At 39.0% G+C, this 72089-nt stretch overlaps 3 non-coding genes across 3 annotated transcripts; 2 read left to right on the top strand and 1 right to left on the bottom strand.

Annotated features, from left to right (window-relative positions):
* Positions 1–22369: 22369 nt before the first annotated feature.
* Positions 22370–22477, bottom strand: LOC148574431 (small nucleolar RNA R71). Its single transcript, XR_015906793.1, has one exon. It is a non-coding gene; the product is annotated as a small nucleolar RNA R71 (small nucleolar RNA).
* A 7779-nt stretch (positions 22478–30256) lies between these two features.
* LOC148574430 (small nucleolar RNA R71) lies at positions 30257–30360 on the top strand. The gene has a single exon (XR_015905784.1). It is a non-coding gene; the product is annotated as a small nucleolar RNA R71 (small nucleolar RNA).
* Positions 30361–58389: 28029 nt separating this feature from the next.
* On the top strand, positions 58390–58493 carry LOC148574429 (small nucleolar RNA R71). The gene has a single exon (XR_015906849.1). It is a non-coding gene; the product is annotated as a small nucleolar RNA R71 (small nucleolar RNA).
* The last annotated feature ends 13596 nt before the right edge of the window (positions 58494–72089 follow it).

Below are 72089 nucleotides of genomic sequence, written 5' to 3'. Positions count from 1 at the left end.
TGAAGATTTGCACCTCAGCTCTCAGCCTGTTAATTCTTTGTGGAGGGTAAAATCTTGCAAGGAATCTGTTCATGACCTCCTCCCATCTAGTTAGGCTATCCTTGGGAAATGAGTCCAACCACTTTGTTGCTTTATCTCTGAGTGAAAAAGGGAACAAGAGTAGTTTGTAGATGTCAGGGTGTACCCCATTGGACTTTACAGTATCACATATCCTCAAGAATGTGTTGAGATGTTGATTAGGGTATTCTTGGGCACTTCCTCCATATGAGCAATTATTCTGAACAAGTGTGATGAGCTGAGGCTTCAGCTCAAAATTATTAGCATGAATTGTTGGCTTTAGGATGCTGCTGCCACAATTTCCTGGGTTTGGGTTGATGTAGGAGCCTAAGACTCTCCTTTCTTGCCCAACATGATTGCCAGCTTCCTCTTCAACATGGTTATGTGCTTCTTCTTCCATGGTGGTTTCTAGATTTTCCTCCACTAGTTCCTCTCCAACTATAACTTTGCCTCTTGCTTCCCTCCTTCGCCTAAGGAAGGTCCTCTCAATTTCACTATCAAAGGGAGATGAAGTCTCTCCTCTTCTACCTGTCATACACTTGGCAAATAACCAGCAGAGAACAAGTGAAGTAAGAAAATTCTTGTTAAGATTAGTGGTTAGCTTTGTTGATGTAATTAATCGAACAGTTAGAAGAGTAGAAATATGGATGATGAATAACTAAAATAATCAAAGAAGAAAGAAATAGAACTCAGAGTAGAAATAGAAAAATAAAAAGTGCTAAATAAAAGAAAATAAGATAACAAGAAATTTAAATTGCTTAATCTAGCTCTCCAATCAATTTAATCACTGTCAAATTTAAGCCAATCCCCGGCAAGGGCACCATAAAACTTGATGAGTCCAATTCACACCCCATTCAAAAATTGGTGAATTAGTTCTTTTGGCAAGCGCACCAAAATTATCGTCAAGTAATAACCCATAGTGAAGTGGGATCGTATCCACAGAGATTGGCAAATTCGAGCAGTTTTAATTGATTGATGAATTAGTCAAGCGGAACAAGTAGATTGTGAATTACAGAATTATAAATGACAGAAATGTAAATGGCTAGAATATAAAGAAAAGCAATAAAGTGCAGAAATGGAAATGACAGAATGTAAAGTGCAGAATCATAAATGACTTGAATGTAAATGGGAATGGAGAATTGCTGAATGTAAAATTAAGCTATAAAGAAAGGGATAGATAAGAATGGGGAAATTCATTGAGATCAGGAGATGTTGTCTCTTTGGATCAATTCTAGCTTATATCCTCTTCAATCATGCAACTCATTGACCTCTTGGCAATCATGATTGATTGAGCCCCAATCCCTTGGTGACTCAATCTCTCAGATCTTGATCAATAGCCAATTTCTTGGTCTAATTGCTCATGAAGAGAGATATGCTTGGTCCCTGATTATACCACACACCATCATAGGTCCAAGTAGAGGGAGGATTATATGTCACATATCCAAACACCAAAACCCAGATTCTACTCAAGTGTGAGAAGGGATTTCAAGCATGGTTTCATGTTTCCTTTCCCAAGGTTCCCATGAAACCCAATTTGCATTCAATCTCTTTCCCAAGATAATTGAACAGTAAGCATCAAGAACAAAATTCCTTCTAGCAAATCAAAGAGAAGATGAAGAGAAGAAGAATTTCACTATCATCAATCCATCAAGTACAACAGAGCTCCCTCTCTCAATGAGAGGGAATTTAGCTACTCATAGCTCAAGGAAAAGTGCTCAAAAGTGAAGTGTAAAAGTGGATCTAAAACTAATCTCTCTAACTGCTTAACCCCCTCTTCAGTACTCCTTGGGGGTATTTATACTACTCCTAGTAAAAATAAAAGAATTACAAAAGTAAAAAAGGAAAATTACATTTTGGAGGGAAAAGAAGCTCAATAAGTGTGACTTCCCAGCTGGCGTGTGGTTGGCGCTCCAGTGGCATGTCACGTGCTCTTCAATTCTAGCTTGGCGTGCCATGCCCAGTCCTTCAAGTGGCACGCTCGTCTTCACTAACAACATTGGCGTGCCACGCCTTCGAGCTCAAGTGGCATGCCCTGGCCTTTTTCCACTTCTCTTTGCCTCGGGAAACTTGAACTAGCGTGGCACGTCCAGGGTATGGCACGCCCAGGGTCTGGCGTGCCACGCCCTTTTATGAATAAGTGGTTCCTCTATTTGGTGTACCATGCCATGAACTCAAGTGGCATGCCCCAATGCTTCTTTGCTCTCTGAATGACACTGGCGTGCCATGCCTGGGATTCAAGTGGCACGCCTAAGTGAGGAATAGTGAATGGCGTGCCACGCCTTCGATACCAAGTGGCACGCCCCATGTAATTGGCTTCCTTCACCCTCTCTAGAGCGTGCCACACCTAGAGGCTGGCATGCCACGCCCATGATCTTGCCTTGGTTCTAGTAGCTAGCGTGCCACGCTTCAGTCTTCAAGTGGCACGCCATAGTGAGATTCTTAGGTTGGCGTGCCACGCCTTCGACCTCAAGTGGCACGCCTAGTCTTCAATTGCCTTCAACCCCTTCTCTGGATTATTGTACCAGCGTGCCACGCCATGCTGCTCAAGTGGCACGCCCATACATTTGTGAACTCTTCAAGCTTGGCGTGCCACGCCTGGATTCTTAAGTGGCACGCCCAAGTGACTTCTTGGAGCTGGCGTGCCATGCCTTCGATACCAAGTGGCACGCCATAGTGAAAGTTCTTCCTGGAGTGGTGAGTTGTCGTGCCACGCCCCTTTGCTCAAGTGGCACGCCCACAGTAGCTGATGGTTTAGGTGTGCCACGCCCAACCTGGCGTGCCATGCCCTTTTTGTGTCCTCCATTGTTGCTCTCTGGAACTTTGTACTAGCGTGCCACGCCCAATCCCTGGCGTGCCACGCCCACATGCATGCTTGGACTTCTCCTCTGGAATTTAGTGCTGGCGTGCCACGCCTAGCTCTTGGCGTGCCACGCCAGTGCATTTTTGTGGCGTTTGATCCCAAGTGGCACACCAGTTTCACACGCCCAGCTTCTTGTTGTTTTCTACCCATTTTTTGATGCCTTTTTCCCCTGAAATTCAGCACAGTTCATCTCAAAGTAGTGTACCATAATATTCATCAAATAATGTATGAATTGTACTGATCAAATGAGATTTATGCTCTTTTATGGTCCTTTTTATGCAAGAAAGAAGGGTAGATGATGCAAGTCATCATAAGTACTCTTAACTTCATCTTTAATTAAAGCACTTTCACTTTCAATTTCTCTATGCTTCAAGCACTTTGTCAATATTTTCAATTTTGAGTTCTTGAAGTTTCGATTGATGAATTTACTGTTTATGCTTTCTTTATGCTTGTTTGGATGTTTATTGTTGATATTGTGAATAGTTTGAGTACAGCTTTTACTTTTCTTTGCAACATTCCATGTTTTACTTTCATACACACAAGATGTTTGTGAAAATGCCAATTATGAGTTTTGAGTAGATTTTCCCCCCTTGGCTTGTGGTTTGAGTTCCTAGGATACTAGAATCATAATGTCCGACATTTAGTGGTAATTCTTGGGTAGTTAGTTGACTCTTGTTTCCAATGGCACTACCCTTTTATCAACTAGTTGGTAAGTTGGTTAAGACTTATGGATTAAGGTAAATTATACTTGTTTGACTTACTCCTCGATGGTTGGGGTTAACTAAGCGAGATTGACTCATGGTCATTATCATAGTTGTGGTTATGGCAATGATAGGATTCTTAGATTCTCATTCCCAAGTCAAGGCTCTTTTTTGCATTTATAGTATTTTCACTGGTTTTGATCTCATTTCCTTCTCACTTGCATGAATTTTAATTTTGATCATCTCTTGGTTCTTTTATTCCTTAAGTTCTTCTAATCTTTCATTCTTTGATTACAAAACCCCCCTTTGTCCTCTACAACCAAAAGCGCAACACTTCCAATTGCATCCTTGGGAGAACGGACCGAGGTTGAATTACTCTCGGTTTATTTTGTATTGAATTTAATATTTGATCTTGAGAATTTATTGTTGGTTTGGACTATTGGTGCACGAAATTGTGATCTCTGGTAATGGCTCCAACAACTTGGTGCTCTAATCTCAATTCATAATTTGTCACAACCTCGATACAACTAACCAGCAAGTGCACTGGGTCGTCCAAGTAATAAACCTTACGTGAGTAAGGGTCGATCCCACGAAGATTGTTGGTATGAAGCAAGCTATGGTCACCTTGTAAATCTCAGTCAGGCGGATATAAATTGGTTATGGAGTTTTTGAACATAAATAAGAAATAGATAGAAAATAAGGATAGAAACACTTATGTAATTCATTGGTGAGAATTTCAGATAAGCGTATAGAGATGCTTTCGTCCCTCTGAATCTCTGCTTTCCTGCTGTCTTCACCCAATCAGTCTTACTCCTTTCCATGGCTGGCTTTATGCAAGGGCATCACCGTTGTCAGTGGTTACATCCCCTCCTCTTGTGAAAATGGTCCAAATGCTCTGTCACAGCACGGCTAATCATCTGAGGTTCTCGATCATGCTGGAATAGGATTCACCCTCCTTTTGCGTCTGTCACTACGCCCAGCACTCGCGAGTTTGAAGCTCGTCACAGTCATTCAATCCCTGAATCCTACTCGGAATACCATAGACAAGGTTTAGACTTTCCGGATTCTCATGAATGCCGCCATCAATCTAGCTTACACCACGAAGATTCTGATTAAGAGATCTAAGAGATACTCATTCAATCTAAGGTAGAACGGAAGTGGTTGTCAGGCACGTGTTCATAAGGAATGATGATGATTGTCACGTTCATCACATTCAGGTTGAAGTGCAAATGAATATCTTAGAAGCGGAACAAGTTGAATTGAATAGAAAAACAGTAGTACTTTGCATTAATCTTTGAGGAACAGCAGAGCTCCACACCTTAATCTATGGAGTGTAGAAACTCTACCGTTGAAAGTACATACGTGAATAGAGGGTAAGCATGGCCGAGTGGCCAGCCTCCCATGGAGGTCTAGAGATCTAAAAATGATCAAAAGATGTCTAATACTATAGTAAAAAGTCCTATTTATAATAAACTAGCTACTAGGGTTTACAGAAGTAAGTAATTGATGCATAAATCAACTTCCGGGGCCCACATGGTATATGCTTGGGCTGAGCTTGAATGTTACACGTGCAGAGGCTCTTTCTGGAGTTGAACGCCAGGTTGTAACGTATTTCTGGCGTTCAACTCTGGTTTGTGACTTGTTTCTGGCGTTTAACTCCAGACAGCAGCGTAGAACTGGCGTTCAATGCCCTTTTACATCGTCTAAACTCGTTCAAAGTATGGACTATTATATATTGCTAGAAAGCTCTGAATGTCTACTTTTCAACGCAATTGGAAGCGCGCCATTTTGAGTTCTGTAGCCACAGAGAAAGTAAGAACAAGGAATGAGTCCACCTTAGTGATGGTGGCGTTTTCTTCTGAGGAACCAATGATGTCCTTGAGCTCTTCTATGTTTCTTCCTTGTCTTTGTTGCTCCTCCCTCATTGCTTTTTGATCTTCTCTTATTTCATGAAGGATGATGGGGTGCTCTTGATGTTCCACCCTTAGTTGTCCCATGTTGGAACTTAATTCTCCTAGGAAAGTGTTGATTTGCTCCCAATAGTTCTGTGGAGGGAAGTACATCCCTTGAGGAATCTCAGGGATTTCTTGATGATGAGCTTCTCTATGCTCTCTTGATTGCTCCATCTTTTTCTTAGTGATGGGCTTTTCCTCTTCAATGAGGATATCTCCCTCTATGTCAATCCCAGCCGAATTGCATAGATGGCAAATGAGGTGGGGAAAGGCTAACCTTGCCATAGTGGAGGACTTGTCAGTCACCTTGTAGAGTTCTTGAGGTATAATCTCATGAACTTCCACCTCTTCTCCAATCATGATGCTATGGATCATGATGGCCCGGTCTATAGTAACTTCAGACCGGTTGCTAGTGGGAATGATTGAGCATTGAATGAACTCCAACCATCCTCTAGCTACAGGCTTAAGGTCCAGTCTTCTTAGTTGAACCGGTTTGCCTTTTGAGTCGATCTTCCATTGAGCTCCTTCTACACATATGTCCATGAGGACTTGGTCCAACCTTTGATCAAAGTTGACTCTCCTTGTGTAGGGGCGTGCGTTCTCTTCCATGTTTGGCAAGTTGAACGCCAACCTCACATTTTCCAGACTAAAATCTAAGTATTTCCCCCGAACCATGGTGAGATAATTCTTTGGGTTCGGGTTCTTACTTTGATCATGGTTCCTAGTGATCCATGCATTAGCATAGAACTCTTGAACCATTAGGATGCCGACTTGTTGGATGGGGTTTGTTAGAACTTCCCAACCTCTTCTTTGAATTTCATGTCGGATCTCCGGATACTCATTTCTCTTGAGTTTAAAAGGGACCTCGGGGATCACCTTCTTCTTGGCCACAACATCATAGAAGTGGTCTTGATGAGCTTTGGAGATGAACCTTTCCATCTCCCATGACTCGGAGGTGGAAGCTTTTGTCTTCCCTTTCCCTTTTCTAGAGGATTCTCCGGTCTTAGGTGCCATCAATGGTAATGGAAAAACAAAAAGCTTATGCTTTTACCACACCAAACTTAGAATTTTGCTCGCCCTCGAGCAAGAGAAGAAAGAATAGATGAAGAAGAAGAAGAAAATATGGAGAGGAGGGGGGAGGTGTGTTTCGGCCAAGAAGAGAAAGGAGGGTTGTGTTGTGAGAAAATGAGGAAGAATGGAGGGTTATATATAGGGAAGGGAAGGGGGTAAGGTTTCGGCCATATAGGGTGGGTTTGGGTGGGAAATTGATTTTGAATTTTGAAGGTAGGTGGTGTTTATGAGGTAGGTTTATGGGGAAGAGTGGATGGATGTGAGTGGTGAAGAGGTGATGGGAAGAGAGATTGAGGTTATTGGTGAAGGGTTTTGGGGAAGAGTGTTTATTGGATTGTGTGAAAGAAGGGTGAGAAGAAGTGAGTGGAGGTAGGTGGGGATCCTGTGGGGTCCACAGATCCTGAGGTGATCCTGTGGGGTCCACAGATCCTGAGGTGTTCATGGATTTACAACCTTGCACCAAATTAGGCATGCAAAATGCCCTTGCACACAACTCTGGGTGTTCAGCGCCAGATTGGTGCTTGTTCTGGGCGTTTAGCGCCAGCTCTTCTCCAGGGTGCATTTCTGGCGTTCAAACGCCCAGATGCTGCCCATTTCTGGCGTTCAGCGCCAGAACCATGCTCTGTTCTGGCGTTGAACGCCCAAAACATGCTTTTTACTGGCGTTTAAACGCCAGTAAAGTCTTCCTCCAGGGTGTGATTTTTCTTCTTATATTTATTTTTGTGACTCCACATGATCATGAACCTAATAAAACATGAAAAACAATGAAAATTAGATAAATAAACATTGGGTTGCCTCCCAACAAGCGCTTCTTTAATGTCAATAGCTTGACAGTGGGCTCTCATGGAGCCTCACAGATGTGCAGAGCTTTGTTGAGACCTCCCAACACCAAACTTAGAGTTTGGATATGGGGGTTTGACACCAAACTTAGAGTTTGGTTGTGGCCTCCCAACACCAAACTTAGAGTTTGACTGTGGTGGCTTTATTTGACTCTGCTTTGAGAGAAGCTCTTTATGCTTCCTCTCCATGGATGCAGAGAGAGATCCTTGAGTTGTAAACACAAGGTTGTCCTCATTTATTTGAAGGATCAATTCTCCTCTGTCCACATCAATCACAGCTCTTGCTGTGGCTAGGAAAGGTCTTCCAAGGATGATGAATTCATCCTCATCCTTCCTAGTATCTAGGACTATGAAATCAGCAGGATGTAAAGGCCTTCAACCTTTACTAACACGTCCTCTAATTGTCCATAAGCCTGTTTTCTTGAATTGTCTGCCATCTCTAATGAGATTTTAGTGGCTTGCACCCCAAAGATTCCGAGTTTCTCTATTACAGAGAGGGGCATGAGGTTTATTCCTGAACCAAGGTCACACAGAGCCTTAAAGATCATGGTGCCTATGGTACAAGGTATTAAGAACTTTCCAGGATCCTGTTTCTTCTGAGGCAATGTCAGTTGATCCAGATTACTTAGTTCATTGGTGAACAAGGGAGGTTCATCTTCCCAAGTCTCAATGCCAAATAATTTGGCATTCAGCTTCATGATTGCACCAAGGTACTTGGTGACTTGCTCCATAGTGACATCCTCATTCTCTTTAGAAGAGGAATACTCATCAGAGCTCATGAATGGCATAAGGAGGTTTAATGGAATCTCTATGGTCTCTAGTTGAGCCTCAGATTCTTTTGGTTCCTCAGAGGGAAACTCCTTATTGATCACTGGACGTCGCAGGAGGTCTTCCTCACTGGGATTCACGTCCTCTCCTTCCTTCACAGGTTCGGCCATGGTGATTAATTCAATGACCTTGCACTCTCTTTTTGGATTTTCTTCTGTATTGCTTGGGAGAGTACTAGGAGGGATTTCAGTGATCCTTTTACTCAGCTGGCCCACTTGTGCTTCCAAATTTCTAATGGAAGACCTTGTTTCATTCATGAAACTTACAGTGGCCTTGGACAGATCAGAGACTAAGTTTGCTGAATTAGAGGCATTTTGTCCAGAGTTCTCTGTCTGTTGCTGAGTGGATGATGGAAAAGGTTTACTACTGTTAAACCTGTATCTTCCACCATTATTAAAGCCTTGTTGAGGCTTTTGTTGATCCTTCCATGAGAGATTTGGATGATTTCTCTATGATGGATTATAGGTGTTTCCATAAGGTTCACCTAAGTAATTCACCTCTGCTATTGCAGGGTTCTCAGGATCATAAGCTTCTTCTTCAGAAGATGCCTCTTGAGTACTGTTGGATGCAGCTTGCATTACATTCAGACTCTGAGAAATCATATTGACTTGCTGAGTCAATATTTTGTTCTGAGCCAATATGGCATTCAGAGTATCAATTTCAAGAACTCCCTTCTTTATAGGCGTCCCATTATTCACAGGATTCCTCTCAGAAGTGTACATGAACTGGTTATTAGCAACCATGTCAATGAGTTCTTGAGCTTCTGTAGGAGTTTTCTTTAGGTGAATGGATCCACCTGCAGAAGTATCCAATGATATCTTTGATAGCTCAGATAAACCATCATAGAATATATCCAGGATGGTCCATTCTGAAAGCATGTCAGAAGAACACTTTTTGGTCAACTGCTTGTATCTTTCCCAAGCTTCATAGAGGGATTCACCTTCTTTCTGTCTGAAGGTTTGAACATCCACTCTAAGCTTGCTCAGCTTTTGAGGAGGAAAGAACTTGGCTAAGAAAGCCGTGACCAGCTTGTCCCAAGAGTTCAGGCTATCTCTCGGTTGAGAATCCAACCACACTCTAGCTCTGTCTCTTACAACAAAAGGGAAAAGCATGAGCCTGTAGACTTCAGGATCTACTCCATTAGTCTTAACAGTATCACATATCTGCAAGAATTCAGTTAAGAACTGAAAAGGATCTTCAGATGGAAGTCCATAAAACTTGCAGTTCTGCTGCATCAGAGAAACTAGCTGAGGTTTCAGCTCAAAATTGTTTGCTCCAATGGCAGGAATGGAGATGCTTCTTCCATGTAAATTGGAATTAGGTGCAGTAAAGTCACAAAGCATTCTCCTTGCATTATTGTTGTTGGGTTCGGCTGCCATCTCCTTTACTTGTTCGAAATTTTCAATAAGGTTGTCTCTGGATTGTTGTAATTTGGCTTCTCTTAGTTTCCTCTTCAGAGTCCTTTCAGGTTCTGGATCTGCTTCAACAAGAATATTCTTGTCCTTGCTCCTGCTCATATGACAAAGAATAGGGCACAGAAAAAATAATAATAATAATAATAATAATAATAATAGGGATCCTTTATACCACAGTATAGAAGTCCCTATGTGAGTGGAAGAAAGGAAGGGGACAAAGAGTGTAATGTAAGGAAAGAAACACAAGGGTGAGGAGAGTAGAGATGTGAGGTGAGGAGATGTTAGTAGATGAATAAATAAATAGAATAAGATGAGAGAGGGAAATTTTCGAAAATAATTTTTGAAAAAGAGTTAGTGATTTTCGAAAATAGTTTTTGAAAAAGGTTAGTAATTTTCGAAAATAAAAAATCAAAAATTAAAATAATTAGTTAATTTAAAAAGAATTTTTGAAAAAGAGGGAAGATATTTTCGAAAACTAGAGAGAGAGAGAGTTAGTTAGGTAGTTTTGAAAAAGATAAGAAACAAACAAAAAGTTAGTTAGTTAGTTGAAACAAATTTTGAAAAGATAAGAAGTTAGGAAGTTAGAAAAGATATTTTGAAATCAAATTTTTGAAAAAGATAAGATAAGAAGATATTTTTGAAAAGATATGATTTAAATTAGTTTTTTGAAAAAGATTTGATTTTTAAAATCACAATTAATGACTTGATTCACAAGAAATCACAAGATATGATTCTAGAACTCAAAGTTTGAATCTTTCTTAACAAGCAAGTAACAAACTTGAAAATTTTTAATCAAAACATTAATTGTTATTGTTATTTTCGAAAATTTTGATATAAAAATAAGAAAAAGATTTTTTTGAAAAATATTTTTAAAATTTTCGAAAATAACTAAGAAAAATGAAAAAGATTTGATTTTTGAAAAAGATTTTGAAAAAGATAAGATTTTTAAATTGAAAATTTGATTTGACTCATGAGAAACAACTAGATTTTTAAAATTTTTGAAAGAGTCAACTCAAATTTTCGAATTTATGAGAGAAAAAAAAGGGAAAGATATTTTTTTTTAATTTTTGAATTTTTAATGATGAGAGAGGGAAACATGAAAAATGATGCAATGCATGAGAATTTTGGATCAAAGTATGTGATGAATGCAAGAACACTATGAATGTCAAGATGAACACCAAGAACACTTTGAATGTCAAGATGAACATCAAGAACATATTTTTTGAAAATTTTTAATGCAAAGAAAACATGCAAGATACCAAACTTAGAAATCTTTCATGTTTAGACTCTATGGATGCAAAAATGCACATGTAAAACAAGAAAAGATGCAAAACAAGAAAACATCAAGATCAAACAAGAAGACTTACCAAGAACAACTTGAAGATCATGAAGAACACCATGAATGCATGAATTTTCGAAAAATGCAAAATGAATATGTAATTGACACCAAACTTATAACTTGACTCAAGACTCAAACAAGAAACATGAAATATTTTTTATTTTTATGATTTTATGATTTTTTTTTTGTTTTTTCGAAAATTATATGAAAAAGAAAAAGTAAGGATTCCAAAATTTTTAATATGAATTCCAGGAATCTTATGCTCTTTAGTCCAAAGCTCCAATCAAAGGGTTAGGCATGGCTTAATAGCCAGCCAAGCTTTAGTATGTAACTCAGACATGACACGCCTGACATTCCCTACAGCCAACCAGGCTTCAACATGCTTCATGAAACACTAGAATTCATTCTTAAAAATTCTGAAGAAAAATATATTTTTGAAAACATTTTTATTTTAAAATTTTTTCGAAAACAAAGGAGAAATTTTTGAAAGATATTTTTTTTTGAAAAGAAAACGAAAAGAATGTTACCCAATCTGAGCAACAAGATGAACCGTCAGTTGTCCAAACTCGAACAATCCCCGGCAACGGCACCAAAAACTTGGTGCACGAAATTGTGATCTCTGGTAATGGCTCCAACAACTTGGTGCTCTAATCTCAATTCATAATTTGTCACAACCTCGATACAACTAACCAGCAAGTGCACTGGGTCGTCCAAGTAATAAACCTTACGTGAGTAAGGGTCGATCCCACGGAGATTGTTGGTATGAAGCAAGCTATGGTCACCTTGTAAATCTCAGTCAGGCGGATATAAATTGGTTATGGAGTTCTTGAACATAAATAATAAATAGATAGAAAATAAGGACAGAAACACTTATGTAATTCATTGGTGAGAATTTCAGATAAGCGTATAGAGATGCTTTCGTCCCTCTGAATCTCTGCTTTCCTGCTGTCTTCACCCAATCAGTCTTACTCCTTTCCATGGCTGGCTTTATGCAAGGGCATCACCGTTGTCAGTGGTTACATCCCCTCCTCTTGTGAAAATGGTCCAAATGCTCTGTCACAGCACGGCTAATCATCTGAGGTTCTCGATCATGCTGGAATAGGATTCACCCTCCTTTTGCGTCTGTCACTACGCCCAGCACTCGTGAGTTTGAAGCTCGTCACAATCATTCAATCCCTGAATCCTACTCGGAATATCACAGACAAGGTTTAGACTTTCCGGATTCTCATGAATGCCGCCATCAATCTAGCTTACACCACGAAGATTCTGATTAAGAGATCTAAGAGATACTCATTCAATCTAAGGTAGAACGGAAGTGGTTGTCAGGCACGCGTTCATAAGGAATGATGATGATTGTCACGTTCATCACATTCAGGTTGAAGTGCAAATGAATATCTTAGAAGCGGAACAAGTTGAATTGAATAGAAAAATAGTAGTACTTTGCATTAATCTTTGAGGAACAGCAGAGCTCCACACCTTAATCTATGGAGTGTAGAAACTCTACCGTTGAAAATACATACGTGAATAGAGGGTAAGCATGGCCGAGTGGTCAGCCTCCCATGGAGGTCTAGAGATCTAAAAATGATCAAAAGATGTCTAATACAATAGTAAAAAGTCCTATTTATAATAAACTAGCTACTAGGGTTTACAAAAGTAAGTAATTGATGCATAAATCCACTTCCAGGGCCCACTTGTTGTGTGCTTGGGCTGAGCTTGAATGTTACACATGAAGAGGCTCTTTCTGGAGTTGAACGCCAGGTTGTAACGTATTTCTGGCGTTCAACTCTGGTTTGTGACTTGTTTCTGGCGTTTAACCCCAGATAGCAGCGTAGAACTGGCATTCAACGCCCTTTTACGTCATCTAAACTCGTTCAAAGTATGGACTATTATACATTGCTGGAAAGCTCTAGATGTCTAATTTCCAACGCAATTAAAAGCGCGCCATTTTGAGTTCTGTAGCTCCAGAAAATCCACTTTGAGTGCAGGGAGGTCAGAATCCAACAGCATCAGCAGTCCTTCTTCAACCTCTAAATCTGGTTTTTGCTCAAGTCCCTCAATTTCAGCCAGAAAATACCTGAAATCACAGAAAAATACACAAACTTATAGTAAAGTCCAGAAATGTAAATTTAGCATAAAAACTAATGAAAATATCCCTAAAAGTAACCAGATTCTACTTAAAAACATACTAAAAACAATGCCAAAAAGCGTATAAATTATCCGCTCATCAACTATGCTACCAACGAATCGATGCTTGTCTTTGATCAATTCCGAACCATATGATGAATCCTCAACCCATTACACGCCACCATCCTCCTTGAGATAAGAGAAGATCAAAGAACTATGAAGGAGGAGCAACTGAGGCAAAGGCATGAGATAGAGAAGCTCAAACGTTCCATTGGACTCTCAAGAGGGAGCAGCAGCCGCCGTCACTAAGGTTGTTGAGTCCCATTACCTTCTCTGTCGTATTCTGTTTTCACTATACTTTTATTTGTTTTCTGTTTTCTTTTCAGAGCCATGATCACAAGTAGTCTTTTATCCTTTTCTAGCTTATTTCTAGTTTTAATTTTTTTTTTAAGATATCCACTATATCACCACCATGCATAAAAGAAAGAATCAATTGAAAAAGAAACAGTGAGATGCAAGAATTTTAAGTTTATCATGAGTCATTCTAATTGTTTTGATATGGTGGCATTGCATTTATTTCTGAATGTATGACTGAACACTGCATAATTGATATTGGGATTGAGAATATTGATTCTTAAAAGAACAAAGGATTTAGAAAAATATTCTTGACTCTAAAAAATCAAAATCATTTATTCTTGAGGCAAGAAAAAGTAGCAGAAAAAGAAAAAGAAAAAGAATGCTCATAAAGGAAAAATCAAAAGAGCAAGGATCCAGGACTTTGAGCATTAATGGTTAGGAGGGTTAAAAATCAACCTCAAAAGCTCAAATGAGTTGCTATCCCTAACTAAATGCTTGTGGTGTGAATGTCTCAAGTGAAAAGCTTGAGACTGAGCAGTTAAAGTCGTGATCCAAAGCAAAAGAATACGCTTAAGAAATCTGGACACCACTGTCTGGGACTTTAAGCAAAGCTAAAGTCGAATCAAAAGGGTTCCCCCATTTAAGTGTCTGTGGCATTTATGTATCCGGTGGTAATACGGGAAAACAAAACGCTTAGAGTCACGGCTCGACTGAAAAAGGTGCAAAGCACCAAAAGAAGCTGTGTTCAAGAATAAAAAAGAGCTGAACTAAGAGAATCAATAATATCATCCAGATTCTAGTTCCAAGAGATGTCAATATTTCTGAATTTTAAAGGAAAGTGAGATGCCAAAACTGTTCAGAAGTAAAGAGCTGTTAGCCCCGCTCATCAATTGGAACTGAGCTTCATTGAAAAACTTTAAAACTTATTGTATCTCTCTCTCTTCTTTTTAGTCCTACTTATTTTTGGTTGTTTGAGGACAAGCAATAATTTAAGTTTAGTGTTCTGATGAGCAGATATTTTATATGCTTTTTGATGCTATTTTCTTAGTGTTTTTAGTATGTTTTGTTAAGTTTTAATATGTTTTAGTAGGTTTTATTGCAAAATTCACTTTTTGGATACTACTTTGAACTTTTATGTTTTCCTTATGATTTTAGGTGAATTTTGGGTGAATCTGGCAAATTTTGGCAAAGTCTGATTTAGAGGCAAAGAAACGACAACAGATGCTGTCAGATCCTGACCTCCGTGCATTCAAATTAGAATTTCTGGAGCTACAGAGGTCGAAATGACATCTTCTCAATGGAGTTAGAAATCTAACTTCTAGAGCTTTCCAGCAATATATAATAATTTATACTTTGTTTTGGAAATGAAGATCCAAAATGGGCGTTGAACGCCCAAACTACCCCTGTGGGGCATTCAACACCCCAAGAGAACTAAGCCAGCATTGAACGCCCAAATCCAGCGTTAAACGCCATAAGGGGAGAAAGGAAGTAGCATATTCACTCCCTAGTGGGTGCTCAATGCCCACTCCTTCAACTTAGAAGCCTAGCTCAGCCCAAACACTCACCAAGTTGGCCCAGAAGTGGATTTTTGCACCATTTTACTTAGTTTACTTCATTTTTGTAATTCTTAATTATTAGATTAGTATATATAGGTGAAGATCACCCATGTTTAAGATCTTCGGCCCCTCAGAACATATCAGACATTATTTTATGTACAGTGTGAGCAATTAAACCTCCTAGGTTAAGGTTAGGAGCTCTGCTAATTCCTATGAATTAATATAATTAGTTTTTTTGCTTCAATATATGTTCGATTCTATTCTATCATGCATTATCATTCTTCATCCTTATAAATCTCAGTTCTACTTGAGTTCGTTACGACTCCTGACCCGGATAGTATTGAGCTACAGCTTGAGGATGCATCACGGGTTCCAACAGAATTATCTGGATTAATGGGGCATGTGACATATAACCTCGTTAGCCAAGGGCAATTGAGGTTCCTATGGCTCTAAGGGCTAGAACCATAGGAGCAGCAGTCTCTGATCCGAAAGATCCGACCATGTCTATGGCGTTTTGAGTAGGATCAACAAAGGGATTGACTTGCATGCGTTTCACCCTCTCCCAGATTGATTTAGTGATAAACCACTATTTTATGGTTTATCTTGTGCTCAATTGAGTGGTTTTTATCTACTCTTTACCCACTTATTCATACTATTTGCATGGTTTTACATTTGCCTTCCTAATTATGTGTTTTAATTGAAAACATGTTTCTTTGGACTTATCTTTGCTAATATTAATCCTCTCTTATCACCATTAGATGCCTTGATATGTGTGTTAAATGATTTCAGAGATTACAGGGCAAGAATGGCTCAGAGGATGGAAAGGAAGCATGCAAAAGTGAAAGGAATACAAAAAGTTGGAGAAATTACTAAGCTGTCCAGCCTGACCTCTTCACACTCAAACAGCTATAACTTTAGCTACAAAGGTCCAAACGATGCGGTTCTAGTTGCGTTGGAAAGCTAACGCCTGGGGCTTCGATTTGATATATAATATGCCATAGTTGCCCTGATGCTAGGCGACGCGACCGCGTGATCTATGCGGCCGCGTTGTAGTGACGAAAATTCAGCAAGTTTGAATTCGCAACTAGCGAATTCTGGGTTGTCTCCAACCCAGTTCTCGGCCCAGAAAACACAGATTGAAGGCTATAAAGTGGAAGAATGCATCCATCATAATGAGGCTCTCATATTCACAATTTTAGGAGTAGATGTAGTTTTTAGAGAGAGAGGTTCTCTCCTCTCTCTTAGGATTAGGATTTAAGACTTCTCTTAGTTTTAGGAGTGACTCTCAATCCCAGGTTCAATGTTCTTTTTATTTATTTTCCTAATTTAATTTATGAATGTCCATGTCAGATTTAAGTTCTTTTGTGAATTCAATTCGAGGTATTTTCAGATTTAATTTTGCTTTGCTTCATTTATAAATGTTTTTAATTTAATTTAGATTTTTCTTCCTTTTGGCTTTGGTTAAAGTAATTGGTGACGCTTGAGCTGTCAAATAAAACAGTGCTTGAAATTGGCAGATTCTGATTGAACTAGGATTGCTCTAAATCTAGTCTCTCCACAGGAGTTGATTAGGACTTGAGAATCAAGCCAATCAGCCCACTTAACCTTCCTTTGTTTAGTAAAGGCTGACCAAGTGGGATTAAAATCCAATTCTCATCACAATTGATAAGGATAGGACTTCCAGTTCTTATACTTTGCCAAGAGTTTATTTTATAGTTATTTATTTATCTTATTCTTCTTATGCAACATACTACTTCCTTACTTTCTAAAACCCCTAATTTACAAGACTCATAACCAATAATAAGAACATACCTCCCTGCAATTCCTTGAGAAGATGACCCGAGGTTTAAATACTCGGTTATCAATTTTAAGGGGTTTGTTACTTGTGACAACCAAAACGTTTGTATGAAAGGACTTTTGAAGGTTTAGAAACTATATTTGCAACGAGGATTTATTCACAAATTTCTAGACCACGCAAAAGTTCTCTCATCATCTAGTCCGTTCGGATGTTTGGTCTGGCCCTTAGGAGATTAATGACCACGACCCATGGGTTAATCACTTACAACCTTGCCATTGAAGGAATCATTCATCGTTGAAGTAGAGAGTATGACATGTTAATTCAAAAGAGGAAGCACCTTTGATGAGTCCATATTTGATGGTATATTTTGACTCAATTTGGATGGATTCTAGCACATTAACTCACACTTAAGCACCAAAATAGCATACTTTTGTGTTTGATCCCTAATCTAATTCAAAATGTGAAAACATGCTTTTTAATGCTTAGATTAGTGATTTTTAATTCCACTTTTATGTCATTCGATGTCGTGATATGGTTTGTGAGTGATTTCAGGCCTTAGAGGCAAGAATGGATGGCTAAAAATGGAAGAAAGCATGTACAAGGGAGAAAACATGAAGAAAACAAGGAAAAGTACACACAGCAAAGTGTGCGTGCGCACAACCCCGCGTGCGTGCGCACAAGCACCTGTGCGTACGCACGGGTCAATTTTTAGCCTCGTGTGCGGACGCACACGTCTGTGCGTCCACACAGGTCCCTACACGTGATTGCATTAATGAAATACATGCTGCACGAATTTCGAGGCCCTTAGCTCATTTTTGGAAGGCTGAAATGCTGTTTTGGGGTGCTATATAAAGGGGAGATCAACACTTAACAAAGGTATCTCACTTGGAATTAGATAAGTAGTAGTATAGGAAGCTTCCATAGGAGTAGAAGTAGTGTAGAGTAGATTGCTCTTTTAGGGTTTCATTTCCATTCCAATTGTAGCATTTTATAGTAAGCTTTGATCTTTTATTTTGCTTCCTTAATTGTAAGTACTCTCAATTTTCTTTTAATTAAAGCACTTTCTTTTCCTTGGTTCAAGTTACTTTGTTCATATTGCAATTTTGAGTTCTTGAAGTTTTTGATTGATGAGTTTTATGTTTTATGCCTCCTTTATGTTTGATTTCTTGTCTATGTTTGGTTTTGTTGATAGTTGGTTATAGTTTCAATTCACTTTGCAATTTTCTATGCTTTATTTTTAGCACACAAGGTGTTTGTGAAAATGCCAACTATGAGTTTTGAGTAGATTTTCCCACCTTGGCTTGTGGTTAGAGTTCCTAGGATAGTAGAATCATAATGTTCGACATTTAGTGGTAATCCTTGGGTAGTTAGTTGACTCTTGTTTCCAATGACGCTAGGCTTTTATCAACTAGTTTGGTAAGTGATGAGCGGATAATTTATACACTTTTTGGCACTATTTTTATGTAGTTTTTAGTAGGATCTAGCTACTTTTTAGTATATTTTTATTAGTTTTCAAGCAAAATTCATATTTCTGGGCTTTACTATGAGTTTGTGTATTTTTCTATAATTTCAGGTATTTTCTGGCTGAAATTGAGGGACCTGAGCAAAAATCTGATTCAGAGGCTAAAAAAGGACTGCAGATGCTGTTGGATTGTGACCTCCCTGCACTCGAAGTGGATTTTCTGGAGCTGCAAATCCCAATTGGTGCTCTCTCAATTGCGTTGGGAAGTAGACATCCAGGGCTTTCCAACAATATATAATAGTCCATACTTCATCCGAGTTTTGATGACGCAAACTGGCGTTCAAACGCCAACTTCCTGCCCTATTTTGAAGTTAAACACCAGAAACGGGTTACAAACCAGAGTTAAACGGCACAAACAGGCTGCAACCTGGCGTTTAACTCCAAGAGAAGTCTCTACATGTGTAAAGCTCAATGCTCAGCCCAAGCACACACCAAGTGGGCCCCAGAAGTGGATTTCTGCATCATTTACTTATCTCTGTAAACCCTAGTAACTAGTTTAGTATAAATAGGACCTTTTACTATTGTATTAGAGGTCTTGGTCATTCTGGTTCCCCTCTGGGGCCGAAGCCAATGAACACTATTATCACTTATGTATTTTCAACGGTGGAGTTTCTACACCCCATAGATTAAGGTGTGGAGCTCTGCGGTTCCTCATGAATTAATGCAAAGTACTATTGTTTTTCTATTCAATTCAAGCTTATTCTTATTCTAAGGTATTCATTCGCACACAAGAACATGATGAATGTGATGATTATGTGACACTCATCACCATTCTCACCTATGAACGCGTGCCTGACAACCACTTCCGTTCTACATGAAAACGAGCTTGAATACATATCTCTTAGCCTCCATTCCAAAAGATCGGAGTCTTCGTGGTATAAGCTAGAATCAATTGGCAGCATTCTTGAGATCCGGAAAGTCTAAACCTTGTATGTGGTATTCCGAGTAGGATCTGGGATGGGATGACTGTGACGAGCTTCAAACTCACGAGTGTTGGGCGTAGTGACAGATACAAAAGGATCAATGGATCCTATTCCAACATGAGTGAGAACCGACAGATGATTAGCCGTGCGGTGACAGCGCATTTGGACCATTTTCACTGAGAGGACGGATGGTAGCCATTGACAACGGTGATCCCCCAAGATACAGCTTGCCATGGAAAAGAGTATGAATGATTGAATGAAAGCAGTAGGAAAGCAGAGATTCAGAAGGAACAAAGCATCTCTATGCGCTTATATGAAATTCTCACCAATGAATTACATAAGTATCTCTATCCTATTTTATGCTTTATTTATATTTTAATTATTAAAACCTTATAACCATTTAAATCTGCCTGACTGAGATTTACAAGATGACCATAGCTTGCTTCAAGCCGACAATCTCCATGGGTTCGACCCTTACTTACGTAAGGTTTATTACTTAGACGACCCAGTGCACTTGCTGGTTAGTTGTGCGGAGTTGTGAAGAAGAATTGAGATTATGAACGTGCATACCAAGTTGTTGGCACCGTTGAGATCACAATTTCGTGCACCAAGTTTTTGGCGCCGTTGCCGGGGATTGTTCGAGTTTGGACAACTGACGGTTCATCTTGTTGCTCAGATTAGGTAATTTTATTTTATTTTTTAGCCTTTTATTTTCAAAAAATAATTCAAAAAAATATTTTTAATTAAAAATAATAATTTGCGAAAAATTTATATGTTGTTCTTCAGAATTTTCAATAATGAATTCTAGAGTTTCATGATATATGTTGAATCCTGGCTGGCTGTTAAGCCATGTCTAATCTTTTGGACCAAGGCTTCACTTATCCTTAGAAGAGCTTCTTTGTCTTTCTCAGCAATTTAGCTGTTGTATGTAATGTTCTGCTGAAGCTTGGCTAGCCATGTCTAATCTTTTTAGACTGAAGCTTTAGACTAACATTGCATGATTCCTGGAATTCTTATTAAAAATTTTGGATCTCTTTTATTTTATTTTCCTAATTGATTTTCAAAAAATCCAAAAAAATTAATAAAATAATAAAACCAAAAAATTTTGTGTTTTTGTTTGAGTCTTTTGTCAAATTTTAAGTTTGGTGTCAATTGCATGTTTTAATTTTTCTTAAAAATTTTTTTCGAAAATTCATGCATGTGTCCTTCATAATCTTCAAGTTGTTCTTGATGATTTCCCTTATTTGATCTTTGCATTTTCTTGTTTTGTGTCTTTTCTTGTTTTTCATATGTATTTTCAATTTGTTAGTGTCTAAACATTGAAAATTTCTAAGTTTGGTGTCTTGCATGTGTGTCTTTTCTTAAAAATTTTCAAAAATAAGTTCTTGATGTTCATCTTGATCTTCAAAGTGTTCTTGGTATTCATCTTGACATTCAAAGTGTTCTTACATGCATTGTGTGTTTTGATTCATGATTCTCACGTTTTGAGTCTTTTTATTATTTTTCTCTTTCTTCATTAAAAATTCAAAAATAAAAAAATATCTTTCTCTTATTCTTCTCATAAATTTCGAATATTTGAGTTGACTTATTAAAAAAATTTTAAAATTTAGTTGTTTCTTATGAGTCAAGTCAAATTTTCAATTTAAAAATCCTATCTTTTCAAAACTATTTCAAAAATCAAATCTTTTTCATTTTTCTTTTATGATTTTCGAAAATTTTAAAAATGATTTTCAAAATCTTTTTCTTAATTTCATTTCATAATTTCAAAATCTTTACTAACAATTAATGTGATTGATTCAAAAATTTTAAAGTTTGTTACTTGCCTATTAAGAAAGGTTCAATCTTTAAATTTTAGAATCATATCTTTTAGTTTCTTGTTAGTCAAGTAATCAACTTTAATTTTCAAAATCAAATCTTTTTAAGTTTCCTTTTCAAATCTTTTTCAAAATGAATTTCAATCATATCTTCTTCAAAATTAATTTCAAAATCTTTTCTAACTTCTTCTCTTTTCAAAATTTGATTTTCAAATATTTTTCAATTAACTACTTAACTTTTTGTTTGATTTTTAAAATTCTTATCTTTTTTTTCAAAACCATCTAACTACTTTTCTCTTTCTAATTTTCGAAAATCATTAACTTCTTTTTTTAAAATAACTTTTTAATTAACTAATTATTTCAATTTTTAATTTTAATTTTATTTCTCTTTTTAATTTTTGAATACTAACAAATAATTAAAATAAAAATAAAAATATTTTCCTTTTATTTTAATTTAAATTCGAATTCTCTCTCTCTCTCATCTCTCTATTTATCTATTTATTTACTAACACTTCTCTTCTTCTTATAATTCGAACCCTCTCTCTATCTCTGTGTTCGAATTCTTCATCTTCTCTTTTCTTCATTCTACTCTTCTATTCTTCTACTCACATAAAGGAATCTCTATACTGTGACATAGAGGATTCCTATTCTTTTCTGTTCTCTTCTTTTTCATATGAGCAGGAACAAGGATAAGAACATTCTTATTGAAGCTGATCCTGAACCTGAAAGGACTCTTAAGAGGAAACTAAGAGAAGCTAAAGCACAACACTCTGGAGAGGACCTGACAGAATTTTTCGAAAAAGAAGAAGAGATGGCCGAACCCAATAACAATGGTGGAGATGCAAGGAAGATGCTTGGTGACTTTATTGCACCCTCTTCCAACTTTTATCGAAGAAGCATCTCAATTCCTGCAATTGGAGCAAACAACTTTGAGCTTAAGCCTCAATTAGTTTCTCTAATGCAGCAGAATTGTAAGTTTCATGGACTTCTAATGGAAGATCCTCATCAATTTTTAGTTGAATTCCTGCAAATCTGTGACACTGTCAAGACCAATGGAGTTGATCCCGAGGTCTACAGGCTTATGCTTTTCCCTTTTGTTGTAAGAGACAGAGCTAGAACATGGTTGGATTCACAACCTAAGAAAAGCCTGAACTCTTGGGAAAAGTTGGTCAGTACTTTCCTGGCCAATTTCTTTCCACCTCAAAAGATGAGCAAGCTTAGAGTGGAAATTCAAACCTTCAGACAGAAGGAAGGTGAGTCCCTCTATGAAGCTTGGGAAAGATATAAGCAATTGATCAAAAAGTGTCCTTCTGACATGCTTCCAGAATGGAGCATCATATGTATATTCTATGATGGTCTGTCTGAGTTGTCAAAAATGTCATTGGACCATTCTGCAGGAGGATCTCTTCATCTGAAAACCCCTGCAGAAGCTCAAGAACTCATTGAAATGGTTGCAAATAACCAGTTCATGTACACCTCTGAGAGGAGTCCTGTGAACAATGGGACGCCTCGGAAGAAGGGAGTTCTTAAAATTGATACTCTGAATGCCATATTGGCTCAGAACAAAATATTGACTCAGCAAGTCAATATGATTTCTCGGAGTCTGAATGGATTGCAAGCTGCATCCAATAGTACTAAAGAAGCATCTTCTGAAGAAGAAGCTTATGATTCTGAGAACCCTGCAATGGCAGAGGTGAATTACATGGGAGAACCCTATGGAAACACCTATAATCCTTCATGGAGAAATCATCCAAATTTATCATGGAAGGACCAACAGAAGCCTCAACAAAGCTTCAACAAAAATGGTGGAAGAAATAGGTTTAGCAATAGCAAGCCTTTTCCATCATCGTCTCAAGAACAGACAGAGAATTCTGAACAGAGCCATTCTGGCCTAGCAACCATAGTCTCTGATCTATCCAAGGCCACACTAAGTTTCATGAATGAAACAAGGTCCTCCATTAGAAATTTGGAGGCACAGGTGGGTCAGCTGAGTAAGAAGATTACTGAAACTCCTCCCAGTACTCTCCCAAGCAATACAGAAGAAAATTCCAAGAGAGAGTGCAAGGCCATAACCATGACCAACATGGCCGAACCTGGAGAGAGTGAGGAGGATGTGAGTCCCAGTGAGAAAAGCCTCATGGGACGTCCTCTGGACAAAAAGGAGTTTCCCTTTGAGGAACCAAAGGAATCTGAGACTCATACAGAGACCATAGAGATTCCATTGAACTTCCTTCTGCCATTTCTGAGCTCTGATGAATATTCTTCCTCTGAAGAGGATGAAGACATCACTGAAGAGCAAGTTGCTAAGTATCTAGGAGCAATCGTGAAGTTGAATGCTAAGCTATTTGGTAATGAGACTTAGGAGGATGAACCTCCATTGCTCATCAATGAACTAAATGATCTGTTTCAACTGAAATTACCTCAGAAGAAATAGGATGCTGGAAAGTTCTTAATACCTTGTACCATAGGCACCATGACCTTTGAGAAGGCTCTGTGTGACCTGGGGTCAGGGATAAACCTCATGCCACTCTCTGTAATGGAGAAACGGGAAATATTTGAGGTACAAGCTGCAAGAATCTCACTAGAGATGGCAGACAAATCAATGAAATAGGCTTATGGACTAGTAGAGGACGTGCTAGTGAAGGTTGAAGGCCTTTACATCCCTACTGATTTCTTAATCCTAGACACTGGGAAGGATGAGGATGAATCCATCATCCTTGGCAGACCCTTCCTAGCCACAGCAAAAGCTGTGATTGATGTTGACAAAGGAGAGTTGGTCCTTCAGTTGAATGAGGACTACCTGATGCGCATAAACTAGTTATGCTACGATTTAGGAAATTGCACGATCGGCAAAATTCCTTCCGGCAAGTGCACCGGTTATCGTCAAGTAAAAACTCACAATAGAGTGAGGTCGAATCCCACAAGGATTGGTTGAGTGAGCAATTCGGATTAGAAGTGTGTTCTAGTTGAGCGGAATCAAGATTTAGATGAGAATTGCGAAATGTAAAATTGCATGAATTAAAGAGCGAGAAGCTAAATTGCTGAAATTAAAAGGGATGGGGGTGATTGCATGAATTTAATTGCAGAATGTAAGAGAAAGTGGAAATCAGAAATGGGGAATTCATTGGGTTATAGGAGATATTGAGATCTCCGAATCAAAACATGTTTATCTCTTCCTCAACCAATGCGTTCATTGAATTTTGCTTGGCAATCTTATATGATTGGATCCCAATCCCTTGGCTCACCAATTCTCTCTAAAAATGAACAAATTCCCAATCCCTTGGTTTAAATGTTCATAAGAAGAGATGATGCTCGATCACTGATTATACCACACAGTTTCATGAACCACAATTTGGTAGGATTACATGTCACAATATCCATCCAAACCCCAATCCAATTCACTGTGAGAAAGCTTCTCTAGCATGAATCCTCCATTCCTTTCCCAAGGTTCCGAAGGATTCCAATTATGGGTAGTTTCTTTCCCAAGACAACTACCCAATGGAATTAGATCGAGAAGCTTTCTAACAAAATTCAAGAGAAAAGATTGAAGAAGAAGATAAACTATTATTGATTCATTGAATTACAATAGAGCTCCCTAACCCAATGAAAGGGGTTTAGTGAGTCATAGCTCTGAATTCAATTACAAAGATATGAAAACTAGCTAAATGAAAAGGTAAAAAAAATGTCCCCTCCTAACTTGAATTCTATCCTATTTATACACTTTCTATATTGAGCTTCTGTTGTGTTTCTTGGGCTTTGAGGCCTCTCCCTGCTTTCCTTTTGCCTTGGGTTTATGATCCATAATCTTGATGAGGCTGTTGATCCAAATTCTGTAACATTCATTGAGCCAACTTAGTGATAATCAAATAATGACACATGACTCAATAAATTGAAATTTCAGACTCATCAATCCTTCAGGCCCAATCCCATAAACCATGATATTCAATTGGGTTTCATACCAGAGTAAGTTTAAGTTAATGTTTGTGCTCAAATACTAACTTAAACCGCAATATTTTTGGCCCAGAAACCTTTTCCAAGAGTGGCGTTTAAGTTGCAGTTTAAGCTTAAACTGCAGCTTAAACGCCAGACACTTCCAGTGATGCCTTTTGTGGTAGCACGTTTAAGCTTCAGTTTAAGGTTAAACTGAAGCTTAAACATGAAAATGGAAGAAGGCAGCCCTGGAGGGTAACTTAGTCGAACACGTTTAAGCTTCAGTTTAAGGTTAAACTGAAGCTTAAACGTGGAGGTAGAAAAGGCAACCCTGGAGGTCGAACACGTTTAAGCTCCAGTTTAAGGTTAAACTGGAGCTTAAACGTGGAAGCTGAGAAAGGTAGCCCTGGAGGTCAAACACGTTTAAGCTCCAGTTTAAGGTTAAACTGGAGCTTAAACGTGGAAGCTTAGAAAGGTAGCCCTGGAGGTGTCGAACACGTTTAAGCTCCAGTTTAAGGTTAAACTGGAGCTTAAACGTGGAAATGGAAAAAGCAACCCTGGAGGAGAAACTTGGTCGAACACGTTTAAGCTCCAGTTTAAGGTCAAACTGGAGCTTAAACGTGGAAATGGCTCCCTGGTGCTTTTCCCCTTTCTGGCGTTTAACCTCCAGTTTAAGGTTGAACTGGAGGTTAAACGTGGAACTGCCCCCCTTGGTGCCCTTCTCACTTCTGGCGTTTAACCTCCAGTTTAAGGTTAAACTGGAGGTTAAACGTGGAAATGCTTCTTTGGTGAGACTTTCATTCTGGCGTTTAACCTCCAGTTTAAGGTTAAACTGGAGGTTAAACTTCAATTCCAGCATTTCTTAGCCTTCATGATTCTGGCGTTTAAGCTCCAGTTTAGGCTTAAACTGGAACTTAAACTCCACATGTGATATTCAAGCTTCCTTTATTGATTTTGTTGCTTCCTTGCTTAGCCTCTTCTTCCCTGAAATCATCCAAACAATTGCATCAAAGTCTTGCAAAATTTCATGAGAAATCTTCCATTCATAGCATTCAAGTAATATAACTAAAAACTCATGGAATTTGCATCAAAATCATACTGTTTGGATGATTCATTGCTTTGTTATTCATTTAACCATTCTTGGTTACTTTAAGCTCAAGAAAATGCATAAAACAACTAAAACTAACAGAAAAATGCTAGTGAAACTAGCCTAAGATGCCTTGGCATCACTACCTTGTATTCAAGACTCAAGGTTCTCCTTCTATAACCATGGAGAGGAAGCATGAAAAGCTTCTCTCAATACAGGGTTTATGAACTTTGATCTCCCCCCCCCACCATAATGCAATGTAGCAAGATGGCTCTTTTAGGGACTATTTCTGAAGAGTTTGCAGTGGGTAGGATGGATCTCCTAACTATTGCATACCACCCTTTAGCTTCAGGTGTTAGGTCTCCCCTTCTCAAGACTCTTGGAGCCCCTCTTGTTTTTCTCACCCATTCAGCTCTGATGGCACAAAGATCTTCAGCAATAGTCGTGTAGTCAGGTTCTCCTATCATCCTTTCCTCATAACTTGCTTGGCTGAAATGTATGTTTTTCAGGCCAAGAGTTTTCATGATTGCCTTAGGGCTGAAGTCAACTTCCACCCCTCTCACATAGCTTTTGTATGTGGGTTTCTTGGTTGAGTCTTCCCTCACTGCATTTGCATAGAACTCCTTCACCAAGTTGATGTTGATTTTAGTGATTGGCTTAGTCAGGAGCTCCCACTTCCTCTTTTTGATCTTCTCCCAAACACCTGGGAACTCATCCTTTTCAAGGTCAAAGGGAACTTCAGCTAGTACCCTTTTAGGTCTCATCCATTCGGCTTGAATCTCATGGAAAACTGATTTGTATCTCCTTGCATCGAATTCCCTGTTCTCCTCCATTGGTTGCTTGTCTTTTCTTCTTTTGTGGCTAGATGAAGCTGCCATTGGTTCTTTAGTTTTGGGGTAAGTGACAAGCTAAAGTTGACAAGGTGAAGCAAGAAGTGTTGTTGGAAGTGTGGGGAGGTTGTTTTCGGCAAGAGATAGTTTATGCTATGATGAAGGAAATGTGCATGAAGGAGATTTGGTGGTGTTGAACTCGTTCCCCAAGTGGTTCTTTATAATGCCATAAGTGAAAAATGGACGGCTAGGGTGGCTTGTGAAGGGTGGCTTGATGGTAAATATATGAATTAGGGAGAAGGACGAATTGCTTTTCATTTTCTTGGAAGTATTCTGGGTGCATTAGGTTGTACATGTAGCAATCTTTTCTTGCAGAACTTCCTTTTCCCATGTGTTAGCTTCAAAGACTTGTGAACTTTCTTTTTGACCAAGCACCGTACCTCCCTTTGTCTTTTTCCTCCATTTTTGTCTTTTCTTTTGTACCTGCACAAGCAAACAAGTGTGCTATCATTTTTCGGTCCATGTGAATGATGAATAGTACTTGCACATGTAAATCAATGATTAACTTCATGAGCTTAAAGCCGTGACTTGTGTATGTATGCACACTTATTACTGGACACCAAACTTAGTGTTTGGTAAAGTCTCCTGATGACATGAAATCCATATTGGTTGTCCTTAATGAATGTGCATAATTCTAATAAATCATAGTCACTTTGGCTCTTTGATTCTAAACAAATTTACTATCCTAAGTAATTGAAACCAAAGTATTAAAACATGCGAATGGTCTACTTGTCATGAATTTCGAAATCCAGAGGAACTTCTTGCTTTTCATGAACCATGTTCAAAGAGGAACACCAAACTTAATGTTTGGTTGTGCACTTTGCATGAAAAATTGAATGCATTTTGAATAAAATTTGGGTGCCTTCAGGCACACCAAACTTAGAGACAAATTGTATTTTACATGCAATGTTTAGTGCACTCTTTCAGCAGTTGTCCTGAGGATTCAAGTTCATGCATAAGAAACCATGCTTTATTAGATGCAAAACAAAACAATAAAGAGTAAGGATATTAAAAACATGGGTTGCCTCCCATGAAGCGCTTCTTTAACGTCACTAGCTTGACGGTTGTCCCTTGTTAGGGTGGATTGTAGTGCTTGACGTCTTCTCCTCTCACTATGCAAACGTCCCCACTTGATTCCTTCATGACCTCTAAATGTTCCATAGAAAGAACTTTCCTGATTGTGAACACTTGAGGGAGCTGGGAAGGAATGGTTTTGAGGCCAGGTGGAATTGGCAGATAATGACTTGATATCACTTTATCTCCCGGAGAAAAACCTTCAGTGGGAATTTTCTTGTTTCTCCACCCTCTTGGTAATTTCCCTATCATTCTTCCCTTTCTCTTGAGGATTTCTTCATTGACCCTTATGCTAGGAAGATCCTTCTGATCTGTTTCCATTGATTCTTGTGGCTTTAACTCTTGCAACTCTTGTTTGCCTTCCAAGGACTGTTTTAGAGTTTCAGCTGCTGGATTACTTTCCTCTAAACACAGATGGCTACTATCATCCTTAGGCTTTTCAGGTTCTGGTTCAGGCTCAGATGCAGGTTTGAAAACTTTGAAAATGAGCTGTTCATCATGTATTCTCAGAATTAGCTCTCCTTGTTCTACATCTATGAGCGCTCTAGTAGTGGCTAGAAATGGTCTTCCCAGAATGATAGGGTGTAGGTAGCTTTCCTCCATGTCCAAAATGACAAAGTCTGTGGGGAAGTAATAATCTCCCACTTTTACTAGCACATTCTCAACCACCCCTTCAGCTTGCTTCTGAGTTTTGTCAGCCAGTTGTATGATTACATCAGTGGATCTCACCTCATTCAGTTGTAGCCTCTTCATAAGAGTTAGAGGCATCACATTTATGCTAGCTCCTAGATCACAGAATCCTCTGTCAATTTTTGTTTCTCCTATGATGCAAGGAATATGAAAACTTCCTGGGTCTGTTTTCTTAGAGACTGTGTCCTTCTTGATGAGGGCACTGCATTCTTTGTTCATTGTTACCGTTTGTCCTCCCTTCAAAACTCTTTTCTTGCTCAACAATTCCTTTAAATACTTGATGTGCGTAGGCATTTGATGGAGAATCTCAAGAAAGGGAATATTGATATGGAGAGACTTAAATGTCTCTAAAAACCTTGAATAGGTTTTCCCTTTTTCACTTCCTCCTAACCTCTGAGGAAATGGTGCTTTTGGTTGGTATGTTTCCATCGTGCCTTTTTGCAGTTCCTTGGCTTGCTCAGTTTCACTTTCCTGCTTAACTTCTTCCACACCTTCCTTTAAGATTTCTGGCTCCTGCTCTGAGGGTCTGATTCCTTCTTCTTCTGAAACTTCCTTCAATGTGGTGATGGCCTTGCATTCTTCCCATCTCACTCTCTTTTGTTCCCCTTTAGGATTCTTTTCTGTGTCACTAGGGAACACTGCAGTTGATTTGGGGGCCTGTTGAGATAGCTCTCCTACTTGAGACTCCATCCTCTTGAGTTTTTCACCATGGTTTCTTAAGGTAGTTCTCACATCATCCCTGAAGCTTTTCAATTCGGTTATGTCTTGACTCATGGTTGCCATCATTCCTTCTATCCGGTTTAATTGATCTTGAAATTGTTGGTTCGGATTAAGTTGGGTAGGTTGATTATTTTGGCTATGATATGATGGTTGGGGGTAAGTGTTTTGTGTGGCTTGGTATGATCTTTGGTTGGAGTTTTGGTATGTGGAATTGTTATGTTGGTTGTGGTTGTAAGGTTTGTGGTTTTGTGGTTGGGTTTGTTGGTTCCCCCACCTAAAGTTTGGGTGATTTTTCCATCCTGGGTTGTAAGTGTTGGAATGTGGATCATATGATTGCCTTTGTTGGTTTCCCACATAGTTGGCCTCTTCCCAATCACCTCCTTCAATGCTTACTTCCTCTTGATCTTGTGTGTGTATTGCAGCCACTTGCTTTGTTTCTAATTGCCTGGTAAGCTCTGCTAGTTGCTTGGCAAACACCTTGTTTTGGGCTAGAATTGTATCAACATGGTTCAGCTCCATGACTCCCTTAGTGTTGTGCCTCTCTGATGCATAGTAGTACTCATTCTCAGCCACTGTCTCAATCACTTCAATGGCTTCTTCCACAGTCTTTTTCCTGTTCAATGAACCTCCTGATGAATGGTCTACAGCCTTCCTTGATTCATAAGAGAGTCCATCATAGAAAATATGCAATTGCACCCAATCATGGAACATGTCTGGTGGGCATTTCCTTGTCAAATCCTTGAACCTCTCCCATGCCTCGTAGAGAGTTTCACCATCTTGTTGTCTAAAAGTTTGAACCTCAGATCGAAGCCTATTAACCTTTTGTGGGGGGTAGAAACGTGCCAGAAACTTGCTTTCCACCTCATCCCATGTTGTTAGACTCCCCCTTGGGAATGATTCCAGCCACTTAGCTGCCTTGTCCCTAAGTGAAAATGGGAACAAAAGCAGTTTATAGGCATCTTCCTGGACTCCATTGGACTTCACAGTGTCACAAATTCTCAGGAATTTTGTGAGATGTTGGTTGGGATCTTCATTAGCACTCCCACCAAATGAACAATGATTCTCCACAAGTGATATTAGCTGTGGTTTGAGTTCAAAATTGTTGGCCTGAATGGGTGGTTTCTGAATGCTGCTACCACAATTCCCAGAGGTTGGGTTTATGTATGAACTAAGAACCCTCCTCTCAGGAATGGCATTGTTTCCATCAGCTCTCTCATGGTTGTGAACTTCTCTATCCATGTTGAGATCTAGAGCTTCTTCAAAATTGTCCTCAGATTCTCCTTCAGATTCTTCTTCTCCCAGTACTCTCTTCCCTCTTGCTTCCCTTCTAAGTCTATGAAGGGTCCTCTCTGGTTCGGTATATGGAGGAGTTGATGTCTCTCCTCTCCTACCTGTCATACAAGAACACAGCACAGGCAACAAACAAGTGAAATACTCTTGGTTAATGGAAGAGTATGGTTAGAGCAATTGAGGAATTAATTCAAACAGTTAGTGAGTCAGTGAGTTAGTTGCTTGAATTTAAAGGCATAAAGAAAGAAAGCATGTAACAGAGTGCAGAAATTAAAATTCAACAAGTAACTTGTACTGAATTAATCAAAACAAAAAAAAATGCTCAATCTAGTTAACTTCCAATTGGAGAATTGTCAATCGAAAACCAATCCCCGGCAACGGCGCCATAAACTTGATGCGCATAAACTAGTTATGCTACGATTTAGGAAATTGCACGATCGGCAAAATTCCTTCCGGCAAGTGCACCGGTTATCGTCAAGTAAAAACTCACAATAGAGTGAGGTCGAATCCCACAAGGATTGGTTGAGTGAGCAATTCGGATTAGAAGTGTGTTCTAGTTGAGCGGAATCAAGATTTAGATGAGAATTGCGGAATGTAAAATTGCATGAATTAAAGAGCGAGAAGCTAAATTGCTGAAATTAAAAGGGATGGGGGTGATTGCATGAATTTAATTGCAGAATGTAAGAGAAAGTGGAAATCAGAAATGGGGAATTCATTGGGTTATAGGAGATATTGAGATCTCCGAATCAAAACATGTTTATCTCTTCCTCAACCAATGCGTTCATTGAATTTTGCTTGGCAATCTTATATGATTGGATCCCAATCCCTTGGCTCACCAATTCTCTCTAAAAATGAACAAATTCCCAATCCCTTGGTTTAAATGTTCATAAGAAGAGATGATGCTCGATCACTGATTATACCACACAGTTTCATGAACCACAATTTGGTAGGATTACATGTCACAATATCCATCCAAACCCCAATCCAATTCACTGTGAGAAAGCTTCTCTAGCATGAATCCTCCATTCCTTTCCCAAGGTTCCGAAGGATTCCAATTATGGGTAGTTTCTTTCCCAAGACAACTACCCAATGGAATTAGATCGAGAAGCTTTCTAACAAAATTCAAGAGAAAAGATTGAAGAAGAAGATAAACTATTATTGATTCATTGAATTACAATAGAGCTCCCTAACCCAATGAAAGGGGTTTAGTGAGTCATAGCTCTGAATTCAATTACAAAGATATGAAAACTAGCTAAATGAAAAGGTAAAAAAAATGTCCCCTCCTAACCTGAATTCTATCCTATTTATACACTTTCTATATTGAGCTTCTGTTGTGTTTCTTGGGCTTTGAGGCCTCTCCCTGCTTTCCTTTTGCCTTGGGTTTATGATCCATAATCTTGATGAGGCTGTTGATCCAAATTCTGTAACATTCATTGAGCCAACTTAGTGATAATCAAATAATGACACATGACTCAATAAATTGAAATTTCAGACTCATCAATCCTTCAGGCCCAATCCCATAAACCATGATATTCAATTGGGTTTCATACCAGAGTAAGTTTAAGTTAATGTTTGTGCTCAAATACTAACTTAAACCGCAATATTTTTGGCCCAGAAACCTTTTCCAAGAGTGGCGTTTAAGTTGCAGTTTAAGCTTAAACTGCAGCTTAAACGCCAGACACTTCCAGTGATGCCTTTTGTGGTAGCACGTTTAAGCTTCAGTTTAAGGTTAAACTGAAGCTTAAACGTGAAAATGGAAGAAGGCAGCCCTGGAGGGTAACTTAGTCGAACATGTTTAAGCTTCAGTTTAAGGTTAAACTGAAGCTTAAACGTGGAGGTAGAAAAGGCAACCCTGGAGGTCGAACACGTTTAAGCTCCAGTTTAAGGTTAAACTGGAGCTTAAACGTGGAAGCTGAGAAAGGTAGCCCTGGAGGTCAAACACGTTTAAGCTCCAGTTTAAGGTTAAACTGGAGCTTAAACGTGGAAGCTTAGAAAGGTAGCCCTGGAGGTGTCGAACACGTTTAAGCTCCAGTTTAAGGTTAAACTGGAGCTTAAACGTGGAAATGGAAAAAGCAACCCTGGAGGAGAAACTTGGTCGAACACGTTTAAGCTCCAGTTTAAGGTCAAACTGGAGCTTAAACGTGGAAATGGCTCCCTGGTGCTTTTCCCCTTTCTGGCGTTTAACCTCCAGTTTAAGGTTGAACTGGAGGTTAAACGTGGAACTGCCCCCCTTGGTGCCCTTCTCACTTCTGGCGTTTAACCTCCAGTTTAAGGTTAAACTGGAGGTTAAACGTGGAAATGCTTCTTTGGTGAGACTTTCATTCTGGCGTTTAACCTCCAGTTTAAGGTTAAACTGGAGGTTAAACTTCAATTCCAGCATTTCTTAGCCTTCATGATTCTGGCGTTTAAGCTCCAGTTTAGGCTTAAACTGGAACTTAAACTCCACATGTGATATTCAAGCTTCCTTTATTGATTTTGTTGCTTCCTTGCTTAGCCTCTTCTTCCCTGAAATCATCCAAACAATTGCATCAAAGTCTTGCAAAATTTCATGAGAAATCTTCCATTCATAGCATTCAAGTAATATAACTAAAAACTCATGGAATTTGCATCAAAATCATACTGTTTGGATGATTCATTGCTTTGTTATTCATTTAACCATTCTTGGTTACTTTAAGCTCAAGAAAATGCATAAAACAACTAAAACTAACAGAAAAATGCTAGTGAAACTAGCCTAAGATGCCTTGGCATCACTACCTTGTATTCAAGACTCAAGGTTCTCCTTCTATAACCATGGAGAGGAAGCATGAAAAGCTTCTCTCAATACAGAGTCAAACAAAACCCCCACATTCAAACTCTAAGTTTGGTGTTGGAAGGCTACAACCAAACTCTAAGTTTGGTGTTGAGAGGCCCCAACCCTGCTCTGATTATCTGTGAAGCTCCAAGAGAGCTCACTGTCAAGCTATTGACATTAATGAAGCGTTTGTTGGGAGGCAACCCAATCTTTTATTATCTATTTGTCTATGTTAAATTTCCATTGCTATTTTATGTTTTCTTTAGGTTGATGATAATGTGAAGTCACAAAAACAACTGAAAAAAAAATCAAAAACAGAATTAAAAACAGCACACACTGGAGGATAAGCTTACTGGCGTTTAAACGCCAGTAAGAAGCATCAGAATGGCGTTTAACGCCAGAAAGAAGCATCAAGCTGGCGTTAAACACCAGAAACAGGCTACAGTTTGGCATTTAACGCCAGAAACAAGCAGCAGTCTGGCGTTAAACGCCAGGATTGCACTCTAAGGGCGTTTACACGCCTAAATAGTGCAGGGATGATAAGTCCTTGACCCCTCAGGATCTGTGAACCCCACAGGATCCCCACCTACCCCACCTCTTCTTCTCTCCTCTTCACACCTTTTCATAACACTCTTCCCCAAATACCCTTCACCAATCACCTCATCCACTCTTTCCTGAAAACCCCACCTACCTCCAAATTCAAAATCCTTTCCCTCCCAAACCCAACCCTAATACATGAAACATAACCCTCTTCCCACCCCTATATAAACCCCTCACCACTCCTTCATTTTCACACATTACAACCACTACTTCTACCCCTTGGCCAAACCACATATCTCCCTCCATCTCCAATTTCTTCTTCTTCTACTACTTTCTTTCTTCTTTTGCTCGAGGACGAGCAAACCTTTTATGTTTGGTGTGGAAAAAGCATTGCTTTTTTGTTTTTCCATAACCACTAATGGCACCAAAGGCCAGAGAAACCTCTAGAAAGAGGAAAGAGAAGACAATTGCTTCCATCTCTGAGTCATGGGAGATGGAGAGATTCATCTCAAAAGCCCATCACTAAGAAAAGGATGGAGCAAACAAGAGAGCCCACTCATGGACCTCAACAAGAGCATGAGGAAATTCCTCATCATGAAATCCCTGAGATACCTCAAGGGATGCACTTTCCTCCGCAAAACTATTGGGAGCAAATTAACACCTCCTTAGGAGAATTAAGTTCCAACATGGGACAACTAAGGGTGGAGTACCAAGAGCACTCCATCATTCTCCGTGAGATTAGAGAAGATCAAAAAGCTATGAGGGAGGAGCAACAAAGGCAAGGAAGAGACATAGAGGAGCTCAAGAGCACCATTGGTTCTTCAAGAGGAAGGAGACGCCACCCTCACTAAGGTGGACCCGTTCCTTAATCTCCTTGTCTATTTATTTTTTCTATTTTCGTTCTCTATGCTTTATTTTTATTTATGTTTGTGTCTTCATTACATGATCATTAGTGTCTAGTGTCTATGCCTTAAAGCTATGAATGTCCTATGAATCCATCACCTTTCTTAAATAAAAAATGTTCTAAAAGCAAAAGAACAAGAAGTACATGAATTTCAAATTCATCCTTGAGATTAGTTTAATTATTTTTATGTGGTGGCAATACTTTTTGTTTTCTGAATGAATGATTGAATAGTGCATATTTTTTATATTGCTGTTTATAAATGTTAAATTTGTTGGCTCTTGAAAGAATAATGAAAAAGGAGAAATGTTATTGATAATCTGAAAAATCATAAAATTGATTCTTGAAGCAAGAAAAAGCATTGAAAAACAAGGCTTGCAAAAAAAATGGCAAAAATAAAAGAGAAAAAAAAGAGAAAAAAAAAAAAGAAAAAGCAAGCAGAAAAAGCCAAGAGCTCTTTAAACCAAAAGGCAAGACCAAAAAGCCAGTAACCCTTTAAACCAAAAGGCAAGGGTAAAAAGGATCTAAGGCTTTGAGCATCAGTGGATAGGAGGGCCCAAAGGAATAAAATCCAGGCCTAAGCGGCTAAACCAAGCTGTCACTAACCATGTGCTTGTGGCGTGAAGGTGTCAAGTGAAAAGCTTGAGACTGAGCGGTTAAAGTCATGATCCAAAGCAAAAAGAGTGTGCTTAAGAACCCTGGACACCTATAACTGGGGACTCTAGCAAAGCGGAGTCACAATCTGAAAAGGTTCACCCAGTTATGTGTCTGTGGCATTTATGTATCCGGTGGTAATACTGGAAAATAAAGTGCTTAGGGCCACGGCCAAGACGCATAAAGTAGTTGTGTTCAAGAATCAATATACTGAACTAGGAGAATCAATAACACTATCTAAATTCTGAGTTCCTATAGATGCCAATCATTCTGAACTTCAAAGGATAAAGTGAGATGCCAAAACTATTCAGAGGCAAAAAGCTACTAGTCCCGCTCATCTAATTGGAGCTAAGTTTCATTGATATTTTGGACTTTATAGTATATTCTCTTCTTTTTATCCTATTTGATTTTCAGTTGCTTGGGGACAAGCAACAAATTAAGTTTGGTGTTGTGATGAGCGGATAATTTATACGCTTTTTGGCATTGTTTTTATGTAGTTTTTAGCAGGATCTAGCTACTTTTTAATATATTTTTATTAGTTTTCAAGCAAAATTCACATTTTTGGACTTTACTATGAGTTTGTGTGTTTTTCTGTGATTTCAGGTATTTTCTGGCTGAAATTGAGGGACCTAAGCAAAAATCTGATTCAGAGGCTAAAATGGGACTGCAGATGTTGTTGGATTCTGACCTCCCTGCAATGGAAGTGGATTTTCTGGAGCTACAGAAGCCCAATTGGCATGCTCTCAATTGCGTTGGAAAGTACACATCTAGGGCTTTCCAGCAATAGATAATAGTCTATACTTCGCCTGAGTTTTGACGACACAAACTGGCGTTCAAACGCCAACTTCCTGCCCTATTCTGAAGTTAAACGCCAGAAACAGGTTACAAACCAGAGTTAAACACCACAAACAGGCTGCAACCTAGCATTTAACTCCAAGAGAAGTCTCTACACGTGTAAAGCTCAATGCTCAGCCCAAGCACACACCAAGTGGGCCCCGGAAGTGAATTTCTGCATCATTTACTTATCTCTGTAAACCCTAGTAACTAGTTTAGTATAAATAGGACCTTTTACTATTGTATTAGAGGTCTTGGTCATTTTGGTTCCCCTCTGGGGCCAAAGCCAATGAACACTATTATCACTTATGTATTTTCAACGGTGGAGTTTCTACACCCTATAGATTAAGGTGTGGAGCTCTGCTGTTTCTCATGAATTAATGCAAAGTACTATTGTTTTTTTATTCAATTCAAGCTTATTCTTATTCTAAGATATTCATTCTCACACAAGAACATGATGAATGTCATGATTATGTGACACTCATCACCATTCTCACCTATGAACACGTGCCTGACAACCACTTCCGTTCTACATGAAAACGAGCTTGAATGCATATCTCTTAGCCTCCATTCCGAAAGATCGGAGTCTTCGTGGTATAAGCTAGAATCAATTGGCAGCATTCTTGAGATCCAGAAAGTCTAAACCTTGTCTGTGGTATTCTGAGTAGGATCTGGGATGGAATGACTGTGACGAGCTTCAAACTCGCGAGTGTTGGGCGTAGTGACAGACGCAAAAGGATCAATAGATCCTATTCCAACATGAGTGAGAACTGACAGATGATTAGCCGTGCGGTGACAGCGTATTGGACCATTTTCACTGAGAGGACAGACGGTAGCCATTGACAACGGTGATCCCCCAACATACAGCTTGCCATGGAAAAGAGTATGAATGATTGAATGAAAGCAGTAGGAAAGCAGAGATTCAGAAGGAACAAAGCATCTCCATGCGCTTATTTGAAATTCTCACCAATGAATTACATAAGTATCTCTATCGTATTTTATGCTTTATTTATATTTTAATTATTAAAATCTTATAACCATTTGAATCTGCCTGACTGAGATTTACAAGATGACCATAGCTTGCTTCAAGCCGACAATCTCCGTGGGATCGACCCTTACTCACGTAAGGTTTATTACTTGGACGACCCAGTGAACTTGCTGGTTAGTTGTGCGGAGTTGTGAAGAAGAATAGAGATTATGAACGTGCGTACCAAGTTGTTGGCACCGTTGAGATCACAATTTCGTGCACCAGTAAGTTGGTTAAGACTTATGGATTAAGGTCAATTATGCTTGCTTGACTTTCTCCTCGATGGTTGGGGTTGACTAGGTGAGATTGACTCATCATAATTACCATAGTTATGGTTATGGCGATGATAGGATTCCTTAGATCCTCATTCCCAAGTCAAGGCTCTTTTATTGCATTTAGTGCATTTTCACTAATTTTGATCTTGTTTTCTCTTTACTTGCATTAATTCACAATTTTGCTCATTGCTTAGTTCTTTTATTGCTTAGTTCTTTTAATCTTTCAATTCTTGCTTGAAACCCCCCCTTTCCTCACAACCAAAAGCGTAACATTTCATTTGCATTCCTAGGGAGAATGACCCGGGAGCTAAATACTTTCAATTTATATTTTGTATTGGATTTATTATGTGATCTTGAAAATTCATTGTTGGTTTGGACTATGCTACTAACGAATCGATTCTTGTCTTGATTGATTCCAAACCATGCAAGAATTCTCTTCATCAAATTTGGTGCCGTTGCCAGAGAATGCAAACGGTGTTATTTCTTTTGGTTGATGTGAATATGTTAATAGTGTAAATAGCACTTTTTGGTTGTTTGTTTGCTTTTGTTAGTAGGTTCTTGTTTATATTTTCTTGATGACTTTTTCACACCATTACCACAATGCACCCCAATGGAGCCCAAGCACTTACTTTTATAGTCACCAATTGTACACACCATTCTCTCACTACATACAAAACCAAAACTCTTACCCTCATGAGTTTGATTGCCAACCTTCATCTTCCTACATGCATCAAACCACACAAGAAGTAATTTTCATGCTCATTCAAGAACAACAAGAGTTCCGGAAGAAGCAAGAACAAGTCATGTCTACCTTAGTAAAAGCTTTGGATCATTTAGCTTTATTGCGTTTATGCCACAAGCAAGAGAAATTGGTGGATGAATGTGTGGAACCAAGTGAAAAGTGTGGATCGAAAGAAGAATTGTAAAGTCAAGAAGAAGATGTCAAGTTATAACATGAAGTGCATGAGGAGATGCATGAAGAGTTAATAGGAATTGATTAAGAGGATTCCATCATTCAAGATTTTTTGTCCGACTTGGGTGATTCCTTTAATGACCTTAATGAACCTCCTTTGTTTGATCTAGAAGGAGATGTTGATGTGGACTTCACACAACCTCCAATTTTTTACTTGAGTGAGGATGAAGAGGATTCAAAAGAGGTTGAGGAAGATTTTAGTTGCCAAGAGGTGAAAGCATGTGTTCTAGAGCAATTTGAGTGGGTGAAGACTTCTCTAACAAGATTTCTAGCCCCACATCAATATGCCGTTTTAGAAACGGATGATCAACTTCGAACCTTTCTCGGAGTAGTGGATGGTGAAGAGAAGAATGTTAATTGGCAAGGAAATGAAAAGTTCATCAAGCAAGCCGAATCAACATTTGGAGCTCAATTATGGTGCAAGGGTCTAGTTAGTGGATTCCAGGGAATGCACAAGTTTTCTAATGGTGATTTGAGGCATTGTTCATCCAAGTGCAAGAGTGAAGATCAAGAAGAGGATGAACAAAAGACTAGAGTATGGGATCTGGGCATAAATTTCAAGAGTCAACTAAGTTGGATCCTAGTTGCTAGCTTGAATTCTCTCATGAGTTTGATGCAATCTAATCAACAGCAAACTTCGTTGGAGATTCAAGGAGGAGTGGAAGCATAAGCCGCCCTAACAAGGATCTCCTCACCAAGTCCAACTTAGGACTATAAACCAAAGTGCTAGGTGGGAGACATCCCACCATGGTAATATCCTTCTAACCTTCTCTCTTTTAGCTTCTATTTCATGAATAAGTGGCTATATTGCTTGGTTGGTTAGATTTATTTTGATGATTGTTGCGTAATTTTGGTGAAATAATATGTTTTTTGGGAGTTTTGTGATGTCATGGGACTTGAAAACCTATTTTGGGTATCAAGTTTGGTGCCTTAGAGCCAAAATTTTTGTTGCAAAAACGGAGACTTGTGCGTCCGCACAATCTCATGCGTCCGCACAGATCCCCTGTTTTCCAGTTTCCGTGCGTCCGCACAGACATGTGCGCCCGCACACCACTAAACGCACTCTCTGTTCGCAGCACGCGCACGGCTTGTGCGCGTGCACCCCATTTTCTTTTTCCTTCGATGCGACCACACATAGGGCGTGCGGCCGCACACGTCCCCTCTTTTCACAAAAAAAAACAAAAAAAACAAAACCCACTCGTGAGAGTGCACACCCCCTCTGGTCGCGGCGACCACACCTTATGTGCAATTGCATGCCAACCCCATTTCCTCTTTTGTGCGTACGCACACTGCTTCTGTGTCCACACAGGATGCGTTACACCTTCTGTCCGCAGCGCCCGCATATTTCTGTGCGCGCGCATACCTCCCTCTTTCTCCTTGCGTGCGTCCGCACACGACCTGTGCGTCTGCACAGGTCCCTTTTCGAACGTTAATTCGACAAGAGAGGGAGTGCCGTGCTTCAGTTTCCCTTATACCTCCAACCCTTCCTTTTCTCTCCCCCTCAACACCCCCCAACCAGCCTTCACACCATCACCTCCCTCTATCGCGCCACCAACCACCGCCGGCGTCCACCACGCCGCCGTCTCTCTCTCTCTTCCTCTCTCTTCCTCTTTCCTGCTTCTCTCTCTTCTAATTTTATTCTCTCTCTCTCTCTCCTGTGCTACCTGCACTGCCACCGCGCCCAGCCCTAGCTGCGCCCCTCAGTCCGGAGACCAGCCACCCAGCGGTGAGCTTCTGTGCCACCGCAGCGCTCACCACACCGCCTTCTTCGTTCATTTCTCCTCTTCTCCCCTTCTGCATTCAGGTTCCAATTCTTCCCTTGTAACCTCCCCTTTTCTGATTCTGTCTCATTTTGCTTCTCTTTCTTTACTGGTTTTTAATTCTGTCTTAGTTGCTAGGTGGTTATAGGTTAGATAACTTCCATTTTCTGAATTGAATATGTAATGCTGGCTGATATTGTTGAATATTGATGAGAATGAATGCTGCTGCTATGCTGAGACTGAGTGTTGTTCTTACCTGACTGTGAATGCTGTCTTTACTTCATTTTACCTGCCTGTGAATGTTGCCTATGTTCTGCTTGATAGACTGCTTGAATGGAGTTTTTGATCCAACCTCTGTGTCTGATCATCATAGGTTTTGAATTTTCTTCCATTTGGCATTACTAATTTCTGATTGTGCACAGTTTCTGTTGAATATAAATGCTGCCTGAGATTATTTAGTTATGCACCTTGCGAACTCATTTTGCCTACGCATCAATCTGAACTTCATTTTGCTTTGTGATCATATGGTTTGATGTCAATTTTGTGGTGCATATCATCCTTTACAATCACCGTGCCAACTATGCACTTCTAATTTTGTTTTTGGAACCAAATTGGATTGAAATTTCCAGCTTTAGACATTCTATTTGGTACTTTCGAGTGCATAGCATGCTGATTCACTGCATTATGTGCTGACTGCCAAGTCTTTTGGTTTTAAACCCAATCCAGCTTGAAATTTATCCATCTTCAAATCTGTTTGGTGCCTTTTTGCAGCAGTACATATAATGTGTGTTTGGTGGATTGATTGGCTGCTTATTCATTTGTTATTAAACATAAATGATCATGTACAATTGCTTGTCCCTTGTAAATATTTTTGAGCAATGAATCTGATTTAAATTGACATTGCTTTTGGAACAAGGAATTGCTATGTGACCATTTTACTACTTTGTTCCATGAATAAGTGGGTACTTTAAACTGCCAAGTCGATTATTGCCTTTTTGTGCATAATTTTTATAACGCTTTGAATTCAAATGCAACAAGGCAACACTCAATTTCTTTTAATTCAATTCACTTGCATTATACACCTAAGTTCTGTCTATGCTTTCATTGTTTGCTCACTCATTTATTGGTTACTTAGGTTGCTTGATCTTGGGAAAACACATTTCTTTTTTAACAATTGACTGTGTATACATGTTTTCCTTTGATTTAGTATTTGTTTACTCTGATGGCTCTTATTTGAATTGTTTGATTATATCCTTCTTCTTCCTATGAATTTTATCTGTTTCCCTGAGTTGTATTCTATTTTGTCTTTTTCAGGATGGCCCGCAAGGGAACGGAGAAAGCCAATCATTTGGCTCATCCTCCCCCTGTGTCTCCAAGTGACCAACCAGACAGATTTATAAATGCTGAAGCCCAGGAACAATAAAAGAAGCTAGAAAAGCGTGCCTTTCATTATGAGAGAAAGCTAAACCTGCCTGAGAAATATACGGATCTGATTCTTAACCGACTTAACTTTTATCATTGGGAATTCGTAAAATTTGATTCGGTGAAGGTAAATGAACACCAGGTCAAGGAATTTTACGCAAATTTCCTAAAGAGGGATGCCCAAACTATTTTTCTGAGAGGTGTTACCTTAGATACCTCTGGCACTGCTTTAGAGGCCCTCTTGGATATTCCGCATATTCCTCCGGCTCGTGACGCTTACACTCAAATAATGAAGGACGTCACAATGGGAAAAATTTTATTGGATGTAGTCCTGGAAAATATTGGCCAGCCTGAGGCTAGATGGGAGTATAGCAAGGGCGAGCAGGTAGTCCCGTTGAGCATTGCGTGCACCGACCTCAACCCAGAGGCAAGGATCTGGCAGCAGATCATTGCCGACTATATTCTTCTGAGCATGCATGCCATGAATATCAGAGTTCGTGTGGCAGTGTTACTATGGGCTATTCTGGAGGGGAAGAGGATCTCTATTCTTCCCCTTATCAGAGATTCGATGATAAAGGTGAATCAACAGCTGAAATTCAACATTTCCTTTCCATCATTGATCACTAGATTAGCAGTGCTATCTGGTGTAAAGAGACGCCCAACAGACCGGACGTCTATCTACATCAGTAAGCAGCCATTTCTGCTATACGGAGACTATGACGAGCCGCCTCAGAAGAAAAGGAAGACCACTGAACCTCCATCAGCAGCAGTAGAGCCTTCAGCACCTCCTACAGCACTCGCACCCACACGCCGACCTCAGACACTATACGAGATGTGCCGGGAGATCCTTCAGGCCGTCCACCGATCTGAGCGCCGCAACGCTGGCCGCTTCCAGTGGATAGTGGTGAAGTTCGAAGGCAGAGACCCTGGGCCACCTCCTCCAGATACACTAGAGCCAGATGCCGAGGAGCCTGTATCTGAGGAGCTAGCAGCTGAAGTTGGCTAGGTAGCCGAGACACATGACCAGAGAGCGGCGGAGGCCACGGTTGAGGAGGTAGTTGTTCAACGAGCTGAGGAGCATAGAGCGGCGGAGCCTAGAGTCGAGGAGCAGGCAGTTGGACCTGAGCCGATAATGGAGATGGCAGTTGAGACAACTGACCAGACAGTAGAGCAGCCGAGAGCTGAGACCACCACACAGCTATCCAGCGCTATCATTGTTTACCAGCGTCATCACCACCACCTACCACCATCTACCGATGGACCTTCACATGGTTAATTTCCCCCTATTGATTCCTTTGGCACTGAGGATAGTGCATGACTTAAGTGTGGGGGAGGATCTTCTATCTTTTGGGTGTAAACATTCTCTCCTGAACACTTCTATTTAGTTATTTTGAGTTTTATTATACTTTTTGTGGATATTTATAGTATTTTGACTTCTGCACTACTGTTAGTACTTTTGGTATATATATTAGTTGCTTCTAGCTATCTTTAGTATTGCACTTTCAATTCGGTATATATACGTACATATTGCATCTTATATTGTATGGTATATAGTATAGATATGGACTGTGATTGGATGATGTGAATAGCTTATGTGTAACTTATCTTGATCCTAATTATTCATGTTACCTTTTTGCTTGTAGAAAATTAGGAAAAGAACTAGAAAATTTTGAAAAAATCTTTGCATCTGTCACATCATACATACATATAGGAAATAATTTTAGTGAAAAACAACAACAAATTCTTCAAGAATTTTGCTTCAAGGGCATTCTATTGAATTGATTGAGAAAATTATTTTCAAACTTGCTTGAATGATTCCTTTCTGGAATATAGAAGAGTAAAGAACAAATACCTGGTGAGTTTTTTAGCTTAAATGAGTGGTTACACCATTTTAACCACTAATTTTATTCATTTTGTGTTATATCTCTTCTATGATTGTAATTTTGGTTTTGCTTGATTCTTTATTTCTAATGATTGATGCTTCGAATTGCATTGAGCATAATTGAGGCCATCTTTGTTTAAAAGCTTACTTTTCCTATAAAGCTTACCCTTTGTATTTACCATTGTTAAACCCCCTTGAGCTTTATGAAACCTCATTGTTCTTGATGTTAGCACATCACAGTCATAAGTGAAAAACCATGATTTACCTTGGATTGTATCATTGATTAGCTTAGGTTGAAGAAGTGTGTTTCATTTAAGTGTGGGGGAATCTTTGGGAAACTTTGATAGTAAAAGAAAATGTTTAATTTGGGTATTCATTGAAAATTTTGGAAAATGGGAACATTCATGTATCAACTAATTATAACATATGCAATTCTAAAAAAATAAACCTCTTCATCATACAAACGAATAAAGAATTGCATATGTGAAGTTTTTATGAGAAAACCATACATGAGTGTTAGTGAAGTGTAAATGATGGAAGGTTAGGATTGCATTTTTGTGTTGACTTGGATGATAAAGGTTGATGGGGAGGCTTGAACTAATCAAGGATTGAATTGCATTAGTCCACTTGGCCATATCTATCCCACTTTTATCCTAACCCCATTACAAACATATGAAGTCCTCACGATAATTGCATTCATGCATCACTTGTTTGTTGATTGTTAGATAAAAATCAATTCTTTGAAAGCATGATTAGGAGAGACTTGAGTGATTAAACCCCTAAACACCGAGTGACTAGAGTGTGTACACACCTAGTGAGGGTTCAGTTACTCAACTCTATGTTTCCATGCCTCTTATCATGTATTCTTGTAAGTTGTTTCACTTTGATGAGTTGAATCAATTCTTTAAATTTTGGATGCATTGGATTATCTCCTTGCTCAGCCCTATTTGTCCATACTTGCTTGGGAACTTGATTGTTGTTTTCGTCGATTGCATATAGATACTATAGATAGATATATAGATATAGATAGTATATAAAATTCCTGCATGCATATAGGTAGTCGCATTTAATAAGTTGATGACCCCTTTGATCATTCTCCTTGTTAGTTTAGCTTGAGGACATGCTATTGTTTAAGTGTGGGGTAATTGATGAGTCCATATTTGACGGTATATTTTGACTCAATTTGGATGGATTCTAGCACATGAACTCACACTTAAGCACCAAAATAGCATACTTTTGTGTTTTATCCCTAATCTGATTCTAAATGTGAAAACATACATTTTAATGCTTAGATTAGTGATTTTTAATTCCACTTTTATGTCATTTGATGCCGTGATATGATTTGTGAGTGATTTCAGGCCTTAGAGGCAAGAATGGATGGCTAAAAATGGAAGAAAGCATGTACAAGGGAGAAAACATGAAGAAAACAAGGAAAAGCACACACAGCGAAGTGTGCGTGCGCACAACCCCGCGTGCGTGCACACAAGCGAGAATTTCCATGTGTGCATGTGCACAAGCACCTATGCGTACGCACGGATCAATTTTTAGCCTCATGTGCGGACGCACACATCTGTGCGTCCGCACAGGTCCCTGCACGTGATTGTATTAATGAAACACGTGCTGCATGAATTTGGAGGCCCTTGGCTCATTTTTGGAAGGCTAAAATGCTATTTTAGAGTGCTATATAAAGGGGAGATCAACACTTAACAAAGGGAGCTCACTTGGAATTAGATAAGTAGTAGTATAGGAAGCTTCCATAGGAGTAGGAGTAGTGTAGAGTAGATTGCTCTTTTAGGGTTTCATTTCCATTTCAATTGTAGCATTTTATAGCAAGCTTTGATCTTTCATTTTGCTTCCTTAATTGTAAGTACTCTCAATTTCCTTTTAATTAAAGCACTTTCTTTTCCTTGGTTCAAGTTACTTTGTTCATATTGCAATTTTGAGTTCTTGAAGTTTTTGATCGATGAGTTTTATGTTTCATGCCTCCTTTATGTTTGATTGCTTGTCTATGTTTGGTTTTGTTGATAGTTGGTTATAGTTTCCATTTTACTTTGCAATTTTCCATGCTTTACTTTTATGCACACAATGTGTTTGTGAAAATTCCAACTATGAGTTTTGAGTAGATTTTCCCACCTTGGCTTGTGGTTAGAGTTCCTAGGATACTAGAGTTATAATGTTCGACATTTAGTGGTAATCCTTGGGTAGTTAGTTGACTCTTGTTTCCATTGATGCTAGCCTTTTATCAACTAGTTTGGTAAGTTGGTTAGGACTTATGGATTAAGGTCAATTATACTTGCTTGACTTACTCCTCGATGGTTGGAGTTGACTAGGCGAGATTGACTCATTGATGAACTAATTTTCTGTCAGTAAAGAATTTTTATAAAAATATATTCGCGTTGCAAGTATAGTTTCTAAACCAATAGAGAATCCTTTCGTACAAAAATTTTGGTTGTCACAAGTAACAAAACCCAATAAAATTTATAACCAAAGTATTTAAACCTTGGGTCGTCTTCTCAAGAAATTGCAGGGAGGTATGATTTATTATTGGTTATGAAAAATTATATATTTTTGGGTTTTTGAAATAAGGAACAAGTAATTTTAAATGACAAGAAAAATAAATTAATAATTAGAAAATCTCTTGGCAAGGTATGAGAACTGGAAATCCTATCCTAGTTATCCTTATCAGGTGTGATGAGAATTGTTTATTGCTCCCACTTAGTTAACCCTTACTAAATAAAAGAAAGTCAAGTGGACCAATTAATTTGATCCTCAAGTCCTAGTCAACTCCTGTGGAAAGACTAGCTTTAGAGCGATCCAAATCAATCAGCAATTCCCAATTTTCAATCAACTGCTGAGTCTAATAACTCAAGTGTTACCAATTACTTAACCAAAACCAAAAGGAGAAAAATCTAAATTAAATTGAAAGCATCAATAACTGAATAAAACAATTATAAATCTGAAATACCTCAAATTATATTAAATAGAACATTCAAATCTTAACATAGAAAAGTTCATAAGCCAATTTAAAAAGATAAACAACAATTAAAGTAATAAAATAAATAAAAGTAGAAAATAATTAAAGGAACATTGAACCTGTGATTGAAGAGAAGTAGCCTAAACATAATAGAAATCCTAAATCCTAAATCCTAAGAGAGAGGAGACAACCTCTCTCTCTAAAAACTACATCTAAAAACCTAAAATTATGAATTATGCGTTAATTCTATGAATGAATGGATTCTCCTACTTTATAGCCTCTAGTCTGTGTTTTTAGACTTAGATCTGGGCCAAAAAGGGGTCCAGAAATCGCTGGAAGCGTTTTCTGCAATTTCTGCACGTGGCAGCTATCACGCGTGCGCGTGGGTCATGCGTTCGCGTCATTTGGAGCTTTTCCTTGTCATGCGTACGCGTCCACATCGTTTGCGTTCTGCTCAAGGCACGCATCCGCATCGTCCACGCGTGCGCGTCGCTTGCGTTTTGTGCTAGGCACGCGTCCGCGTCGTCCACGCATGCGCATCGCTTCCTTTTCTTCAAAACTCTATTTTTGTGCTTTCCTTCCATTTTTGTATATTTCCTTTCTGTCCTCTAAGCCATTCCTGTCCTATGTAGCCTGAAAATACTTAACACACAGATCACGGCATCGAATGGTAATAAAGGATAATTAAAATTAATATTTTTAAAGCGTAGGAAACATGCTTTCACATATATCATAAAATAAGGAAGGAATAGTAAAACCATGTAATTTACATGAATAAGTGGGTGAAGACTTGATAAAAACACTCAATTGAGCACAAGATGAATCATAAAATAGGAATTTATCAACCTCCCCACACTTAAACAATAGCATGTCCTCATAGAGGTGGAATCGTGGAATCTTGTGCAATGCAATCTATTCTAAATGAAAGCTACCTAAATGAATCATGCAATTCTAATTACTATCCACCTATATATATAGAGCTTACATGTGGTTAATTTGATTCATATTTTCAAGGAATCATATATGTACAATTAAGGCCAAACCATATTAAAACACATTCACAATTGAGTTGGGTTAAAATATTTCACAAACTTGCAAGACAATTAACAATTTAAACATGGATATATGTAAATGAGCTATTGAACCCTCACTGGATTTGTGTTTACTCTCTAGTCACTCAGTGTTTGGGGTTAATCACTCTATTCTTTTCTATTCATGCTTTCTAAAACTTTGTTCTTCATCTAACCAATTAACAAATATATAATGTATACATACAAACATCATGAGGTCTTTTTCAAGGTTGTAATGGGGTCAAGGTAAAGGTAAGGGTATATATATAAGGCTAAGTGAGCTAATAATTGAATCCTTAATTAGTCTAAGATCTCACCTAACATATACACACTATAAAAATTTAAAATTTCTGGCTAGCTACCCAATCTTCCCACTTTTGTTTTGCATACTCATGTACCAATTATTTTTTTATTTTATCCCATGTGTGTTGATTTTTCTTTTAACTTAATAATGGGGTAATTTTGTCCCCTTATTTACTTGCTTATTAAAACACTATATATATATATATATATATATATATATATATATATATATATATATATATATATATATATATATATATATATATATATATATATATATATCTGAAACATAAACATATATCAATGCACATGGTATTTTAGTTTAACTTGGTTTCACATGAGCATGCTCCCAAATTTCTGATTATTCTTATTAATTTAATCATTTCCTATCAACCCATGTTCCCATGTTTTCCCCATACTTAGTTGATACATAATCTCTATCTTAAGCTAACCAAGGATTCAACTTGGGATTTTTAAATTGTTTTTCTGCTTAAGGCTAGTGATATGGTTATAGAACAAAAGGGGATTAAGAGGCTCAAGAGGGCTAACAAGGGTGATGTAGGAGGTAGGCTTATTTGGGATAAGTGAGGGAAAATTCAAATGATGGCCTCAATCATATGCGGGTATGTATCTACATTCTATATTGGACATATAGATTGAAACAAAGTAAAGATTACAAGCATAGAAAAGAAGTACGAAACACACAAGAATGAAATTTATGGTTGAATGTAACCATACAATTAAGCTCAAAAACTCACGGTTTGTGTGTTCTTTTGCTCAAAAACCATATATAAGTTATGTATGTCATGCAAGCAGAAATCAAGAGTTCTCATTATTCTCAATGTGAATCTTTGAATGGCTTTTATAAAATTTTAGTGTTTTCCTTGAAAAAAAATGTTGTCAATTAACCAACATTTATTGCTATATATATATAATGTGTGGATTATTGTGATTCTGTTATACTAAAGTCTCTAGTTTACTCTTTTTATTTTTAATTAAACCAAGTTATCGTATGCTAAAAGGGTAAACTAAACTAATTAATCCATATATTCTATATCATAACTTAATAAGCTAAAAGTGCAAACTAAACTAAATATCTAAGATATATATATATATATAAACCAAAGTGCAGAATGCAGAAATAAAGTAGAAATAAATAAAATACAGCAAAAGAAAAATGTGCAATTATTGAAAGATAAATAAGATAAGATAAAATAAAAATACAGAAAATAAGCAAAATAGGATAAAGAGAGTCTGAAAGTGGTTCACCAAAAAGATTCGCCAGAGATGGCAACCTCCCCACACTTAAATAATAGCATCGTCCTCGATGCGCGATCAAGCTGGGTGTGAACAAGTGTCATCTCCGGAAGGATGTGCAGTAGGTGTCTCTGTATGAGTGTCAGAGGGTCTGTTTGCGGAAGTGGAGGCTCTGTCTGTAGAGGAATCTCTGGGTCTACGGGTTGTATATGATGGGGCCCCTCATGATGGAGCGCAGCCTACTCAGGTCCTGCCTGCTCAGCCTCTGCATGTGCCTCCTCCTCATGATCGTCCGCCTCTGCCTCAGATGGCTCAGAAGGGGTGTCAGGCTCGGAGGGGATGTCATGGTGGCCAGATCGGATAATCAACTTTAAATTCTCATAGCGTCGCTTGCTGCGACGCTCAGATCTCTCATATCGCTGCTGGTTGCGGTGCTCCATCTGGTCCAACCGGTCAAATAGGCGATGCACGAGGTGGTAGATGGGCTCTGAAGCAGGTGAGGGTGCTGTGGTGGTGGCTGGTGCAGTAGTAGATGAAGGAGTAGCGGAAGAAGTGGCTGCATCAGAGGAGGCAGTAAAAAATGGAGGTCTGTAGCCTAAAGCTTGAAACTGCCTGCTGTGAGGGATGATCTTTTTGCAGTCGGCGGCGGTTGGCTTCTCATCTGCGAGCTCCCAGGGCACCTCAGCTCGGCGGCCCAACTGAGTGATCAAATATGGGAAAGGGAGGGTGCCTCTGACATGGACTCTGGCCATGTAATACCGGATAAAGTGGAGAAGATATAAGTCATTTTCCTCTATCACACACCAGATGAGGGTAATCATAGCAGCTAGCACCTCTGTCTCATGAGTGCTCGGCATCACGTAGTTACTTAGAATCTGCTGCCAAAGTCGAGCCTCATCATTCAGGTAGATAAGCTTAATTCCCTTTGGGTTTGTTGTTGTTTCACCCATGACCCAGGGGACAGTGGGATCAATAGCTATTCTCTGCTTTATTACGTCCTAGTCAAATCTCATGAATCTCATATCCTCTTCAGTCTGCTGATAACCATCTGGTTTATCGGATTTAGGTAGGAGCTGGAGGATCTCTTCTATTGCTTCCTCAGTAACCAGTATCTGCTTGCCTCTGAGCTACACGGCATCCAGGGAAGTTTTGAAATAGTTACAGTAGAATTCTCTGACCCAGGATGAGTTTACTTCAGTCAAGTTCCTTTCCAAGAAGAACCAGCCTCTCTATTTAATTTATTCTAAAGTGTATTGGTTGAGTTCTTCTGGAATTTTGAGGGTCCTTTCCAGGTATGGGTTCCAAGAAGTGGTAAAAACTGGATACTTCAGCTCACAGTATCTGTTGGCAAACTTGACAGGGTCTGTGGCAGTCAGTAGCTGATCGGCCTTTTCCTGCGGGGTAAAATTCCTCTCCCACCAGGAATCGTCATGGAGGATATCCAAAATAGAGGTAGAAGATTCTCCTCTTTTCCTTTTGCCTGTGGTTGCCTTGCCCTTTCCTTTGCTTTTAGGGTCAGACATCCTGAAAAGTAGAAGTTCCAGGATACAGTTTAAGAATTAAGGTAGGAAAATAGGTAAGCAAATAGGATTTTATCAATATAAGCATAGAGTGGCAAAAGAGGGATAAAAGAACAATAGAAGCATGAAGTGAGTTAAATATAAGTAAATTTTGGACTGTATGCAAGTAAAAAGTCTGAGAGTAAAAATCACGATCTAAAATCTATGATATGCAGAATTCTTGTTAATCAGGAACAACAGTCGTCATGCCTTGAGATGGTTTGAAAATAGTTAGGTAAAAAGAGAAGTTAGAAAGTTAAAGCAGTTAGGAGTTAAAAAGTGAAGTTAAAGCAAGTGGCATGGGAATGTGGTTCTAGTTAACAGAAACTGCACATACTTGAATAACAAGTAACTCACATGCAAGTAAATATTGCAGATTATTGATGATTAGTCATAGAAAAGAATTGCAAAATGAAAGTGGAATCATCAATAATGTTATTTAATGAATAATGGAATCAGAAAGAATAAGAAGGCTAGCATGTGCATTCATGAATTGTTTTGGTTGAAACCAATTAGTGCAAAACTTGAAATTTCCAAAACTAATTCACGAATGAGAGTTGAGTGAAGCAATTTGCTGAAAAAATTGGGCAGCATTCCGCCTAAAAATTGAACATTCCCGGGTAATAAACAGCAGCAGAAACAGTTCATATGATAATAAGGTAATGCAGAAAAAAGTAACAAATAGTAATTCACATGAATTCAGAATAAACAGACTCAATCTGCATTAAGGAATAGTAAAGAGCAGCATATGAACAGCATTATCATCACAGCATATTCAAAATTGCGAAACAGATAAAACAAGTAACAAGAATGGCACAATTATCAGACCTAAATCCACTAACCACATCCTAGCTATCTAACCACCTAAAATCCACTACGATCATACATCTATAACTATCCTAAAGTGAATAAAATTTGAAAAAAAAATGCAACTAACTAACTTAAAGAGGAATCATTTGTTCGGCAGAACCTGGTAGGAAGAGGAACAAAAATTGGGCTCAGAGAGATGGTGGTGGTGTGGTGGTGTGGTGGTGACGCGGCGGTGGTGGGAGGCAGCACGGCGGCTGTTCGGTGGAGGCAGGGTGGCGCGGCAGTTCGGTGAAGAAAGGGGTTATCGGAGGAAAGAGAGCAAGGGGGCAAGGAGGGTGGGGTTGGGGTGTGTGGTGGCCGGCAGTTCTGGGGAGGCGGCGCGGTGGTGGTTCGATGATTGGGGTGGGGGGTAGTAGAGGGAGAAGGGTGAAAGGGGAGAAAGAGGGAAGAAGAAGAGAAAGAAGGGGGGTTCTTTGATGGCGGCGCGGTAATGGGGGCGCGGCGAGGTGGGTTGGGGTGGTGGTGGCTAGTCGGTGGTGGCAGAGGGGAAGAGGGAGAGTGCAGAGGGGAAGGAGGGGTTTTGGGATGCGAAAGGGGTAGGGTTCCACGTCGAAGGGAGTAAGTGTAGTTAAATCCACGCGGACGCGTGGGTCACGCGAACACATGGTTAGGGCGGGAAGGCAATGACGCAGACGCGTCATTGAAGAATAATGAAAGTGACGCGTACTGGTGCGCGAAATTGTGATCCCACACTTTTCACACAACTCCGTGCAGCAAGTGCACTGGGTCGTCCAAGTAATACCTTACGTGAGTAAGGGTCGATCCCACAGCGATTGTCAGTTTGAAGCAAGCTATGGTCATCCTTGTAAATCTCAGTCAGGCGGATTCAAATGTTCATGAGTTTGTTGCTTCTAATAAGCGTATGAAGATGCTTGTTGCTTCTGAACCTCTGCTTTCTTATTGCCTTCACCCAATCATGCATACTCCATTCCATGGCAAGCTGTATGTTGGGGGATCACCGTTGTCAATGGCTACCGTCCGTCCTCTCAGTGGAAATGGTCCGGCTACAGGTTATGTAGGGCTAATCATCTGTCGGTTCTCACTCATTTTGGAATAGGATCCATTGATCCTTTTGCGTCTGTCACTACGCCCAGCACTCACGAGTTTGAAGCTCGTCACAGTCATCCCATCCCAGATCCTACTCGTAATACCACAGACAAGGTTTAGACTTTTCGGATCTCAAGAATGCTGCCAATTGATTCTAGCTTATACCATGAAGACTCTGATCTCACAGAATGGAGGGCTCTGTTGTCAGGAGAGGCAACCATGCATCGTGAACCAGGAGGCTAAGAGATACACACTCAAGCTATTGCAGATAGAATGGAAGTGGTTGTCAGGCACGTGTTCATAGGTGAGAATGGTGATGAGTGTCACGGATCATCACATTCATCAGGTTGAAGTGCGAGTGAATATCTTAGAATAAGAATAAGCTTGAATTGAATAGAAAAATAATAGTACTTTGCATTAATTCATGAGGAACAGCAGAGCTCCACACCTTAATCTATGGGGTGTAGAAACTCCACCGTTGAAAATACAAAAGTCATGAAGGTCCAGGCATGGCCGAATGGCCAACCCCCTAAACGTAATCAAGAGATCAAAAGTGATACAAAGATAGTCTCAAAAATGTTCTAAAGATGAAAATACAATAGTGAAAGGTCATATTTATAATGAACTAGTAGACTAGGGTTTACAGAAATAAGTAAATGATGCAGAAATCCACTTCCGGACCCACTTGGTGTGTGCTTGGGCTGAGCTTTGAAGCTTTCACATGTAGAGACTTTTCTTGGAGTTAAACGCCAGCTCTGGTGCCAGTTTGGGTGTTTAACTCCAGCTTTTATGCCAGTTCTGGCGTTTAACACCAGAATAGGGTAGAAAGTTAGCATTTAAACGCCAGTTTGCGTTATCAATACTCAGGAAAAGTATGGACTATTATATATTGCTGGAAATCCCAGGATGTCTACTTTCCAACGCAATTGAGAGTGCTCCAATTGGGCTTCTGTAGCTCCAGAAAATCCACTTTGAGTGTAGGGAGGTCAGAATCCAACAGCATATGCAGTTCTTTTTCAGCCTCTGAATCAGATTTTTGCTCAGGTTCCTCAATTTCAATTTCAGCCAGAAAGTACCTAAAATCACAGAAAAATACACAAACTCATAGTAAAGTCCAAAAATGTGATTTTTATTAAAAAACTAATAAAAATATAATAAAAAATAACTAAAACATACTAAAAACTACCTAAAAACAATGCCAAAAAGCGTATAAATTATCCGTTCATCATAACACCAAACTTAAACTGTTGCTTGTCCTCAAGCAACTAAAAACAAAGCAGGATAAAAAGAAGAGAATATGCAATAAATTCTGAAAACATCTGTGAAGATCAGTCTTAATTAGATGAGCGGGGCTATTAGCTTTTTGCTTCTGAACAGTTTTGGCATCTCACTTTATCCTTTGAAGTTTAGAATGATTGGCATCTATAGGAACTCAGAATTCAGATAGTGTTATTGATTCTCCTAGTTCAGTATGTTGATTCTTGAACACAGTTACTTTATGAGTCTTGGCTGTGGCCCTAAGCATTTTGTTTTCCAGTATTACCACCGGATACATAAATGCCACAGACACATAACTGGGTGAACCTTTTCAGATTGTGACTCAGCTTTGCTAAAGTCCCCAATTAGAGGTGTCCAGGGTTCTTAAGCACACTCTTTTTGCTTTGGACCACCACTTTAACCGCTCAGTCTCAAGTTTTTACTTGACACCTTCACGCCACAAGCACATGGTTAGGGACAGCTTGGTTTAGCCGCTTAGGCCAGGATTTTATTCCTTTGGGCCCTCCTATCCATTAATGCTCAAAGGGTTACTGGCTTTTTCTGCTTACTTTTTTCTTTTTCTTTCTTTTTTTCTTTTATTTTTTGCCACTTTCTTCTCTCTTTTTTTTTGCAAGCTTTTTCTATTCACTGCTTTTTCTTGCTTCAAGAATCAATTTTATGATTTTTCAGATTATCAATAACATTTTTCCTTTTTCTTTATTCTTTCAAGAGCCAATAATTTTAACATTCATAAACAACAATATCAAAAATATGCACTGTTCAAGCATTCATTCAGAAAAAGAAAAAGTATTGCCACCACATCAAAATAATTAAACTATTTTAAAATTCAAAATTCATGAACTTCTTTTTCTTTTGCAATTAAGATATTTTTCATTTAAGAAAGGTAAAGGATTCATAGGACATTCATAGCTTTAAGGCATAGACACTTAGATACTAGTGATCATGTAATAAGACACACATAAATAAAACATAAAGCATAATTTTTGAAAAACAAAAAATAAGAACAAGAAAATTAAAGAACGGGTCCACCTTAGTGATGGCGGCTTGTTCTTCCACTTAAAGATCTTATGGAGTGCTTGAGCTCCTCAATGTATTCTTCCTTGCCTTTGTTGCTCCTCCCTCATGACTCTTTGGTCTTCTCTAATTTCATGGAGGAGGATGGAATGCTCTTGGTGCTCCACCCTTAGTTGTCCCATATTGGAACTTAATTCTCCTAGGGAGGTGTTAATTTGCTCCCAATAGTTTTGTGGAGGAAAGTGCATCCCTTAAGGCATCTCAGGGATTTCATGATGAGGAATTTTCTCATGCTCTTGTTGAGGTCCATGAGTGGGCTCTCTTGTTTGCTCCATCCTTTTCTTAGTGATGGGCTTGTGAGATGAATCTCTCCATCTCCCATGACTTAGAGGTGGAAGCAATTGCCTTCCCTTTCCTCTTTCTAGAGGTTTCTCCGGCCTTAGGTGCCATTAGTGGTTATGGAAAAATAAAAAGCAACGCTTTTACCACATCAAACTTAGAAGGTTTGCTCATCCTTGAGCAAAAAAAGAAAGAAGGGAGTAGAAGAAGAAGAAAATAGAGGAGATGGAGAGGTGTGAATGGTTCGGCCAAGGGGGGAAAGAAGTGTTTATGATGTATGAAAATGAAAGAGGGATGAGGGGTTTATATAGGAGTGGAGAGAGGGTAGGGTTCGTGTATTAGGGGTTGGGTTTGGGAGGGAAAGGATTTGAATTTGAAATGTGAGGTGGGTGGGGTTTTTGGGAAAGAGAAATGGAGGTGATTGGTGAGGGTTATTTGGAAAAGGGTGTTATGGAAAGGTGTGAAGGAGAGAGAGAGAGAGAGAAAGTTGAGGTAGGTGGGGATCCTGTGAGGTCCACGGATCCTGAGGTTTCAAGGATTTCTCATCCCTGCACCATGTTGGCGTGTAAACGCCCCTTGGAGTGCCAATCCTGGCGTTAAACACCAGGTTGCTGTCCATTTCTGGCATTTAACGCCAGCTTTTCTTCCTTTTCTGGCGTTAAGCGCCAGCTTTGTACCCCTTTCTGGCGTTAAACGCCAGTCTGGTGCCCTTTTCTAGCGTTAAACGCCAGCTTGTTGCCCTTTTTTGGCGTTAAACGCCAGTCTGGTGCCCTTTTCTGGCGTTAAACGCCCAGAATAGTGCCAGACTGGGCGTTTAATGCCCATTCTACTAACGCCAGCTTGTTGCCCTTTTCTGGCGTTAAACGCCCAGAATGGTGCCAGACTGGGCGTTTAATGCCAATTCTGCTACCCTTACTGGCATTTAAACACCAGTAAGATCATCCTCCAAGGTGTGCTGCTTTTAATGTTGTTTTTCCATTCTGTTTTTGCTTTTTCAGTTATTTTTGTGACTTCACATGATCATCAACCTAAGAAAAAAATAAAATAACAATGGAAAATAAATAGATATAATTAAATAAAATTGGGTTGCCTCCCAACAAGCGCTTCTTTAATGTCAATAGCTTGACAGTGAGCTCTCATGGAGCCTCACAGATACTCAGAGCATGATGATGGCCTCCCAACTCCAAACTTAGAGTTTGAAAGTGGGGGCTCTGTTTGACTCTGCATTGAGAGAAGCTTGTCATGCTTCTTCTCCATGTGTGCAGAAGGAGATCCTTGAGCCTTAAACACAAGGCAGTCCTCATTCACTTGAATGACCAACTCTCCTCTGTCAACATCACTCACAGCTTTTGCTGTGGCTAGGAAGGGTCTGCCAAGGATGATGGATTCATCTTTACTCTTCCCAGTGTCCAGGATTATGAAGTTAGCAGGGATGTAAAGGCCTTCAACCTTTACCAGGACATCCTCTACAAGTCCATAAGCCTGTTTTCTTGAATTGTCTGCCATCTCTAGTGAGAATCTTGCAACTTACACCTCAAGGATCCCTAATTTCTCTATTACAGAGAGGGGCATGAGGTTTATACTTGACCCTAGGTCACACAGAGCCTTCTCAAAGGTCATGGTGCCTATGGTACAAGGTATTGAGAACTTTCCAGGATCCTGTCTCTTCTGAGGTAATTTCAGTTGAACCGGATCATTCAGTTCATTGATGAGCAATGGAGGTTCATCCTCCCAAGTCTCATTACCAAATAACTTGGCATTTAACTTCATGATTGCTCCAAGGTATTTAGCAACTTACTCTTCAGAAATATCTTTATCCTCTTCAGAGGAAGAATACTCATCAGAGCTCATGAATGGAAGAAGTAGGTTCAATGGAATCTCTATGGTCTCTGTATGAGCCTCAGATTCCTTTGGTTCCTCAAAGAGGAACTCCCTTTTGTCCAGAGGACGTCCCATGAGGTTTTTCTCACTGGGACTCACGTCCTCCTTACTCTCTCCAGGTTCGGCCATGTTGGTCATGGTTATGGCCTAGCACTCTCTCTTGGGATTTTCTTCTGTATTACTTGGGAGAGTGCTAGGAGGAGTCTCGGTAATTCTCTTACTCAGCTGACCCACTTGTGCCTCCAGATTTCTAATGGAGGATCTTGTTTCATTCATGAAACTTAGTATGGTCTTAGATAGATCAGAGACTATGGTTGCTAAGCCAAAACGACTTTGCTCAGAGTTCTCTGTCTATTTCTGAGAAGATGATGGAAAAGGCTTGCTATTGCTAAACCTATTTCTTTCACCATTATTGTTGTTGAAGCCTTGTTGAGGCTTCTGTTGTTCCTTCCATGAGAGATTTGGATGATTTCTCCATGAAGGATTATAGGTGTTTCCATAGGGTTCTCCCATGTAATTCACCTCTTCCATTGTAGGGTTCTCGGGATCATAAGCTTCTTCTTCAGAAGATGATTCTTTATTACTGCTGGATGCAACTTGTATTCCAGTCAGACTCTAAGAAATCATATTGACTTGCTGAGTCAATATTTTATTCTGAGCCAATATGGCATTCAGAGTATCAATCTCAAGAACTCCTTTCTTCTGAGTTGTCCCATTATTCACAGGATTCCTTTCAGAAGTGTACATGAATTGGTTAGTTGCAACCATTTCAATGAGTTCCTGGACTTCTTCAGGCATCTTTTTCAGATGAAGAGATCCACCAGTAGAGTTGTCCAATGACATCTTGGACAGTTCAGACAGACCATCATAAAATATGCATATGATGCTCCATTCTGAAAGCATGCCAGAAGGACACCTTCTGATCAATTGCTTGTATCTTTCCCAAGCTTCATAGAGGGATTCGCCTTCCTTCTGTCTGAAGGTTTAGACTTCCACTCTAAGCTTACTCAATTTTTGAGGTGGAAAGAACTTTTCCAAGAAGGCATTGAATAGTTTTTTTCAAGAGTTCAGGCTTTCTTTAGGTTGTAAGTCCAACCATGTCCTAGCTCTGTCTCTTACAGCAAAAGGGAAGAGCATAAGTCTGTAGACTTCAGGGTCAACCTCATGGGTCTTAACAGTGTCACAGATTTGCAAGAATTCAACTAGAAACTGATGAGGATCTTCCAATAGAAGTCCATGATACTTGCAATTCTGCTGCATTAGAGAAACTAATTGAGGCTTAAACTCAAAGTTGTTTGCTCCAATTGCAGGAACTGAGATGCTCCTTCCACAGAAGTCAGAAGAGGGTGCAATGAAGTCACTGATAAATCACTATTTTATGATTTATATTGTGTTTAATTGTGTGGTTTTATCATGATCCTTACCCACTTATTCATTAAATTAGCATGCATTTAGATCTCCTTCCTGAATTTATTACATGTTTGAAAACTGCTTCCTAGAGACTTTAATTATTTATTTTTAATTCTCCTTTATTCTATTCAATACCGTGATCTGTGTGTTGAGTGTTTCAGACTTTACAAGGCATAAATGAGTTGGAGATTGGAAAGAAAGCTAGCAAAAATGGAAGGAACACAAGAGTTTGAGGAGATAACCAGCGAGAAGTGACGCAGTCGCATGGCTCACGCGACCGCGCGAACGAGAGCAAAACGCAATGACGCGGTCGCATGGCTCACGCGGCCGCGCGGATAGGGAAGCCCAAGCGACGCGGTAGCGTGGACGACGCGAATGCGTGGAGAGGAAAAACGCGAATGACGCGTCCGCATGGATGACGCGATCGCGTGACATGTGCGATCTGCATAACCTGCAGAATTCGTTGGGGCGATTTTGGACCCTATTTCGGCCCAGTTTTCGGCCCGGAACAGAAGACTAGAGTCAGAGAACATGCAGAAACAAATAACACATTCATTCAGAGACAGTGAGAGAGCTAGTTTTACTCTCTTAGGTTTTTCTCTCTAGGTTTTTAGAATTTTAATTTTCAATTGGTCTTAGCATTGGAACATTGAGAAGAGTTATTCCCTCATCAAGACTTCGTCATTCTAGTTCGTTTTCTCAACTTGGTTTTATTCTTCCATGTTCCTTGTTTTGTTCAATTTTGTTATTTGAATACTTTTATGATTAATTAATGCAAGGATTATTTCTTTTTAATTCAATTTCAATTCCAATAATCATGTCTTCTTTTAATTCCCTTTCATATGCTATGAATTTATTATTTACAATGTGTGAGTAGTTTCCTTACTTGATGGGGAGTTGATTAAAAAGGAACTCTTGAGTTGGAAGGATTGAAAGAAAATTTGTAATTGGGTTAATTGTTGGATTGTTATCCTATCACCAACGCCAATCCCTTTGAACTAAGTGGGTTACAACTTGTGAATAGATCTAGCATCCCAACTTGTTTGACTTTCCCTTACGTAGTAAAGGATAACCAAACAGAGCAACCATTAATTATAAATCAATCTTAAAATCATTCCATCCATAATAGAGATTTCAACTAATCAACTCCCAGTCAAGGCTTTTATTCATATCATTTAAATTCCCTCAATTTACGTCCCAATTTACTTAGCTCAACTTCTTGGAACATCTGATTAATAAGATAGCACACTTTTCTGCAACTCGTTGGGAGACGACCTGGGACTTAAAACTCCCAGTAATTTTTAATTAAAATTCTCTGTGACATACTTTTAAATTGATAGGCAGATTTTCGGTGAGTTAAGAACTATACTTGCAACGCGACCATTTTAACAATTTTTAATTCACCAGCTTCTGCGTCTCATCAATTTTTGGCGCCGTTGCCGGGGAGTTGCAATAGTGGAGCGTCCAACTTACAGACGTTAAAGCAAAGTGCTTGGTGGGAGACAACCCACCGTGGTATGATCGTTCTTTTCTTTGTTTTTCCTATTCAATAACTCTTCTCTTTATTAGTACTTTCGTGCATTTGCATTTCATGTCTTCATATTTCTTTTTAATTAAAAAAAAAATTTTGCCACGCGACACGATCGCATCAGCGACGCGTCCGCGTCGCGGAGGGGGTGGAGAAAAAAATAAATGAACAGAGAGTCCGGCTGGAGCGTGGCTGGAGGCGTGCCAATGGCACAAATCGACCCACGCGACCGTGTCCCTGACGCATTCGTGTCGCATGGGAATCATGGCCTCCCACGCGACCGCGTGCCTCACGTGGCCACGTGCCCTGAGTTTTCGACGTAAAAGGGTGCACAGTAACATTCTGTGCGAGAGTGATGTTGGATTGGTGCTGGAAGCACAAATCCTTGTCACGCGATCGCGTCACCCAATTTTGGTAATTAAAATAAATCGAACAGAGAGTTGTGCTGGAGCGAGGCTGCACTCGCGCCAGCAGCGTAACACGGGTCACGCAACTGCGTGACCGACGCGATCGCGTCCCCTTACCTGACGTGCACCCACGCGAACGCGTGCCCCACGCGGCCGCGTCGCATGCGCCACACAGCTCAACCTAAATTGCCAAATTATCTTATCTTTCTCTCCCCCAAATCCTAATTTTTCTTTCCCCTCCTTATTTCTTCCTTTCCCCTTCCCCCTTCTATCTCACCTTTCACTCTCTATCTCTCTCACCACCATTAACAAGGTTTTACCTTCTTTTTCCTTCTTTTCTTTTCCATCATTCTTATTATTTTATATACATTTTTATTTTCTTTTTCTTTTCTTTTTCTTTTCAATTTTTTTTTATTTTTCATCTTCTTCTTTCCCTTTTTACATGGTGCTAGAAATTTTTTGAGTCATCATCCCTCATTATATGCTTGTGACTTGTTACAATTTATTTGACAATTATTATTATTTTTAAGGGATTGCTTGCATGTTCAATTTCATACTTTTTATATCTTACTTACCATGCATGCCATGTGTTTGTGAAAAAGCCTATATAGCCCTATGCACTTTCTACATTACTTTACTCTACTATTCAATGCTTGCTTTTCACAAATTTCCCTTATTATTTCATTAATTGAATTCAATTGTCAATACAAACATGATGGTTTGTTACGAAGTAATGCTTGGTCTATGCTACTCATGCCCTTTGCCAGCATGCCAATAAACACCTTGCATTCACTTGTTTTTATCTGCACTAGCTATTCTCCATTGATGGCTTTTCATATGTACTCGAGAGCATGTGTTAATGTCATCTACATTTTACTGTGCATCATTCACCCTCTTTTCTGTTTCCTTCCTTGCTGTATATCTCTTTAAATTTAATTTTCTTTCTCTTCCCTTCTTTCAGGATGGCCACCAAGAAAGGAAAGGAGAAAGAAACTTCCAAACCACCAGCAAGAAGAGGAACTAAAAGAGCATTAGTGGCAGATCCTTCTTCAACTGCCGTCAAGCCCTCAACAAAAAGAGTTAAGAGGATAATAAAGGTTGACGAAAAGGAGAAAGCCTTTCCAGCAAAGGACGCTGCGCAATTTTCCAATCGCTACTATGAGCAAATGTTCCCTATCCTGGCAGAAAGGAACTATAACAATGAATACCTTCTTATCCTCCCATCCAATATTGCCACCTTTGTTGAGCCGCAAATTGAGCGAACACAATGGGGTTTTCTACGGAGACAGCCAAGGCAGGCCAATCTTTCTTGGGTAGTTGAGTTCTACTCCAACTTCTACATACCGACCCTGCAGTCTGTTTATGTCCGGCAGAAGCAAGTCCCCATCACAGAAGAGGCCATTCAGCAAGCTCTGAGTCTTCCCCCTATTCCAGCAGGAATGGACACTTTTCAAGTAGCCACCCTTCAGCACTAGAGATACCAATTCAACTGGGACTCTGTTCTCGGAGTCATCGCTTTACCTGGCAGCCGTTGGATCTACGGATACCACCGTACCTGCCCTAAGGGAATCTTGGCTTCAGCACTTACCTTGGAGGCTCGCGTATGGGCGCAGATCATGTCCCATTACGTCTTTCCGAGCACTCATGAGTCCTCCTTCACTGCGGACATGGCTGTTCTACTATGGTGCATCCTTTCAGACCAACCTCTGAATCTCGCAAGACATATCCGGAATGCTATGGAACACGTACAAATTGCGGGCAACTTACCTTTCCCCGCCTTGGTTTCAGATCTTGTCTCAGCAGCCGGAGTCTTCTACAGAGCTGGGGACACCAAAGTCATGCTTCCACGGGATGATCAGTATGTCCCTAATGGGAAATACCTCAGACTCTCAGCAACCACTACAAACTTTCCTACTGCTCCAGTTGAAGATAATCCTTCTTCAACACCACAAGCATCTACAACTGAGAAATTGCTCCAGCAGATAATCGAACGGTTGGATCGGCAAGAACAGAAAGCAAAGATGAGAGAGCGCCGTAACGAGCGCCGATTCAAACACCTCAAGTAGCTACTCAAGGGACACTTCAGAGACTCAGACACCCCGGAATCCACTTTCTTTACCAGCACAGGGAGCCATGACGGCCCCGACTGTGGAGATACTGCTACCAGCCCACCCCTGTTCCTGACAGATGGCACCGAGGACGGTGCAAAGCCTTAAGTGTGGGGAGGTCGGTCAGTACCTGACTTCCGGAGGTAATTTCTCTTCTCTATCACCAATAATTAGGATATTTTAGTTAGATTTTCTTTCCTTTATAGAATAGAATAAATTGCATAGGTTAGGATAGTTGCATGCATGTTCTACTTGATTGAAAAGACAATAAGTTTCTTTTAAAAATCTATCTTTGGAACAAAATTTCACTAATTTTTCAAATATTCTTATGATAAATTTGCTTGAGTTGTATTTAGAACATGATATTTGAGTTAAAGAACACACAACCTGTGAAAGATTTGAGCCTTTATGAATGGTTACATTATTTAACCATAATTATTTCATTCTTGTGTGTTTACTTCTCTATGATTGTAATCTATATTTTGTTTTATCTTATATGTCCAATAGTTATTATATTTGCATGCTTGCACATGATTGAGGCCATTATTTGTTTAAACTCACTCATCCAAATTAAGCCTACCCTTTTCAATTACCTTTGTTAACCACTTTGAGCCTTTAATTCCCATTTGTTCGATATTTTACCACATTACTAACCTTAAGCCGAAAAACAATTGTATATCCCAAATTGAATCTTTGGTTAGCTTAAGATAGAATTGTGTGTGCTAGTTAAGTATGGGAAATTGTGGGAACAAAAGTTGTTAAGGGAATGTGTCATAAAAATTTAAGGGGAATTTGGATACCTACTCATGTGAAACTACAAGGATTAAAAATCTATGTGCATTGACAAGCTTTATTTAAAAAAAAATTCAAAATCAATAAATAAGGGGACAAAATTACCCCAATGTTGAATTCAGAATTCGAAGATCAATGCACATATGATAGAACCAAAAATATAAGTTGATACAAGAGTATGGATTGAAAAAGGGAATTCTGGGTAGCTAGGTATGAACTTTAAATATGACATCACGTGTGTACAAGTTATGTTAGAGCTTGGGTTAATTAAAAATTCAATTTATTAGCTCACTTGACCAAATATACACCCCTACCTATACCTTAGCCCCATTACAACCTTGGAAAGACCTCATGATGTTTGTATTGGTGTATTAACTATTGTTGATTGGTTAGGAGAAGAACAAAAGTTAGAAAGCATGATTAGAGAAGGATAGAGTGATCACCCTATACACTAGAGATCAGAGTGCACATACATTATCAGTGAGGGTTCAATGCTTGAATTTTCATATTCCCTCCTTTCACGAGTTATCTTCTTGCACTTTTATCTGTTTTATTGTGTAATGATAAAATTAGTGGAATTTGATTTGTAATTGTTTTGAAGAGCCTATTTACTTTTGATCAAGTGGACAAGAACCATATAGTTGCATTTAATTATATATATATATATATATATATATATATATATATATATATATATATATATATATATATATATATATATATATATATATATATATATATATATATATATAGGTTTGCATTGCATTTCATGAGTTTCTACATGTTCATACTTATTTCCTTATCTCCTTCAATTAAGCATGAGGACATGCTAATGTTTAAGTGTGGGGAGGTTGATAAACCACTATTTTATGATTTATATTGTGTTTAATTGTGTGGTTTTATCATGATCCTTACCCACTTATTCATTAAATTAGCATGTATTTAGATCTCCTTCCTGAATTTATTACATGTTTGAAAACTGCTTCCTAGAGACTTTAATTATTTATTTTTAATTCTCCTTTATTCCATTCGATACCGTGATCTGTGTGTTGAGTGTTTCAGACTTTACAGGGCATAAATGAGTTGGAGATTGGAAAGGAAGCTAGCAAAAATGGAAGGAACACAAGAGTTTGAGGAGATAACCAGTGAGAAGTGACGCGGTCGCATAGCTCACGCGGCCACGCGGATTGGAAAGCCCAAGCGACGCGGTAGCGTGGACGACGCGAACGCGTGCAGAGGAAAAACGTGAATGACGCGTCCGCATGGATGACGCGATCGCGTGACATGTGCGATCTGCATAACCTGCAGAATTCGTTGGGGACGATTTTGGACCCTATTTTGGCCCAGTTTTCGGCCCGGAACAGAAGACTAGAGTCAGAGAACATGCAGAAACAAATAACACATTCATTCAGAGACAGTGAGAGAGCTAGTTTTACTCTCTTAGGTTTTTCTCTCTAGGTTTTTAGAATTTTAATTTTCAATTGGTCTTAGCATTGGAACATTGAGAAGAGTTATTCCCTCATCAAGACTTCGTCATTCTAGTTCATTTTCTCAACTTGGTTTTATTCTTCCATGTTCCTTGTTTTGTTCAATTTTGTTATTTGAATACTTTTATGATTAATTAATGCAAGGATTATTTCTTTTTAATTCAATTTCAATTCCAATAATCATGTCTTCTTTTAATTCCCTTTCATATGCTATGAATTTATTATTTACAATGTGTGAGTAGTTTCCTTACTTGATGGGGAGTTGATTAAAAAGGAACTCTTGAGTTGGAAGGATTGAAAGAAAATTTGTAATTGGGTTAATTGTTGGATTGTTATACTGTCACCAACGCCAATCCCTTTGAACTAAGTGGGTTGCAACTTGTGAACAGATCTAGCATCCCAACTTGTTTGACTTTCCCTTACATAGTAAAGGATAACCAAACAGAGCAACCATTAATTATAAATCAATCTTAAAATCATTCCATCCATAATAGAGATTCCAACTAATCAACTCCCAGTCAAGGCTTTTATTCATATCATTTAAATTCCCTCAATTTACTTTCCAATTTACTTAGCTCAACTTCTTGGAACATCTGATTAATAAGATAGCACACTTTTCTGCAACTCGTTGGGAGACGACCTGGGACTTAAAACTCCCAGTAATTTTTAATTGAAATTCTCTGTGACATACTTTTAAATTGATAGGCAGATTTTTGGTGAGTTAAGAACTATACTTGCAACGCGACCATTTTAACAATTTTTAATTCACCAGCTTCTGCGTCTCATCAGTCACCAAGCATCTTCCTTGCATTGTTGGCATTCTTGTTATTTTCGGCTGCCATGTCTTCTTCTTTTTCGAAAATTTCTGTTAGGTCTTCTCTAGAGAGTTGTGCTTTAGCTTCTCTTAGCTTCCTCTTCAAGGTCCTTTCAGGTTCGGGATCAGCTTCAACAAGAATGCCTTTGTTCTTTTTCCTGCTCATATGAAAGAGAAGAGAACAAGAAAGTATGGAATCCTCTATGTCACAGTATAGAGATTCCTTGAGGTGTCAGAGGAAAACAGGAATAGAGGGATGAGGTAGATAGAGAAGAATTTGAACATATAAAGAAGGAGAGAGTCCGAATTGCTAATTGAGGAGAAGTGTTAGTCCTTAAATAGAAGGAGATGAGAAGGGGGAATTTTTTCGAAAACAAATTTTGAAATAATTAAAAGGAATTTTGAAAAAGTGGTTAAGTAATTTTGAAAAAGATTTTGAAGTTAGTAATCAAAAAGATATGATTGAAAACTATTTTGAAAAAGATGTGGTTGAGAAGATATGATTGAAAAGTAATTTAAAAAAAAATTGATTTTAAAATTAATGACTTGGCTAACAAGAAATTTAAAAGATATGATTCTAAAATTCAAATTTTGACCCTTTCTTAACAAGGAAGTAACAAACTTGAAATTTTTGAATCAAATCATTAATTGGTAGCAAGGATTTTCAAAAATAGTAAAAAAAATGGAAAAAGATTTGATTTTGAAAAATATATGATTGAAAGAGATTTGATTTTGAAAAATTATGAAGATTTGAAAAAGATTTGAATTAAAAACTAACTTACCTCCCTTAATACTACCCTTTTGGGCATTTAACACCCAGCCAGGTACCCTGGCTGGCGTTTAAACGCCAGAATTCCTTCCTTACTGGGCGTTTTGAATGCCCAGCTTTTTCTCTGTAATTCTTCTGCTGCATGTTCTGAATCTTCAATTCTCTGTATTATTGACTTGAAAAGACATAATTTTGAAAAAAAAAATTTTGAATTTTTAATATTGAGAAACAACAAAATGAAACTAATCATGAAAAACTAAGATCAGATAAACAATGCATGCAAGACACCAAACTTAGAAATTTTCATATTAGAGACACTAACAAATTGAGAATGCACATGAGAAACAACAAAAGACACAAAACAAGAGAATTTAAAGATCAGACCCAAGAAAATCACCAAGAACAACTTGAAGATTAATGAAGAACATAATGCATATATTCAAAAAATGCAAGAAAATTAAAAATATGCAAGACACCAAACTTAAAATATGACACTAGACTCAAACAAGAAACACAAAATATTTGGTTTTTTATGATTTTATTAATTTTTTGTATTTTTTTCGAAAATTATTTGGAAAAAGAAAATAAGGAATTCAAAATTCTTAATGAGAATTCCAGGAATCATGCAATGTTAGTCTAAAACTCCGGTCCAGGAATTAGACATGGCTTACTAGCCAGCAAAGCTTTCAGTGACAGCTTCGGTCCAAAACACTAGACATGGCCAATGGCCAGCCAAGCTTTAGCAGATCATTACATTCAACAGCAAGATTGATAGAAATCAACAAGCTCTTGTGATGATAAGTTGAAACCTCGGTCCAAAAGATTAGACATGGCCTCACAGCTAGCCAGACTTCAACAGATCATCATGAAACTCTAGAATTCATTCTTAAAAATTCTGAAGAACAAATTATATATATATATATATATATATATATATTTCGAAATCAAAAATAAAAGAAAGTTTAAACATAAAATAAAATTACCCAATCTAAGCAACAAGATGAACCGTCAGTTGTCCAAACTCGAATAATCCCCGGTAACGGCGCCAAAAACTTGGTGCACAAAATTGTCATCCCACACTTTTCACACAACTCCGTGCAGCTGACCAGCAAGTTCAATGGGTCGTCCAAGAAATACCTTACGTGAGTAAGGGTCGATCCCACGGAGATTGTCGGCTTGAAGCAAGCGATGGTCATCCTTGTAAATCTCAGTCAGGCGGATTCAAATGTTCATGAGTTTGATAATTAAAATATAATTAAAATAGAAAATAAGATAGAGATACTTATGTAATTCATTGGTGGGATTTTAGATAAGCGTATGAAGATGCTTGTTGCTTCTGAACCTCTGCTTTCCTATTGCCTTCATCCAATCATGCGTACTCCCTTCCATCGCAAGCTGTATGTTGGGGGATCACTGTTGTCAATGGCTACCGTCCGTCCTCTCAGTGAAAATGGTCAGGCTACGGGTTACATAGGGCTAATCATATGTCGGTTCTCACTCATGTTGGAATAGGATCCATTGATCCTTTTGCGTTTGTCACTACGCCCAGCACTCGCGAGTTTGAAGCTCGTCACAGTCATCCCATCCCAGATCCTACTCGGAATACCACAGACAAGGTTTAGACTTTCCGGATCTCAAGAATGCTGCCAATTGATTCTAGCTTATACCACGAAGACTCTGATCTCATGGAATGGAGGGCTCTGTTATCAAGGGAGGCAACCATGCATCATGAACCACGAGGCAAAGAGATGCACACTCAAGCTATTGCAGATAGAACGGAAGTGGTTGTCAGGCACGCGTTCATAGGTGAGAATGCTGATGAGTATCACGGATCATCACATTCATCAGGTTGAAGTGCGAGTGAATATCTTAGAATAAGAATAAGCTTGAATTGAATAGAAAAATAATAGTACTTTGCATTAATTCATGAGGAACAGCAGAGCTCCACACTTTAATCTATGGGGTGTAGAAACTCCACCGTTGAAAATACAAAAGTGATGAAGGCCCAGGCATGGCCGAATGGCCAGCCCACTAAACGTGATCAAGAGATCAAAAGTGATACAAAGATAGTCTCAAAAATGATCTAAAGATAAAAATACAATAGTGAAAGGTCCTATTTATAACGAACTAGTAGCCTATGGTTTACAGAAATAAGTAAATGATGCAGAAATCCACTTCCGGGCCCACTTGGTGTGTGCTTGGGCTGAGCTTTGAAGCTTTCACATGTAGAGACTTTTTTTGGAGTTAAACACCAGCTCTGGTGCCAGTTTGGGCGTTTAACTCCAGCTTTTATGCCAGTTCTGGCGTTTAACGCCAAAATAGGGTAGAAAGTTGGCGTTTAAACACCAGTTTGCGTTATCAATACTCAGGCAAAGTATGGACTATTATATATTGTTGGAAAGCCCAGGATGTCTAATTTCCAATGCAATTGAGAGCGTGCCAATTGGGCTTCTATAGCTCCATCAAATCCACTTCGAGTGTAGGGAGTTCAGAATCCAACAGCATCTGCAGTCCTTTTTCAGCCTCTGAATCAGATTTTTGCTCAGGTCCCTCAATTTCAGCCAAAAAGTACCTGAAATCACAGAAAAACACCCAAACTCATAGTAAAGTCCAGAAATGTGATTGGTGCACGAAATTGTGATCTCAATGGCGCCAACAACTTGGTACGCACAATCGTAATCTCAATTCTTTGTCACAACTTCGCACAACTAACCAGCAAGTGCACTGGGTCGTCCAAGTAATAAACCTTACGTGAGTAAGGGTCGATCCCAAGGAGATTGTCGGCTTGAAGCAAGCTACGGTCACCTTGTAAATCTCAGTCAGGCGGATTCAAATGGTTATGGTGAATTGATAATAGAAATATAAGTAAAATATAGGATAGAGGTACTTATGTAATTCACTGGTGAAAATTTCATATAAGCGTATGGAGATTCTTTGTTCCTTCTGATTCTCTACTTTCCTATTGTCTTCATCCAATCCTTTATACTCCTTTCCATGGCAAGCGTTATGTAGGGCATCACCGTCGTCAATGGCTACATCCCATCCTTTCAGTGAAAATGGTCCAAAATGCGCTGTCACAGCACGGCTATTCAGCTGTCGGTTCTCGATCATACTGGAATAGGATTCAGTAATCCTTTTGCGTCTGTCACTACGCCTAGCACTTGCGAGTTTGAAGCTCGTCACAGCCATCCCTTCCCAGATCCTACTCGGAATACCACAGACAAGATTAAACTTTCCGGATCTCAAGAATGGCCACCAATAATTCTAGCCTATACCACGAAGACTCTGATCTCATGGAATGGAGGGCTCGGTTGTCAGGCGAGGCAACCATGCATCATGAACCAGGAGGCTAAGAGATACGCACTCAAGCTATCGCAAGTAGAACGGAAGTGGTTGTCAGGCAGGCGTTCATAGGTGAGAATGATGATGAGTGTCACGGATCATCACCTTCCTCAAGTTGAAGAACAAGTGTATATCTTAGATAAGAAATAGGCTTGAATTGAATAGAAAAACAATAGTACTTCGCATTAATTCATGAGGAACAGCAGAGCTCCACACCTTAATTTATGGTGTGTAGAAACTCTACCGTTGAAAATACATAAGTGATAATGGTCCAGGCATGGCCGAATGGCCAACCCCCATAAAGGTCTAAGATAGCATAAAACTGATCAAAGATGTCTAATACAATAGTAAAAGGTCCTATTTATATCAGACTAGTTACTAGGGTTTACAGAATTGAGTAAATGATGTAGAAATCCACTTCTGGGGCCCACTTGGTGTGTGCTTGGGCTGAGCATTGAGCTTTACATGAGTAGAGGCTTCTCTTGCAGTTGAACGCCAGTTTGTAACCTGTTTCTGGCGTTTAACTCTACTTTGCAACCTATTTCTGGCGTTTAACTCCAGAATAGGGCAGGAAGCTAGCGTTGAATGCCGTTTTGTGTCATCTAAACTCGAGAAAAGTATAAACTATTATATATTTCTGGAAAGCTCTGGATGTCTACTTTCCAACGCAATTGAGAGCGCGCCATTTGAAGTTTTGTAGCTCCAGAAAATCCACTTTGAGTGCAGGGAGGTCAGAATCCAACAACATCTGTAGTCCTTCTTCAACCTCTGAATCTGATTTTTGCTCAAGTCCCTCAATTTCAGCCAGAAAATATCTGAAATCACAGAAGAATACACAAACTCATAGTAAAGTCCAGAAATTTAATTTTTATTTAAAAAATTAATAAAAATATATTAAAAACTAACTAAATCATACTAAAAACTATGTAAAAACAATGCCAAAAAGCGTATAAATTATCCGCTCATCACAACACCAAACTTAAATTGTTGCTTGTCCCCAAGCAACTGAAAATCAAATAGGAACTTAGAATGATTGGCATCTATAGGAACTTAGAATTTAGATGGTGTTATTGATTCTCCTAGTTCAGTATGTTGATTCTTGAACACAGCTACTTTATGAGTCTTGGCCGTGGCCCTAAGCACTTTGTTTTCCAATATTACCACCGGATACATAAATGCCACAAACACATAACTGGGTGAACCTTTTCAGATTGTGACTCAGCTTTGCTAAAGTTCCCAATTAGAGGTGTCCAGGGTTCTTAAGCACACTCTTTTTTTGCTTTGGACCTTGACTTTAACCGCTCAGCCTCAAGTTTTCACTTGACACCTTCACGCCACAAGCACATGGTTAGGGAAAGCTTGGTTTAGCCGCTTAGACCAGGATTTTATTCCTTTAGGTCCTCCTATCCACTGATGCTCAAAGCCTTGGATCTTTTTTATTACCCTTGCCTTTTGGTTTTAAGGGCTATTGGCTTTTTGCTCTTGCCTTTTGGTTTTAAGAGCTTTTGGCTTTTTTTCTGCTTGCTTTTTCTTTTTCTTTCTGTTTTTTTTCCTTTTTTTTTCGCAAGCTCTTCTCTATTCACTGCTTTTTCTTGCTTCAAGAATCAATTTTTATGATTTTTCAGATTATCAATAACATTTCTCCTTTTTATCATTCTTTCAAGAGCCAACATATTTAACATTAATAAACCACAATTTCAAAAAACATATGCACTGTTCAAGCATTCATTCAGAAAACAAAAAGTATTGTCACCACATCAAAATAATTAAACTAGTTTTTCAAGGATGAATTTGAAACCCTGTACTTCTTGTTCTTTTGTTTTTAGAACAGTTTTCAATTAAGAGAGGTGATGGATTCATAGGACATTCATAGCTTTAAGACATAGACACTTAGACACTAATGATCATATAGTAAAGACACAAACATAAATAAAACATAAAGCA

The sequence above is a fragment of the Arachis ipaensis genome, chromosome B2 (assembly GCF_059453495.1).
Source record: "Arachis ipaensis isolate K30076 ecotype BB chromosome B2, ASM5945349v1, whole genome shotgun sequence".
Lineage (NCBI taxonomy): Eukaryota > Viridiplantae > Streptophyta > Magnoliopsida > Fabales > Fabaceae > Arachis > Arachis ipaensis.
This window is presented reverse-complemented; position numbering and strand designations above follow the sequence as displayed.